Source organism: Ranitomeya imitator, chromosome 6 (genome assembly GCF_032444005.1).
Source record: "Ranitomeya imitator isolate aRanImi1 chromosome 6, aRanImi1.pri, whole genome shotgun sequence".
In the NCBI taxonomy this organism is placed as follows: Eukaryota; Metazoa; Chordata; class Amphibia; order Anura; family Dendrobatidae; genus Ranitomeya; species Ranitomeya imitator.
The window spans coordinates 434793138-434865226 of NC_091287.1; the positions used below are offsets into that span (position 1 = coordinate 434793138).

At 46.3% G+C, this 72089-nt stretch overlaps 1 protein-coding gene across 1 annotated transcript; it reads right to left on the bottom strand.

Moving 5' to 3' along the window:
* Nucleotides 1-26522: 26522 nt before the first annotated feature.
* BPNT2 (3'(2'), 5'-bisphosphate nucleotidase 2) lies at nt 26523-56115 on the bottom strand. Its single transcript, XM_069731375.1, has 5 exons — nt 55230-56115; nt 52070-52232; nt 39036-39131; nt 37953-38114; nt 26523-27552 (listed from the first exon to the last, which is right to left on the bottom strand). Exons 1-5 carry the CDS (start codon nt 55578-55580, stop codon nt 27305-27307), a joined length of 1020 nt encoding a protein of 339 aa, XP_069587476.1. The 5' UTR covers nt 55581-56115; the 3' UTR covers nt 26523-27304.
* Between the last annotated feature and the right edge of the window lie 15974 nt (nt 56116-72089).

Sequence of the window (72089 nt, forward strand, 5' to 3'; positions counted from 1 at the left end):
CCACCCTAGAACCATCCAGAAAGGAGTTATGATCTTTCATAGGTTTTGGGAGATTTATCTATAGGGGAAGGGATTTAGGTTCAGTCCAGAGAGCAAGAGGGGACTAACCCAGAGGGTTAAATGCTTTGTGTGAAGCATATCCTATTACTTTTCCTCTGGGAGGTCGCAATGACACAACGTGTGAGGAGAAGCTACACACAAACCGGACAACAAGCCTTCCCCCTGCAAGTCAGCCTTTTCATCTAACTGACCATGCATTCTGCTTATACCTTTTGTCCTACACCAGTGCGTATATGGTATATTGTCTAGTGTGGCATAAAGTCGATTAAATATATAATTTAACCTTCGGCTGCTCTTTTATCTCAATCCACAAATCCACACATCCATTTCTTGGAGTAATTTCACACGCTACTGGGGCTGGTTTCTGGCCCCATATAACACTGTTAACAGACCAGGCATATATCGAACGAGGAACTGGTGGCAGTCCTATCGGGCTGATAAGGTTTTGTTTCACTGGTGCTCATGAAAGGGGCCTCTTAGCCTGTCAGAATTGTGGGCAAGCATGGTGCCATGTCAGTGACTGCATGGGCCACCTTCTGTCACTCCCTGTGCCTCCCTGGGCCCATGTAGACTGGGGGGTGTCTGTGTAAAACTGTGCCAAGCTAACCTTATGTGTCCCAAGGATGTGCGGAATGTCACGTTGTTATAAGTGGGGAGACCATACCACGTGATTCCGCTAACATAATATTGACATGTGTTCACTTCTCGGGCAGTCAGGCAGAGTAGGCACTCTATGGTCCCGTTTCTTCTCTGACCACAGAGCCATTCACTTACAAGTTGTCCTCGGCCACGGATTCCCATCTGATCCTGGCTCCTGAAACCTGAATTGCGCTCTGCTGGCTCAGGCTAAGGTCATGGAAGAAGCCAGGAGTAACAGCTTTGAAATCACAAAAGCGGAGCTGGTCCAGAAGGTAAGTATGCAGTTGTTTTTTTTTTTACTTTGGCACCATATTGCAGCTGTTAAAGGGAATCTGTCACCAGATTTATGCCATTTAATCTGAAAGCAGCATGACGTAGAGAGCCTGATTCCAGTCACTTACTGGGCTGCTTAGTGTAGTTTTGATCAAATCAGTTTTGTTGGCAGGAGATTATCATTAGAGGACTAATAAACTTGCTGCCAGGTAGTCTTCCATATTCATGAGCTCTGTATAACCCCATCACCATGACTAATTAGCAACGTTCTGTGTGCACTGCACATGGGCATAAAGCTGCCAATCAGTGGTGTGGGCGGGTTTATAAAGAGAACGGGTGGATCTGCAGCAGATAAAGCAGTGATTTTATCAAAACTACAGCAAGCAGCTCAGTAAATGACACATCACTGGAATCAGGGTCTCTTCCCCTACATCATTTTTCTCTCAAATAGGGTAGCAAAAACCTGGTGACAGATTCCCTTTAAGAAGGGGTTATCCAGTAGCGGTGAAAATCTTTAGCTAATGGTACGGAGAATATCTGCAGTGTAATTTTACCAGCTTGACCATTTTTCCTGTCAATGTTCAAGCACAATTCTCCCTTTACAATACATATGGTGAAATGTACGGTTTATTGCACCATTTCTGATGTAGGAGATTGCCCAATGGAAATGTCCCATGTGCTTGTACCCTGAATCTACGGCTCTACTTGGAACATGGCAAAATGTAGGTGAAATCAAATTTCCTTTATCAACTTTTTACATGCAAGGATAAAATGTGACAAATTGCCGCTACAATAGCTGAAAATGATGCTGTCGGCAGGAAACCATGTGATTGCCATAAAGCGTGAAAGCGGCGGCAGGAGACTGAAGGTAACATTGCTACACAGTGAGGCTGCTGAGAGCCAGAGGCAGAACCCGCCGCCAGAGACCGCGGAACAGCTCCGATTTATTGCTCTCTGCATTATTCACCTTCTGCCTTCACATTAATACTTCTATGTATTTGTAACCATAGGGACTATGAAAGCGGAGACTGAAAAAAACCAAAATACAATATGTAATGATAAAGAAATAGCTCAAGCTGTCACACTAGGAAATATGATATTTGTATCGCATGTGATAAAGGTGTGCCAAGAGAAATCCAACTGAACAAGTTGTAACCGTACCCAAGCACTTTTAACTAAGACTGTTTAAAATAAACCTTCCCTATACTTAGGCGTCACGCGGGTGAGGCAACTCGGATGGAAAAATCATAGTTTATTAAAGGGGCACAAAAAAGGGAACAGAATGGTAGGTGGTTTCTTAAAGCGAGCCTGTCAGATGATTGTGCTAAATAAACTACAGGCATTGTCAGGTTGGTGCTGTTACACTGATTACAATGATACCTGGGGTGAAGGAATCTGTCCTGTGGTTCTTGTGTAATCAGTGTTAGAAGTTTTCAGTTAATGATATGCCCCTGCTTAGTGCGCTAAGATGCCACTAAGAAAAGCGTCCAAATCATCACCTGTTTTTGAAATGGCACAATGATTTCTACTGATGATATGGCTGCTTTTCTTGGTGGCTTAGTGCCCTTAGCGCCACATGAGATTTATTGAACTGATGCCGGAGGTCCAAGCAACAACCAGAATTGGGCGAGACCGTTCTTGTTATAATCTTATGGATCTGAAATTTATTTTTGGGGCTTAATTGGTAATGTGTCAGTGGTACTGGCACGGATATATGCTCGTTATACCTCAATAGGTCTGTTTACTACACTGCCAGTAGTACTGGTTTTGGTAGCACAGGATAGCCCATTGGTGCCCTGATTGAGCAGACTTTGGTTCTCACTGACCCTGTAAAGAAAAAAAAAAAAAAGTCCATATGAACAGTCCCATAGAATATAATGCCCATGTGTCCTCTGAAACTCACAAAACACGGACATGACAAACAGAGTGAGGGCCAGTGCGGTCCGTGAAAAAAAAAGAAAGCACTTGGACCAATGTTATTCAATGGGATAGTGCATACGGGCCAGAATGCACGACTTCCGTAAATTGGAGGAGACTCACCCATTCCAACCTATGGGCGAGTAAAAAGAAAAAACTCAGATGCCACACAGAGCCACAATATATCATACGATTTTTACAGATACATTGTAATTCAGTAATAATGGAAACTGTAAATGATAATGTGGCACCCCTAGGGGTATTTGCCACAAAAATAGTTACTGACAGTAAGTACAAATACTAAAATAGCAAGACTGCACTACCACCTCCGGCCAGAAGGGGGAGCTCCAGAGACTCCCCTTGATCCATTCTGGTCTGAGAGAAGAAATGGCAGTTGGGCTAAGGAGCTGAAAGTGAGAGGTCATACAGTTGAATCTCTAACAGCCCTGTGACTGTTACCAGGCCTAAATCACCGGCCTGAGGAGAAGAGGGATAGAGAAAAAGGACATTGTGAGAACCGGGTAGCATTAATCACTACCCAGAACAGGCGCAAAGACGGATACCGGATCCGTGGCTGTATTCATTACATATAATACAGCAACCGGAAAAACGTGAGGTGATATCAGCTTCACTAGGGTCGGACGCAGCAACAGACACAGAGTTCAGCGGTACTCCTGGAGGGGGTAAGCCGATAAAAGGACTCGGGTTGCCCGTCGAACCAGGACCCGGAGGGGACAGATTGGGCCGGCAGCCAGTTCACATACAGCAGCAGGGCCACACAGATATTGCGTACAATAAGAGGCGAAGACCCCGGCAGGGTCAAAGTAACTCAGAGTTCCCATACAGACTCCGGTGACAGGACTGGTTGTAAATCCTTTTTTTGTTAAAGTAAACTGGTTAAACGTTTCAGTGCCTCAGTCTTTCATTTGGACAATAGCCATCTATCCAGGATTGGGATCATCACCGCTGGGAGAACCTGCTGCTGATCAAGTAAGTGCCTGTTCCCTCACGATACCCTTTACACTGTGCATTGCCTGAGGCCACAGCACCGGGTCAAGCCACCCGTGACACCCCCCTCAACAGACAGACCCCATTGGTCCGGTGCTGGGTACCCCGGTCTCTTGGGCGTCACAATTGGCGTCACGAACAGGATTTAGCCAGCCCGTATACCGGGTATTGTGTGCCGTGATTGGAGCCCAAAACTGTGAAAACTTGGATGAAAAATCTTGAAAATTGACTTTATTAAAGAAAAATCCATTCTCCATTCAAAACTATTGAAAGTGACTTTTCCCCATTGGTTATAATGGAGTAAAGATGGCCGCCATCCCCTGAGGTAATCACTTCATAACCGTTAGGCACGAGACTGTTAATTGAGCTACGCCATCACCTGAGCCCCAGTCTAACTGAAAAACTTCAGAATCCGCCATTACAGAGCGCGGTGGGTGGGAGCAGCAGGGGGCGTGTCATTGTGGGCGGCACCAAGCTGAGCGCTCTGACATCAGAGCAAGGGGAAAATCGATCCTGCTGCACAGCGGAACGAATCTACACTATCCCGACGGAAGCGGAGGACCGGAAGGGTCCGGATTAACTAAGGGGGCACAGTATGTCGCAGCACGGAGACGCCGCAGCACCCGGCGACGCTAATGCAGCTGAAAGACAGAGTGTCGATAGAGAGTCCGGTAGCGCAGCGGTGCAAGGAGTGGCGCCCATCATGCCGGTGCTGATGCCATATACCCCGGGTGGCCCATGGCTTCCAATGTATGAAGGTGAGCCTAATACCCTTGACGATTTCAGAGAAAAGATGCTGGCCCATTTTGACATGTTCCCTGTGGGTGAAGTTCAGCGTGTTAGTCTCCTGATGATGCAGTTAAGTGGCCATGCTAAGCGAGAAGTCACAGCATGGGCAGCTGATCTAAAAGGCACTGTTGAACGCATATTTGCTGGATTAAAAGCTACATTTGAAACCACTGCCAGCAGCAAAGCTAAAGTACGATTCTTTAATTGCAAACAAAAAGTTAATGAGGGCGTGAGAGACTTTGCCTTAAACCTGCAGGAAGCCCTTAAATCACTTACACTGGCTGAACCCATTTTTAACACCGGAGCGGATAAACTGCTAAGAGATCAATTTATTGAGGGACTCTACACCCCTTCTCACCGGGGGCATGTGAGCATGCTTGTTTTTAAGAACCCTGAATTGACATTTGCCCAATTAAAGGAGAGCGTTATACGTCTCCAGCTGGCAGAGGCACCTCGGGATCAGGATCCTGCGCAACTCATGGCAGAGGCTCCTCAACAACATGGAGTACCAGTGACATCAGCTATGTCAGGGGCCATTGCTAAGCCCCTGGGGCCCAGTACTAATGAGGCTCTTCAACAAAAGCTTGACTCTTTAACTGATGTTGTTGCTTCAATGGCTAAAACCATGCAGGAGATGAGAGGACCCAAGATGGAGTTGTCAAACCGTAGAGAAGGTGTTCCATGGATGAGACCCCGGAGATACGCGACATGGAGAGGACGACCCCGCGACCGCTACCAACCGGATGGACAGCCCATTTGCCGCCGTTGCCAGCAGCCAGGCCACTTTGCACGAGATTGTGATTTAAACGGGAATCCCCTGGGAATGCGGGCCGCTTCACAGGAATGAACTTTCAAGGCCCAACACCCTGGCACGACAGGTACATCGGAGGACGACCCATTATCCCTATCGTGCTGGACGGAATGCCCCTCAACGCTTTGCTGGACACAGGTTCCCAGATTTCATCTATACCGTATATCCTTTATAAGAGGTACTGGGCTGATGCAGATATTGATAAAGGGCCCTCTGATGTTGAACTAGATATATGGGCCAGTAATGGTAAGTTGGTACCGAAACTAGGATTCAGGGAGATGACCATAAAGATTGGTAAAGTAGAATTGAAGAAACAGGGTATAATTGTTGTTGATGTTGACCGGCGGAACTGTGAACCAACTGTATTGATAGGAATGAATGTGTTAGAGAACTGCTTTTCCGAAGTCATTTCTGTCTTACAGCAAATTGCTGAAACTGCCCAATCCTGCCAGCAGAGAGTTCTCCGGAGGGAAATAAAAGTATTGATGTTAAGGCAACAGGTAGAAGTTGCAGGTGGAGAAATCGGCAGTGTGAGGGTAAGTGATCCAACATCTATTGTAATCCCACCAAAAACAGAAATGCTGGTATGGTGTAGAGCAGCCATTGGTACTAAGGGACGAGATTATCAAGCCTTAATAGAACCAGTGTACACCGACAGCAGGCCCACTATACTCACAGCACGAGGGATAGTCGAGGTACACCGGGGACGAGTGCCGGTACGACTTTTGAACTGTGGAGAGGAAGAGGTCACTTTGCCAAGGTATGCTACAATGGCAAAGCTATATACTGTTGACAACAATGCCATCACAACCATTGAGCCCTTAGAACCAACCTGTCAGGTGGAAGGCAATGGCTCAGATGGAGAAATGGAGGATTGGTGCCAACAGCTACACGTGGGCATAAATTCAACACCTACCCATCAAAAACAAGGGGTGTATAGGCTAGTGACGGAATATGAACAAGTCTTCAGTAAACACCCATTGGACTTCGGACGGATAGAAGGGGTAGAACACACAATCCCCACCAGTGACCATCCCCCAATAAAAGAAAGATATAGACCCATACCGCCCGCTCACTATCAATGTGCAAAAGATATGCTGAGGGAGATGAAACAGGCCGGGGTAATAAGAGACAGCTGTAGCCCCTGGGCGGCCCCTCTAGTGATTGTCAAAAAAAAGGACGGAACCATGAGAATGTGCGTAGACTACCGGAAGATTAATAACATCACCCATAAAGACGCCTACCCCTTGCCTAGGATAGAAGAGTCCTTAACTGCTTTGAAATCTGCTAATTATTTTTCCACCTTAGACTTAACAAGCGGGTATTGGCAAGTCCCTGTGGCTGAGCGAGATAAGGAAAAGACGGCATTCACCACACCAATGGGTCTATGTGAATTTAATCGCATGCCGTTCGGACTCTGCAACGCATCCGGTACCTTCCAGCGGCTGATGGAATGCTGCCTCGGACACAAGAACTTCGAGACCGTCCTCCTGTACCTAGATGATGTGATCGTCTACTCAAAGACTTACGAACAACACTTAATAGACCTGGCAGAAGTGTTCGAAGCCTTATCCAGGTATGGCATGAAAGTCAAGCCATCCAAATGTCACCTTCTCAAGCCAAAGGTACAGTACCTGGGACACATCGTGAGTTCGGAGGGAGTAGCACCAGATCCCGAGAAAATAAGCGCCATAAGGGATTGGCCAAGACCTACCAGCGCAAAAGAAGTGAGACAATTCCTGGGATTGGTGGGTTACTATCGCAGATTTATAAAAGGATTTACCAAGTTGGCAGCACCCTTGCAAGACACCTTGGTAGGGCAGACGAAGAAACCTTCAAACCGAAACCCTCCTTTTCAGTGGAACGACGAAAGGGAAGACTCCTTTGAACAACTAAAGAAGGCACTAACCGGAGAAGAGGTTCTGGCATACCCAGATTACCATCAACCTTTCATCCTCTACACCGATGCCAGTAATGTGGGACTAGGAGCGGTGCTGTCACAAAAGCAAGAAGGTCGGGAGAAAGTCATCGCCTTTGCAAGTAGAAAGCTCCGGCCTACTGAAAGAAATTCAGAAAATTACAGCTCCTTCAAATTGGAACTACTGGCAGTAGTTTGGGCTGTGACTGAACGTTTCAAACACTATCTGGCCGCTGCAGAATTTATTGTCTATACTGACAACAATCCGTTGACCCACCTGGACACAGCCAAATTAGGTGCGTTAGAACAGCGATGGATAGCCCGATTATCTAATTACAACTTCAAGATCAAGTATCGAGCAGGTCGCAAGAATGGAAATGCCGATGCCCTATCCCGGATGCCACACTTGAGAGATGTAGAAGAAGAAATGGGGGAGCTTGAAGAAATTGAACTACCAGCCTTCCATCATCCCAAGGCAAAACATCATCAGTCAAGTACCTATCAGAAACAACAAGAGGTGAATTTAAATCCGTTAGCACACCATAGATGGGTTGACACCCAAGACAGCAATCCGGCTGTGAAGTTGGTGAAGGAACTGTTAACTGAGCAAAGTGCATATCCCGATGAGGATGCCCCAGAAGAGACGCATCAACTCTGGAAAGAGAGAGGCAAAATGTTCCTGTATCAAGGGAAGCTCTGTAGAAGGTACACCAATCCGAAAACACATGAATTGGTTTGGCAGATTATCGTGCCTAAACAAGATGTCAAGATGGTCCTCGAAGCTTACCATAATGGTGCTGGTCACTTCGGTTGGAAAAAGTTAGAAGTACTTCTAAGAGAAAGATTTTATTGGGTCGGGATGAGAAAATCAATCGAACAGTGGTGCAGAAATTGTGGCCCGTGCAACCTCAGAAGAAACGATCAAAAGAACCAAAGAGCACCACTGCAGCCCATAATCACCAAACAACCACTTGAACTTGTAGCCATGGACCACGTGAAGTTGACACCAAGCCGGTCTGGCTATGTCTATGCCTTGACCATCGTGGACCATTATTCACGCTTCTTGGTAGTAGTACCCGTAAAAGATCTGACAGCAAAAACAGCAGCCAAAGCGTTCCAAACGTACTTTTGTAGACCCCATGGATATCCGGAACAGGTTCTCACCGACCAAGGTACAGCCTTTGAATCAGAGATCTTCAGAGAATTCTGTAATATGTATGGTTGCAAAAAGATCCGGACGACGGCCTATCATCCACAAACAAACGGCTTATGCGAGAAGATGAACCATATTGTAATAGAACTACTAAAGACTTTACCTGAGGCAGAAAGGAATCAATGGCCAGAGAAATTGCCTGACTTGGTGGATCTGTATAATCATGTCCCGGTGAGTTCCACCAATTGCACCCCAGCTTACCTTATGCGTGCAAGACCCGGCCAATTACCAATCGATCTAGAAATGGGAATTCTGAAACCAGACGCAGAAGCCCAAGACTCCAATTGGGATACCATACGGCAAAAGCAGTATCGCCAAGTGCAAGAGAGTGTGGAAAGAAGCCTTCAGCAAACTAGAGAAAGACAAGAGCGAACTTTCAACCAGAATGCTCTAGCGACCCCATTAAGACCAGGTGACCAAGTGCTCAAGAGAAATCGTCGAACCAATAAACTGGACAATCAGTGGGAAGCCGTACCCTACACAGTTTTACCAACAAGAGTGGATAATCCTAAAATGTGTCTCATTAGCAAAAACGGAGGCTTAACATCTGTACTAGTGTCAAGAGACAATCTTAAATTATGTCCGGAAGCATTGAAAGAGCCAGACGTTGTCCAGCCAGAACCAGAAGTTATTCAACCCATACAGGTTCAACCAGTAAAGGAAAAAGAAGAGGAAGTGTATCACACCTGTATAGGAGACTTTCCCAAAACCCTACTAACATACCATGGTGCAGTAGTGGTTCCCATGGTGGCCTTTTACCCAACACCAAACCCAATACCAGAAGTCCCAAGACAGGAAGAGGCTGACCCCATACTACAGGAGGTTCCAGGCCAGGAAGAACAGATTCCTGGTCAGAGTAATCCCATTCACGGTGGACTTGCCAACTCCATAGTCGTGGAATTATCTTTAGCAGAGCGGGCAGATACTACATCCGCAGTAGACAGTAGTACACCACATGAAGAGACACCGCTATTACGTAGATCACAGCGTAGTACCCAGGGTCAATTACCGGCCAGGTATGCAGATTACCAACTATAAAGCTCATAATGTGAATTGTATATATGTTATGCCGTATATAGTTAAACAGAAAATGTAGTATAGTCATTGCTATCAGTCTGCAACGTTTAAGCCCAGTGCCTACAGAGACTTGTCTGTATGAACTTATTGCATATTCTTGAACTTTTTATCAGCCCGGAGGCACTAAATCAAAGCTCCGGAAAGACTGCTTTTTGAACTTTGCTTTTTGCTCTTTTTGAACTTTCTTTAGACTTTATATTGATAACTCCGTTGGAAAAATGGAACTAAATTCCTGGACACTAAGTACAGTGCCGTTCCTAATACCTTCAAGGATAGAACTGTATTAATGGACGCTATTTGAAGTGACTTTGTACAGAACTATATTTTTGTTTCCTCGAGTGGTTTTTGTAACTTTTCATTTTTAAGACTCTGTACATATTAATTGTTATTTCAAAATGTTATTGTCCCACAGTCCCGGAGTACTGTTCTTAACTAAGGGGGAATGTGGCACCCCTAGGGGTATTTGCCACAAAAATAGTTACTGACAGTAAGTACAAATACTAAAATAGCAAGACTGCACTACCACCTCCGGCCAGAAGGGGGAGCTCCAGAGACTCCCCTTGATCCATTCTGGTCTGAGAGAAGAAATGGCAGTTGGGCTAAGGAGCTGAAAGTGAGAGGTCATACAGTTGAATCTCTAACAGACCTGTGACTGTTACCAGGCCTAAATCACCGGCCTGAGGAGAAGAGGGATAGAGAAAAAGGACATTGTGAGAACCGGGTAGCATTAATCACTACCCAGAACAGGCGCAAAGACGGATACCGGATCCGTGGCTGTATTCATTACATATAATACAGCAACCGGAAAAACGTGAGGTGATATCAGCTTCACTAGGGTCGGACGCAGCAACAGACACAGAGTTCAGCGGTACTCCTGGAGGGGGTAAGCCGATAAAAGGACTCGGGTTGCCCGTCGAACCAGGACCCGGAGGGGACAGATTGGGCCGGCAGCCAGTTCACATACAGCAGCAGGGCCACACAGATATTGCGTACAATAAGAGGCGAAGACCCCGGCAGGGTCAAAGTAACTCAGAGTTCCCATACAGACTCCGGTGACAGGACTGGTTGTAAATCCTTTTTTTGTTAAAGTAAACTGGTTAAACGTTTCAGTGCCTCAGTCTTTCATTTGGACAATAGCCATCTATCCAGGATTGGGATCATCACCGCTGGGAGAACCTGCTGCTGATCAAGTAAGTGCCTGTTCCCTCACGATACCCTTTACACTGTGCATTGCCTGAGGCCACAGCACCGGGTCAAGCCACCCGTGACACCCCCCTCAACAGACAGACCCCATTGGTCCGGTGCTGGGTACCCCGGTCTCTTGGGCGTCACAATTACAAGCTGCTGCTTTAAAGGGGTTGTCCGCTACTAGTACAACACCTTCTCGATCTAAATGTTTGGCGCCAATAAAATACACCTATACTACCCTCCTGTGTCGGCGTCGTTCCAGCAGTGTCAGCACCCATTATCCCAGGTGGTTATGACACGAGCCCTGTGCCCAATCAGTACTGAAGTACACAAGAACCAAATGGGCACTAACTAGTGATGAGCGAATATACTCGTTACTCGAGATTTCCCGAGCACGCTCGGGTGTCCTCCGAGTATTTTTTAGTGCTCTGAGATTTAGTTTTCTTCGCCGCAGCTGAATGATTTACATCTGTTAGTCAGCTTGATTACATGTGGGGATTCCCTAGCAACAAGGAAACCCCCACATGTACTTATGCTGGCTAACAGATGTAAATCATTCAGCTGCGGTGAGGAAAACTAAAAATCCTAGCACTGAAAAATACTCGGAGGACCCACGAGCGTGCTCGGGAAATCTCGAGTAACGAGTATATTCGCCATCACTAGCACTAACCTAATACCCGCATATTGTCAGTCTTTGGGCTTTATTAATGGTTCATAAAACTTTTTAGCTTAAGTATTTAGTAAAATGATTTATAGGTGATCCCTTTCTTTTTTGCATACTTCTATGTTCTTTGTGCTTTCTGCAATCAGCGCTGTCATCACTGTCCTCAAGAAGTCAGACAGCAACTGCAGTCCCGGCTTCCTGCTGATGTTCAATACGTCTGAAGGCGGCGAGTGAAGCCGGCACTGATTGAGTGCTGGAATGGTGCCGGCAAGGAAGGGGAGTGTAATTTTTTTTATTTTATTGGTGCCAGACATTGAGATGGGGCAGGGGTTGTCCAAGTAGAGCACAACCCCATTAACCCCTTACCGACCTCCGCCGTACTATTACTGCGGAGGGCGGTACCCCCGCTTTGATGCAGGCTGCGGTGGTGAGCCCGCATCAAAGCCGGGACATGTCAGCTGTTTTGTACAGCTGACATGTGGCCACAATAGCGACGGGTGGAATCGCGATCCACCCACCGCTATTAACTAGTTAAATGCCGCTGTCAAACGCTGACAGCGGCATTTAACCGGCGCTTCCAGCCATCGGGCCGGAAATGAGAGCATCGCTGACCCCGTCACATGATCGGGGGTCAGCGATGCGTCAGCATAGTAACGACCTCTATGGTTACTGATGCCGGCTTGCTGTGAGCGCCACCCTGCGGTCGGCACTCATAGCAATGCTGTAATTCAGCTACATAGGAGCATGGCAAAAGTTAAAAAAAATTATATATATATACATACACACACACACACATATATACTAGATGATGGCCCGATTCTAACGCATCGGGTATTCTAGAATATGCATGTCCACGTAGTATATTGCATAGCCCACGTAGTAGATTGCCCAGCCACGTAGTATACTGTCCAACCACGTAGTATATTGCCCAGTCACGTAGTATATTGCCCAGCCACGTAGTATATTGCCCAGCCACGTAGTATATTGCCCAAACACGTAGTATATTGCCCAGCCACGTAGTATATTGCCCAGTCACGTAGTATATTGTCCAGCCACGTAGTATATTGCCCAGCCACGTAGTATATTGCCCAGCCACGTAGTATATTGCCCAGTCATGTAGTATATTGCACAGCGACATAGTATATTGGCCAGTCACGTATGTCACAGGTTAAAAAATAAAAAATAAACATATACTCACCTTCCAAGGGCCCCTTATAGTTCGGTCACATGACCGTGACGTCATGGCAGGTCCTTCTTGCGCAGGCCCTGTGATGACGTCGCGGTCACATGACCGTGACGTCATGGCAGGTCCTTCTGCCATACCATCCTTGCCACCGGAACTTGCCGCTTGCATGGAGCGGTTACCGGAGCGTAGCGAGGAGCTGGAAAGGCGGCGGAAGATGAGTATATAATGATTTTTTATTTTATTATTTTTAACATTAGATCTTTTTACTATTGATGCTGCATAGGCAGCATCAATAGTAAAAACTTGGTCACACAGGGTTAATAGCGGCGGTAACGGAGTGAGTTACCCGCGGCATAACTCGGTCCATTACCGCTGGCATTAACCCTGTGTGAGCGGTGACTGCGGGGAGTATGGAGCTGGCGCTGACTGCAGGGGAGTAGGGAGGGACTAATCTGACTGTGGCCGTCGCTGATTGGTCATGGCAGCCATGACAGGCAGCTGGCGAGACCAATCAGCGACTTGGATTCCATGACAGACAGAGGCCGCGACCAATGAATATCCGTGAGACAGGACAGACAGACAGAAGAGATGGAAGTGGCCCTTAGACAATTATATAGTAGATATATACAAATTATACATATATACACACACATATATACATACATATATAAACACATATACATACATACACATACAGTTAGGGCCAGAAATATTTGGACAGTGACACAAGTTTTGTTATTTTAGCTGTTTACAAAAACATGTTCAGAAATACAATTATATATATATTATGGGCTGAAAGTGCACACTCCCAGCTGCAATATGATAGTTTCCACATCCAAATCGGAGAAAGGGTTTAGGAATCATAGCTCTGTAATGCATAGCGTCCTCTTTTTCAAGGGACCAAAAGTAATTGGACAATGGACTCTAAGGGCTGCAATTAACTCTGAAGGCGTCTCCCTCGTTAACCTGTAATCAATGAAGTAGTTAAAAGGTCAGGGGTGGATTCCAGGTGTGTGGTTTTGCATTTGGAAGCTGTTGCTGTGAGCAGACAACATGCGGTCAAAGGAACTCTCAATTGAGGTGAAGCAGAACATCCTGAGGCTGAAAAAAAAGAAAAAATCCATCAGAGAGATAGCAGACATGCTTGGAGTAGCAAAATCAACAGTTGGGTACATTCTGAGAAAAAAGGAATTGACTGGTGAGCTTGGGAACTCAAAAAGGCCTGGGCGTCCACGGATGACAACAGTGGTGGATGATCGCCGCATACTTAATTGGGGGAAGAAGAACCCGTTCACAACATCAACTGAAGTCCAGAACACTCTCAGTGAAGTAGTTGTATCTGTCTCTAAGTCAACAGTAAAGAGAAGACTCCATGACAGTAAATACAAAGGGTTCACATCTAGATGCAAACCATTCATCAATACCAAAAATAGACAGGCCAGAGTTAAATTTGCAGAAAAACACCTCAAGAAGCCAGCTCAGTTCTGGAAAAGTATTCTATGGACAGATGAGACAAAGATCAACCTGTACCAGAATGATGGGAAGAAAAAAGTTTGGAGAAGAAAGGGAACGGCACATGATCCAAGGCACATCACATCCTCTGTAAAACATGGTGGAGGCAACGTGATGGCATGGGCATGCATGGCTTTCAATGGCACTGGGTCACTTGTGTTTATTGATGACATAAGAGCAGACAAGAGTAGCCGGATGAATTCTGAAGTGTACCGGGATATACTTTCAGCCCAGATTCAGCCAAATGCTGCAAAGTTGATTGGACGGCGCTTCATAGTACAGATGGACAATGACCCCAAGCATACAGCCAAAGCTACCCAGGAGTTCATGAGTGCCAAAAAGTGGAACATTCTGCAATGGCCAAGTCAATCTCCAGATCTAAACCCAATTGAGCATGCATTTCACTTGCTCAAATCCAGACTTAAGACGGAAAGACCCACAAACAAGCAAGACCTGAAGACTGCGGCTGTAAAGGCCTGGCAAAGCATTAAGAAGGAGGAAACCCAGCGTTTGGTGATGCCCATGGGTTCCAGACTTAAGGCAGTGATTGCCTCCAAAGGATTTGCAACAAAATATTGAAAATAAAAATATTTTGTTTGGGTTATGTTTATTTGTCCAATTACTTTTGACCTCCTAAAATGTGGAGTGTTTGTAAAGAAATGTGTACAATTCCTACATTTTCTATCAGATATTTTTGTTCAACCCTTCAAATTAAACGTTACAATCTGCACTTGAATTCTGTTGTAGAGGTTTCATTTCAAATCCAATGTGGTGGCATGCAGAGCCCAACTCGCGAAAATTGTGTCACTGTCCAAATATTTCTGGCCCTAACTGTATATATACACACATACATATATACATACACATACATACACACATACATACACAGGGCTGTAGAGCTGGAGTCAGAGTTAGTTTTGGTTGGAGTCGGAGTCGGTAGAAATGTACCGACTCCGACTCCAGCTTTTAAAAAAATGTATTAATATTTCATAATTGAACTTTCATATGAATTTTATAAATGCTACTCAAATAAGCCTGATTACTTACCGGTAATGCCCTTTTAATGAGCCACGACAGCATCCACAATGAGAGAGGGACCCGCCCATAGGAACAGGAAACCTACAGAGATAAAAAGGGCGGTCCCCCTCTCCTCCTCAGTTGTTTTTCAGAGTACGAGAGGAACCGCCGTTGTTAAATTAGTATATATATCCGCAATTTGTTTGTATGTTATCTGTATTCACCTATGAGAATAGCCTGTATACATAATTAATTAGGGTGGGAAGTGACAGGGTGCTGTCGTGGCTCATTAAAAGGGCATTGCCAGTAAGTAATCCGGCTTTTTACCCTTCGCCACGACAGCACCCACAATGAGAGATTTTCAGAGAACCTTCACCTGGGTGGGATCACCGTACTAAGGACGGCTCTCCCGAATGCCGTCAGATGCAGAAGATAGATCAAGTCTATAATGTCTATAGAAAGTCGAGGGTGACGACCAGGTTGCAGCCTTACATATGAACTCGATGGAGATGTCTTTATTCTCCGCCCACGAGGATGATACGGCTCGAGCTGAATGCGCCTTTACTCCCTCTGGAGGATCTTTGCCTTTTGACAAGTATGCAAGATGGATAGCCTCTCTGATCCATCGGGACAAGTAGCTTTTGTGACCCCGTGGCCTTTTCGGTGACCCTGAAAAGATACAAAGAGAGCCCTACTCTGTCTGCAGGACTGGTTGCTCTCTATGTATTTTAAGATTGCTCTTTTCACACTCAACATATGTAGTTTCTCTTCCTCTGGATTTGACGGATTGTCATAAAAGGAAGGCAGAAAAATCTCCTGAGATCTATGGTAGTTTGTTGCTACTTTGGGGAGATATGATGGATCTGGTTTGAGAACTACCCTGTCCTGGTATGTCATTAAGAATGGAGGGTCTATAGAGAGAGCCTGGATGTCTCCCACTCTTCTGGCTGAGGTCAAGGCTATCAATAGGGCTACCTTATATGTAATATTCTTCAGAGAGATAGAATGTAAGGGCTCAAAGGGAGGTTCAGTCAACACCTCAAGGACCAGATTCAAGTCCCAGGGTGGTAAACGTGGAATATGCACTGGTGTACATCTTTCACATGCTCTAATAAATCTTGCTATCCACCTGTCACAGCTATGTTAGCACTATAAAGGGCTCCTAAGGCAGACACCTGAACTCTTAAGGTACCGTCACACATAACGATATCGTTAATGATATTGTTGCTTTTTGTGACGTAGCAACGATATCGTTAACGAAATCGTTATGTGTGACAGCGACCAACGATCAGGCCCCTGCTGGGAGATCGTTGGTCGCTGGGGAAAGTCCAGAACTTTATTTTGTCGCTGGATCACCCGCTGACATCGCTGAATCGGCGTGTGTGACGCTGATTCAGCGATGTCTTCACTGGTAACCAGGGTAAACATCGGGTTACTAAGCGCAGGGCAGGCGCTTAGTAACCCGATGTTTACCCTGGTTACCAGTGTAAATGTAAAAAAAACAAACACTACATACTTACATTCCAGTGTCTGGTCACGTCCCTCGCGGCCCTGCACTTAGTAACCTGATGTTTACCCTGGTTACCCGGGGACTTCGGGATCGTTGGTCGCTGGAGAGCTGTGTGTGTGACAGCTCTCCAGCGACCAAACAGCGACGCTGCAGCGATCGGCATCGTTGTCTAGATCGCTGCAGCGTCGCTAAATGTGATGGTACCTTTAGGGTATTGACTGATAAGCCCAGCGCATGGCCTTTTTGTAGAAATTCTAGGATAGCTTTAATAGGCACCTTATTAGAGAAGGGTTTTATGTAGAAATTAAGGAATTTTCTCCATACTCTGCTGTATATTAAGGTTGTGGACTTTTTTCTACTTAGCAGTAAAGTATCAATTAACTCTTGAGAAAACCCTCTTAATGTCAATATTTGCCTCTCAAGTTCCACGCCGTAAGGTGGAGGCCCTTTACTTGTGGATGGTAGAATGGACCCTGAGACAGTAGGTCTGGTGTCATTGGCAGAATCCAGGGATCGCAGACTGACATCGCTCGAAGACAGGAGAACCAGGGCCTCTTTGGCCAAAATGGTGCTATCAATATTACTCTTGCTTTCTCCTCCTTTATCTTTTTGATGACCAATGGGATTAGCATCATTGATGGGAAAGCATATGCCAGATCGTAGTCCCACGGATACTGGAGCGAGTCTATCATGTCTGGATTGTCTGCCACATTCAAGGAAGCGAATGCCCGTACCTGTTTGTTGTTCCTGGTTGCAAATAAATCTATCTGTGGAAGACCCCACATGTCCACTATGTTTCTGAATATTTGAGGATTGAGGGTCCATTCTCCCTGGCGTAGCGTGTGGCGACTTAGAAAGTCGGCTTTTGAGTTTTCTATACCTCTGATGTGGAGAGCTGTGAGTGATAGAAAATTTAATTCTGCTAAGTCGAAGATGTTTGCTGCTGAAGACATCATACTTTCTGATCGTGTTCCGCCTTGACGATTTAAATATGCGACGACCGTCGTGTTGTCTGACAGGATTCTGATATGGGATCCTCGGAGCTGGGGAAGGAAAAAATTCAAGGCATAATAAACCGCATTCAATTCTTTCCAGTTGGAGGACTGCTGGATCTCTGACGAATTCCAGCGACCTTGAGCTATATATTTATCCAGATGGGCCCCCCACCCTTCTGGCCCTGCATCGGAAGTGACTAATTTAGAGGGTGTTATTGTCCATGAGACTCCTCTGGACAAATGGGTTCTATCTAACCACCAGTGAAGTGAATCAAGTACATCTTTAGACAGGGTAATCTTCGTATTTAAACGACCATGGCAACGAGATTGCGCATGAAGTGTCTGGTACTGTAGGGCTCTGGTATGGTATTGGGCCCATTGGACCGCAGGAAGGCAGGAGGAAAGTGAGCCCAAAAGAGACATGGCATCTCTAAGGGACATTTGAGGTTTTGCCCTTGCCATAGTGACTTTTGAAATTATTGTTAGTTTTTTGGATTCTGGTAAGAAACATTTTTGACTTACAGAGTCCAAAACTAGTCCTAGGAAGGACTGACGGGTTTCCGGATGTAGTCTGGACTTTTTGAAGTTCACAATCCAACCCAAAGCCTGTAACGATGAAATAGTATTAGTGAATCATTCTTTACATTGAGAGGCTGAATCTCCAATTATAAAAAAGTCATCTAGATAAGGCACAATTAGCGTCTCCTGATGACGCAAATAAGCCATCACCTCGAGCATAACTTTTGTGAAAACCCGAGGAGCCATAGACAGGCCGAATGGCATGGCTGTAAGTGACGGATCCGGCCTTGTAGGTCTACCACCACCCTGAGGTACTGTAGGTGTTCCGCATAAATGGGAAGATGATAGTACGCATCCTTCACATCTAGACCTGTCATAAAGCACCTAGGAAACAAAAGTTAAATCATAGATCTTATTGATTCCATTTTAAAGGTATGATCGTACAGAAAGGAATTTAGTCTTTTTAGATTAATTATAATACGAAAAGTACCATCTGGTTTTGGAACCAGAAATAAAGGGGAATAAAATCCCCTCCCTTCCTGATTTTTTGGTACTTCTACGAGAACATTCTTAGCCAAAAGGCTTAGAATTTTTAACTGAAGCGCTTTTTGCTGTTCCGGCGCTTTCAGTGATGTAACAACGAAAGTATACTGCGAGATTTTAAAGAATTCTAATTTTAATCCAGATTTTACTAGGCGGAGAATCCACTGATTTGAAGTTATATGTTTCCACTGATGGTAAAAAAACTTCAGTCTTCCACCCACCGGAATTTCATCATTGATGGTATCTGCCACGTTTAGATGTTTCGGGATTACCGAATAAGGCACCTTTTGGTTTCTCCTTCGTTTCCCAAAGCTCTCTTTGCAGCTCATACGGCCTTCTCCTGTTAAATGGCCGCCTTCTAAACGCTCTCCTATAAGAAGGCAGAAACTGTTTAGGAAATCCCTTCCTTCTTTCTCCTGCTTTATTAAGTAGGTCATCAAGAACCTTCCCAAACAGGAACTCACCCTGGCACGGGATTGTACATAATCTCGATTTAGATTGTGCATCGCCTTTCCATCCCTTCAACCAAAGGGCACGTCGGGCTGCATTGACAAGGCCCGCTGATCTTGCTGCCAGCCGCAAGGAGTCCACTGAAGCATCTGTTAAGAATGCCGTAGCGCTTCTAATTAAAGGAATTGCTTGCAAGATTTTTTCTCTTGCCACTCTACCTTTAATCTGCTGCTCCAGCTGGTCTATCCATACCAATAGTGACCTAGCTGTGCAAGTACCCGATATGGCGGGTTTAAAGGCCCTGTATTTGTTTCCCATAACCTTTTAAGAAGAGCTTCAGTCTTGAAGTCTAATGGGTCTAGTAAGATCCCTGCTTCTTCCACAGGGAGGGACGATTGTTTTAAGGTGGATGCTACCGCCGCATCCACTTTTGGCACCTTGGACCAAACTTTTTTTTTTGGCACCTTGGACCAAAAGCCTTTTTGAAGAGGAGGGAAGGAACCCTTTTCCCTGTTTGTCCCATTCTTTCTTTACAAGATCTTTCACGGCGGAGACCACTGGGAAAGTTCGCCGTTTTTTGTGACCTAGGTCTGCGAACATGTCCTGGGCCGATCTGACCCCCTTAGTGTCTGGACAACCCATGTTATTCCTTACCGATTTTATAAGGTTATTTATGCTGTCCAGTGGAAAGCATGCTCCGCTCTCATCCTCAGAAGAACCGGTTGATGATTTCGAGGTATTAGAGGACCGAATTAACCCCTCTTCTGACTCTGAACTAGAAGGAAGGGGACGGCTTTTACTCCCTTGTTTTTTCTGGCTTTTTGATCCTAGAGATTGGATCTCCTGCTTAATTATGGCCCTGATGTTAGTGGTGGTAACTGCAGCCTCATCCTGTAAGGTTTGATTTATGCAATCTTGACACAACCTCTTTGGATATGAATCAGGCAGGGGTTGTATACACAGGGCACACTCCTTATGTTTCGTTTTACTGGTCCTTTTAGCCTATGGGGAGAGGGTAGAGAAGGAAGGGATCAGCTTATAGGTAGAGGATTAAATACACTCACCCAGTGAAGCATTCATTGTACCGGTCTTGGAGGAGGAGACGCTGTGCGGCTTCTAAGTGGATCTGACTCTCTACTTCTTCTAACATGAGTGTCAGGCTCATTAACAGAGCGACCACTCTTCTTTGCTGCTGTGGACTTTGAGGCCTTAGCGCTGCTTTCTTTGCCAGCGCTCACCTGCTCCACCGCTGGTGGATGCTCCTCACGCGTTGGGGACGACATTCCGAGCACAACCGCTGTGTCCCGGCTCCATATTTGAATGGGCGGTATTTGCCACGTACCAGGCCGCGAACCGGAAGTGCTTTCACTACTTCCGGTTCAATCAGGACAGAGCACACTTACCCGGGAGACGCTGCTGCCGCCGACCCTAGAAGCGCCGCTCCTGCGTCCTCCTCACCATAGGCCGGGCTTAGCGCCCGGAACCTGCCGGGAACGTAACCAGACGAGGGGGGAGGCTGGATACAGTGGCTCCCCCGACGCTGCTACCGACGCCGCAGCCCCTGCCACTCACAACCAGACCAAACAGGCGGGTGCATGGGTCAGGTACGATGGAGGTGCTCCAACCACCTCGACATGTAGGTTATCCACTATCTCCGATAGGAACAGTAAACCAACTGAGGAGGAGAGGGGGACCGCCCTTTTTATCTCTGTAGGTTTCCTGTTCCTATGGGCGGGTCCCTCTCTCATTGTGGGTGCTGTCGTGGCGAAGGGTAAAATATATGTTCTATCAAACTATGAACAACAGTGATAAGCAGTTCTGCTGGAGATAGAGACATTTCTTAGGATACCATCACACAGTGGCATTTTGATCGCTACGACGGCACGATTCGTGACGTTCCAGCGATATACTTACGATCTCGCTGTGTCTGACACGCTACTGCGATCAGGGACCCCGTTGAGAATCGTACGTCGTAGCAGATCGTTTGAAACTTTCTTTCGTCGTCAAGTGTCCCGCTGTGGTGGCATGATCGCATGGTGTAACAAAGGTGTGCACGATATTGTATACGATGTGCGCATAGTAACCAACAGCTTCTACATCGCAAACACGTCATGAAATTATCGCTCCAGCGTCGTGCATTGCGAAGTGTGACAGCAGTCTACGACGCTTGAGCGATATTGTTACGATGCTGGAGCGTCACGGATCGTGCCGTCGTAGCGACCAAAGTGCCACTGTGAGACGGTACCCTTACTTCTTGTGTGTCACTGTTCTCCACTGCCCTTATCTAATCTTATACTTGGTTAACCTCATGCTGCCCCAACCCCCCTACTTTCAATGTATGAAACTGAAAGTGAAAATGTGTTGCAAATTCTTAGTAGTAAAGCTCCTCCTCTAGACTAGATGTTTGGTGTGCGTCTTCCAAGCATCTCACAGCTGCTACTCAGAAGAGGAAGACTGTAAGAAGTATTATCCTTTCAACAAACTTTGCATCAGTTAACTGTGAGTACATGAGGAATAACAGTATTACTGACCACTATATCAGTTGTAGGACCTGGCAATAATTTTGTACAATTGTTTTTAGGAAAAACAATTGTCATTTGGATTGTGAATGCAGAATTAAAAACCTGAGAATGTCAAAGAAGCGTCACATTAAAGAGGTTGTTCTCTGCTTTCAAAATAATTAGATCAGATTTGAGGCACTACTTTTTGTGTGTATTCTAATAAACATAGTTTTTGCTCTAAGTGGTCTGATTACTTATATGATGGTGAGAAACTGAATAAACACGATGTTAATATTTGACAACAGTAAATTTATTGTTACGAATTGGCCATTTATGAAGGAGTCGGAACCTGATAAAATCCAGGAGTCGGAGTCGCAACTATGGCTTACCAACTCCACAGCCCTGCATACATACACACATACATATATACACATACATACATACATATATACACTATATAATTGTCTAAGGGTCACTTCCGTCTTTCTTTGTCTGTCTGTCTGTCACGGATATTCATTGGTCGCGGCCTCTGTCTGTCCTGGAAATCCAAGTTGCTGATTGGTCGTGGCTGTTTTGCCGCGACCAATCAGTGACGGACACAGTCCGGAAGAAAATGGCAGCTCCTTAGGGTACCGTCACACAGTGGCACTTTGGTCGCTACGACGGCACGATGCGTGACGTTCCAGCGATATACTTACGATCTCGCTGTGTCTGACACGCAGCAGCGATCATGGACCCCGCAGAGAATTGTACGTCGCAGCACATCGTTCGAAACTTTCTTTCCCGCTGTGGCGGCATGATCGCATCGTACAACATAGGTGTGCACGATATTGTATATGATGTAATGGGTGGAGTAGCTGGATACGTAGGAGCGCCAAATTCTCCACCTCCTGTGTGCTGATTGGGCGGTACAATACTGTGCGTTCATTCGACAGACGTAGTACTATTGTTCCCGGCCGATAAAACCGGAGCTGTCGAGCGCTGTATTCTTTTCTCTCTGGAGCACGTGGATGAAACATAACTCCTAAATCCCCTGGATTCCCTCGACTTAAAACTACAGACTATTTCCTGCAATAGGTATGTACAACGCTACAGCGTAGCAGATGGTGCGCTTCAACGAGGATACCTCCTGTTAACGCTGGAGCGTGGACGATTGCTCCTTATGGAGAGTAGGGTAGGCCAGAGCGCCTCAGGTACACAGCTGTAGCGTGGCGTATTTTATCCTTTTACAGATCGAGCTGTAGCACGGTGGACTGCCCCGTTTATGATGGTAGCACCATATATATTTAGATCAATGGTCAAAACATTTTTTTGTAAGCACGTGTATTTATTGTACGTTTGTTTTCTTTTAAGGAAGTAAGCTCACTTCCAGTGAGAGGTCTGTCGTTGCTGCTGCCCTGGTGTTTGAGGCAGCACGTCTCCTAGAGGAGAGATGTCCTAAACGAAAACGTCGCATGTGGACCCGGAGCTGGCTGCAGAAAAAGATCTACATTGTCACACATGGGTCTCATAAGAGTTACGTGATAATAACCCTCATGATTTCCGAAACTACCTTAGGATGTCAGAGGAATCCTTCAAGATTATACTTGCTGCTGTTACGCCACTCATACAAAGGCGGGATACGCCGATGCGTGCAGCCGTGCCCGTGGATGAAAGGTTGGCGGTGACACTGCGGTTCCTGGCCACAGGAAGGTCTCTTCAGGATTTACAGTTTTCCGCTGCTGTTTCAAGGCCTTTACTGAGCGTTATAATTCCGGAGACATGCGAGGCCATTGTGCAGAGCTTAAGGCATTATATGGAGGTGACTGTATATTTACTACTGTTTTTTGCTGCTGTTTTATGTTATGTCGATATATTATACTAGCTATTGAACCCGTTCTATGCCCGGGTGGCGAGCATTTCTATTGGTATATGGTCTCCATCCTGTCATGTGCTGCTCCATCCTGCCATGTGCTGCACCCATCCTGCGTCCCCATCCTGTCATGTGCTGCACCCATCCTGCGCCGCCGTTCTTTAATTTGCTGCTCCCAGCGTTATTTTATAGATTATATTATGTTGATATAGTGTTTAGCACCCCTCTCAGTCAGTGAAGCAGTCTGATAAAATGGCTGCCTGCATACTCAGGATTGTTGACTTTGTTTGACTACTCCATACTGCGCGTCAATCACTCTATGATGTCCACATGACAGTGTATGTGCACAACAATATATTTTTCCTAATTTGTACATGTTTCCTTTTCATCTTGCAGTTTCCCAAGACAGCGGATGACTGGAAGAGAATTGCTTCCGATTTTGAGCAGCTGTGGTAGTTTCCAAACTGCGGTGGCGCATTGGATGGAAAGCATGTGCGCATCACGCAACCAGCCAACTCGGGATCATTTTTCTACAACTACAAAGGATATTTCAGTGTGATCCTCACGGCCCTTATCAATGCGAACTATGAGTTTGTGGATGTTGGCATGAATGGTCGAGTCTCCGATGGTGGTGTTTTTGAACACACTTCATTTGGGGAAGGCTTGAGGAACAATCAACTGCAGTTGCCACAAAATGAAGACACAAAAGGAAACCTCAATTTTGTTTTCATCGCTCATGAAGCTTTCCCTCTTCATCCCCATCTGCTGAAGCCATTTGCGCAGAGAACACTCACAGCGGAGCGGAGAATCTATAACTACCGGTTGTTTAGGGCCCGTCGTGTGGTCGAAATGCCTTTGGGATTATGGCGAATCGGTTTAGAGTTTTCCACACAGCTATCAACTTGAAGCTGCCGTCTATAGACTTAGTGGTTTTGGCATGCTGTGTGCTGCATAACTTCCTGAGACGCCACGATACCAGCTCCTACTCTCCTCCATTTTACTTTACTCCCCGCAGTCACTGCCTGGCGCCCGCATACTCCCCTCCACTCACACAGGGTTAATGCCGGCGGTAACGGACCGCGTTATGCCGCAGGTAACGCACTCCGTTACCGCCGCTATTAACCCTGTGTGTCCCCAACCTTTTACTATTGATGCTGCCTATGCGGCATCAATAGCAAAAAATTGTAATGTTAAAGATAATAAAAAAACAAAAAACCTGCTATACTCACCCTCCGTAGTCCGCAGAGCCGACCGCCATCTTCCGTTCCCGGCGATGTATTGCGAAATTACCCAGAAGACTTAGCGGTCTCGCGAAACCGCTAAGTCATCTGGGTAACTTCGCAATGCATCATGGGAATGGAAGATGGCAGCAGCCGCGCGCATATCGCCAGAGCGCCGCTGGATCCCAGGAGATGAGTATATAACTATTTTTTATTTTAATTATTTTTTAACAGGGATATGGTGCCCACATTGCTGTATACTCCGTGGGCTGTGCTATATACTACGCCGCTGGGCAATATACTACTTGGACATGCATATTCTGGAATACCCGATGCGTTAGAATCGGGCCACCATCTAGAGTGTGTGTGTGTGTGTGTGTGTGTGTGTGTGTGTGTGTGTGTGTGTGTGTGTGTGTGTGTGTGTGTGTGTGTTTGTTTGTTTAAATCACCCCCTTTCGCACCATTCAAACCAGATTAAAAAAAAAAAAAAAAAATCAAACCTACACATATTTGGTAGCCGCGTTCAGAATCGCCCGATCAATAAAAAAAAAAGCATTAACTTGATCGCTAAACAACGTAGCGAGAAAAGAATTCGAAACGCCAGAATTACGTTTTTTTGGTCGCTGCAACATTGTATTAAAATGCAATAACGGGCGATCAAAAAGAACGTATCTGCACCAAAATGGTATCATTAAAAACGACAGCTCGGCACTCAAAAAATAAGCCCTCACCTAACCCGAGATCACGAAAAATGGAGATGCTACGGGTATCGGAAAATTGAACATTTTTTTTAGCAAAGTTTGCAATTTTTTTTTTACCACTTAGATAAAACGTAACCTAGGCATGTTTGGTGTCTATGAACTTGTAATGATGACTATAGTAGTGGAGAATAGTAATGGTAGGTCAGTTTTAGCATTTAGTGAACCTAGCAAAAAAGCCAAACAAAAAACAAGTGTGGGATTGCATTTTTTTGCAATTTCACCGCACTTGGAATTTTTTTCCCATTTTCTAGTACACGACGTGCTAAAACCAATGATATCAGTCAAAAGTAAAACTCGTCCTGCAAAAAAAAAAAAACAAGCCCTCACATGGCCATATTGACGGAAAAATAAAAAAATTATGGCTCTGGGAAGGAGGGGAGCAAAAACAAGAACGCAAAAGGGCAAGGTCTTGAAGGAGTTAAATAAACAAATTGCATACGGAGGACAAGTGAAAAAAAAAATAATAATCATCCCACTTTTCTGGATGCAACGCTGAATGAATTTTCATATACTTATGAGAACCTATGCAAAGGCTTTGACCCCGTTCACAAATCAGGATTTTACATCAGAATTTGTAATCCATAGAGGAGGTGCGAATCTCCATTAGGCCACGTGCACACGCAGAGTATTTGGTCGTCAGTATTTTACATCAGTATTTGTAATCCAAAACCAGGAGTGCAACAATCAGAGGAAAAGTATAATAGAAACACGTCACCACTTCTATATTTATTACAAATACTGATAGTGTGAACGTGGCCCACCTCTGGTATTACTTGGTCCGGACAGGTAAATTGGTGCAGTCTGAATCTAGTGTTTTCATACAGATTACTAGCCACGGTTTTCAGATGAATCAGTTCGGAGAATGGTAGATGAAAATGAGGTTTACACTGTGCAAGTCATCCCACAAAATGTCATTTTTATTTTATTTCATCTCCACCATCCATGGCAGCAGGAATACAATGCAACGTAATATGCATCGGAAAAAGAAAGCATAAATAAAAAGGCAGCCAGAAACATGAACAGAGGACATAGAAAACTAATGGAAGATGGATGAGAAAGTATTTCACATGTTGACAGTATCATAGACTGTCATTATAGTTAGCACACACAAACCCATTTCACAAGGATTAAAACATCTGTAATGCGTTTCTGTGACGTCTGCAGGCTCCGAGCTGAAGGAAAGTCGTACCGTTACCATACCTTAATAATGCTTAAAATCAGCTGAACCGCAGAGATTATGATCCAGTAAATCCAGTCCCCACCCAAAATAAAGTTTGCATAAATTAAACAGCAACATAATTTTGTTGTGTGATGTGAAGCAGAAAGGCACAATGCTTATTAATACCACTATTCGGGAGTGGAAACAATGTAATGTTCTTGTATTTAAAAGAAGATTTGAATTTCACCCTATATAATCCAGAAAGTCTCTGCGTAATCCCAATCTTCATCGTTCATACTAAACCAGAACAGCCGCTCACACCAAGGGCGCCCATTTTGGCCTCCGAGCGTCATCAGCTCTGACTTATACAGCAGGAAAATACTTCGATATCAAGTCTTTCGAATCGAATGTATGAGAACGCACTGAGCCTGTGCCGTGACAGACGTCGTTCCAGGTCCGTAAACATACATGTGCTGTGGAGTGAAGATGTATAGACGCAGGTTTATTTGGAGGACATTTTTTTTAAGACAATTTATCAACAAGGGCGTGGTGGTCCATCCCGATGCTTGCTAGCAGCCCCCCTTCATTTCCATCTGATCCTGTATAAATGATTTCTTCTCCTTTAAGAGTGGTCATTTGGCCGCCAAGTGCACTAAGTATCGCACTGCCAGCACAAATGTCCCACTTCTTGATGTAGGTGTTGTGAATATAAACGTCAGCAGTCTCTTGGTCGTTGCCTGTCACGTCGAGTAACGAAAGGACTTTGTACCCTGGAAAGCAAATAAGACAGGAATTATCCTCACTGCATGATATGTCCAACTACATATCCTCAACCTGGTACCACCTGCACATTTTGACCATGTCAGTAGGTCCCGTGGGCCATGTACTGACGCAAGGGACTGAGTGCTCCTGGACGATACAGAAGCAGAGTTTAACCTTATATACATGCAACAAGGAAACGAAGAAGCGCTACCGCACAGCTCTTCTTCTACACATCAGCATTTCTGGCCATCAGAGCCATTAAAAGGGATGGTCTCACCTTGTTAAGTGGGAAGAAACTGCAAAGGGCTTTTAGAAATGAACAACTTTGTAATTTACTTCTTCTCAATAAGAGGGATTTACAAATTTATTGTGTACAGCTCATCGCCTGTATTACCAACCACCACTGCAGTCCATCAACAGAAGCGGTTTCCGAGGCCTGTTTGTAAGGGAATTCCCACATGTGTTGTGTCTAACAGCCGCAAATCATGCAGCTGCAAGGACTCGAACATAATATGCGAGCACGCCCAGATGCTTAGATAACACCCAAGCATGCTCAATAACACATTATCCGAGCATGTTCGCCTATCCATAGAGACAACCTTTAATAGTAGCTAGTACACATTCATTAAGGGCTAACTTACAAGACCTTCACACACACACTTTACTGGATGTGTATAAATGCAAAAAATACCATTGTGTCATGTCATTTAATTAAGTGGCCTTTGAGAATTCTAAGAATTCACACAGAATCACCAGTAGTAATGTGCAAATGTCAAAAATGCAAGTCAAATTTAAGAGAATGATAACTTTCCATTTTCACACTGGTCACTAGGCCTAATGTTAAGGGAATGTGGACACGTTGCGAATTCCACTGCAGATTTTTCAGCCTAATTCTAATCTGCAGGTAAAATTACCTGCTTTTCGCATGCAGATTTCGCCTGCGGATTCCTATAATGAAACAGGTGTCAAACGCTGCGAAATCCGCACAAAGAATTGACATGCTGCGGAAAATAAACCGCTGCGTTTCTGCGCTGAATTTTCCACAGCATGGGCACAGCGGATTTGGTTTTCCATAGGTTTACATGGTACTGTACACCGCATGGAAAACTGCCGCGGATCCGCCACGTGTGCACGTACCCAAAGACTCCCACCTCTTGTTGGGCAACTGATCAATAGACGGACTCAGACTCTACTGAAATGTATATATATTCTGGGCATCTCATCAGGGCAGAGGTCATTGCGCAGGTTGTGGAGAGGTGAGCCTGGTCATCACCTATTGTGAATGATGGATCTCAGGTTACCAACTGTACATAGAAAGGTCACATTTCATTGTAATCCTGCTTGTGATGAAAATCAGACAACGGAAAAGTATTTTGTGTAGAGATGAAAGTCTGAGACTAGTATAAAGCCTGGAAGGCATTTGTGTAAATTGAAAGAGTTCTGATATTTTTTTCTTTAATAAAGATTGTAATATGGGAAGGACACTGCCTGGAAGATAATTCTGCCCCCAGAGCTTATTTTACAAGAAGTCAAGTTACCAGTTTGAGAAAACAGGATTTTTGGTTGCTTACCGTAAAATCTGTTTCTTGAAGCCTCCATTGGGGGACACAGGAACCATGGGTGTATGCTGCTGCCACTAGGAGGCTGACACTATGCAAATAAAAAAATTAGCTCCTCCTCTGCAGTGTACACCCCACCGACTGGCATTAAACTCTTCAGTTAGTGAGAAAGCAGTAGGAGAAAGAACAAGGTTGAAAAACCATAACCACAAACTTGAGAACTGTAAACGTGAGAACAGTCAGAGAACATATAACAAAAACATTGGGAGGGTGCTGTGTCCCCCAATGGAGGCTTCAAGAAACAGATTTTACGGTAAGCAACCAAAAATCCTGTTTTCTTTATCGCCTCTCATTGGGGGACACAGGAACCATGGGACGTCCCAAAGCAGTCCCAAGGGCGGGAAAAAACAGACTTCCATCAGGTCAGAGGACTCACCACTGCCGCCTGCAGGATCCTTCTGCCTAGGCTGGCGTCCGCCGATGCGTAGGTATGGACCTTGTAAAATTTGGCGAACGTGTGGATGGAAGACCAAGTTGCCGCTTTGCAAAGCTGTAGGGCGGAAGCCCTGTGGTGCACCGCCCAGGAGGCGCCGACTGCCCGGGTAGAGTGAGCCTTAATCCCAGGAGGGGGCACTCTGTTCTTGACCCGGTAAGCCTCCAAAATTGCCGTTCTGATCCAGCGAGCAATAGTCGCTTTAGAAGCCGGCTGGCCTCTGCGCGTGCCATCAGGAATGACGAAAAATGAATCCGTCTTCCGGAAAGAGGATGTTCTATCCAGATAAATCCTCACTGCCCTGACTAGGTCCAGCTTGTTCAACGATCGCTCCAGAGGATGAGTCGGAGCTGGACAAAAGGAAGGTAGAACGATGTCCTCGTTGAGGTGGAAGGTGGAAACCACCTTAGGAAGAAAAGAAGGTGGAGGTCGGAAGACCACCTTGTCCTGGTGAATGACCAAAAACGGAGGGCGGCAAGACAGTGCCGCCAGCTCGGAAACGCGGCGAATGGACGTGATGGCCACAAGAAAGGCCACCTTCCAAGATAAAACTGATAGAGGAATCTCCCTAAGAGGTTCAAAGGGAGAAACCTTCAAAACGTCCAGTACCAGGTTTAGGTCCCATGCCTCCACAGGGGCCCTGTACGGCGGGACGGCGTGGGCTACCCCCTGAAAGAAGGTCTTAACCTGTGGCCGAGAGGCCAAGGTCTTCTGAAAGAGGATGGAAAGCGCAGAGACCTGACCCTTCAGGGAACTAAGAGCCAGGCCCGAATCCAGTCCTGCCTGAAGGAAGGCCAAAAGAGAAGGCAGGGAAAAAACCATAGGCGGCACGCGGTTGGACTCGCACCAACGGAAGTAGGCCTTCCAGGTGCGGTAGTAGATCCTGGAAGACGAAGGCTTCCGAGCCTGAATCATGGTGTGAATGACGCGGTCCGAAAGGCCGGACGCTCTTAGAACCGCGGTCTCAACAGCCACGCCGTTAAACTGAGCGACCGAGAATTCGGGTGGCAGATCGGACCCTGGGACAGCAGATCGGGCCTGTCTGGAAGGCACCAGGGAGCGTCCGCGAGAAGGTTGACGAGCTCCGCGAACCAAGCTCTCCTGGGCCAATCCGGGGCGATCAGGATGACCGGCACCCCTTCCGCTTTGATCTTCTTCAACAGTTTGGGAAGTAATGGAAGGGGTGGGAACAGATAGGGCATCTCGAACTGTGACCAAGGAATGGCCAGAGCATCGACGCCCACTGCGAGAGGATCGCGTGACCTGGAGACGAATTGTGGAACCTTCCTGTTGATCCGAGACGCCGTGAGATCCACATCCGGAGTTCCCCATCGAAGACAAATCTGATGGAAGACCTCCGGATGCAGGGACCATTCCCCCGCCGCGAGACCCTCGCGGCTGAGGAAGTCGGCGGCCCAGTTTTCTACGCCGGGGATATGCACCGCGGATATCACCGGAACCGTTGCCTCTGCCCAAAGGAGGATCTTGGACACCTCGGCAAGGGCCAAGGAGCTCCGAGTCCCCCCCTGATGGTTGACATATGCCACAGCCGTGGCATTGTCCGTCTGGATCCGGACTGGAAGGCCCCTGAGAATCCTTTCCCAATGGCGGAGGGACAGAAAGATGGCCCGAATTTCGAGGACGTTGATCGGCAGCGCGGACTCCTGCAGCGACCAACGGCCCTGAACCGTCAGGTGGCGAAAAACCGCACCCCAGCCGATCAGGCTGGCATCCGTTGTCACCACCTGCCAGTGAACCGGAAGGAAGGACCTGCCCTGGGAGATGAGAGGAGACGTCAGCCACCAGTTGAGAGACCGCTTGACCCGAAAGGAGAGTCTGATCGGCCGATCCAGGGAGAAGACCGACCTGTCCCACTGAGACAGAATGGCTTGCTGAAGGGGTCGAGAATGGAATTGGGCGAAGGGAATCGCTTCCAAGGTAGCTACCATCCTCCCCAGAACCTTCATGGCCGATCGGAGGGAGGGAGGCCGAGGACCCTGGAGCAAGAGAATGTCCCGACAAAGGGTGGATCTCTTGTCCTTGGGAAGGAAGACTCTGGACAGACGAGTGTCGAAGAGCATGCCCAGAAAGATGATGCGCTGAGAAGGAATAAGGCAGGACTTCTTCCGGTTGACCAGCCATCCGAAACGGGATAAGGTGTCGAGAACAATGGACAAGCTTTCGTGGGCCTGAGCAAAGGACGGAGCCTTGATGAGGATGTCGTCGAGGTATGGAAACAGAACCAAGCCTCTGACTCTCAAAATGGCCATCAGCGCCGCCATGATTTTCGTGAACACCCTTGGCGCGGTTGCGAGACCGAACGGCAGGGCGACGAACTGAAAATGATCTTGTTGCACTGCGAAGCGCAGGAAACGGTGATGTCCGGGAAATATTGGAACATGTAGGTAGGCGTCCTGGATATCTATAGAGCATAGAAATTCCTGAGCCTCCATGGAAGCAATTACTGAACGAAGGGATTCCATCCTGAAGTGTCTCAGGCGAACCCTCCTGTTCAACAATTTGAGGTCCAGAATGGGACGAACCTTGCCGTCTTTTTTCGGTACCACAAAGAGGTTCGAGTAGAAACCCGTGTACCGTTCCTTTTCTGGGACGGGAACGATTACCCCGGATTTGAGCAGAGAAGCGATGGCTGCGAAGAAGCCCGGAACCAAAGCGGGATCTTTTGGAGGACGAGATTGGAAGAAACGATCTCTGGGTCGGGAGGCGAACTCTATTTTGTATCCCGAAGACACAACTTCCCTGACCCATGCATCCTCTACTGCGGAAATCCAGACGTCCCTGAAACGGAGAAGACGGCCCCCCAACCTGGGAGTTGGGCTGGAGTCTTGCCGAGAGTCATGCGGAAGTGGATCTTCCAGTCCTGGGCCTGGACGATCTACCCTGGGAATAGCGAGGACGCCAGGACGGAGTGGGCCTGAAGGACACCGCCTTCTTCTCTTGACGTGCCTGTGGCCTCTGTTGCTGCTGGGAAAAGGAGTTTGACGCAGCGAAGCGACGAAAATGCCGGAACGAGCGAAACTGCCGTCTAGGAGGAGGGCGACGAGGTTTAGCCTGGGGGAGAAGGGAACTTGTGCCCCCAGTGGCGTCCTTAATGATCTGGTCCAGCTGGGAACCAAAGAGACGAGAGCCCTGGAAGGGCAGACTAGTGAGGGACTTTTTGGAGGACAAGTCCGCCTGCCAGGCCTTGAGCCAAATGGTCCGGCGAATGGCAACGGCATTGCTGGAAGCCTGAGCCGCACAAGACGCGACATCCAGGGAGGCGGAAACCAGGTATTCACCAGCGTGGGAAATCTGGTTGGCAAGTTCCGCTAACTGCGCGGGAGGAGCCCCGTCCAGGATACCTCGCCGCAGATCCTTGGCCCATTTTGAGATGGATTTTGAGGCCCAAGTGGAAGCAAAGGCCGGGCATAGCGCTGCTGAAGCCGCTTCGAAGGCAGATTTTGCGAAGGATTCTATAACTCTGTCGTTAGAATCCTTCAGAGACGCTCCGCCGGACAGTGGGAGCACCGTGTTGGTGGACAGCCTGGACACAGGTGGATCCACCGAGGGAGAGACCGTCCAATTGGCGGTAAGATCTGGTGAAAAAGGATATAACACCCCCAGGCGTTTTCCCCTCTGAAAACGTCTGGTCGGATTCTCTCTCTCTCTGGTCAGGATTTCCTCGAATTCAGGATGAGGGGCAAAAAATCTTGAAGGTGGTTTGGCCCGTCTAAACGAAACCGCCTGATCTGCGGGTTCCGTAGAGGGATCCTTAATGCCGCAGGTTTGGTTTATAGCCCGAATGAGGTTCTGGACCGACTCACTCATGGTGGCGATTTGGCTAGGATCCAACTCCGACATCTCCTCTGAGGGCGCATCAGATAAAGCCTCGCCTGACTCAGGGGAGGAGGAACGGTGCGACACCAACCGCGGGGGAGGGCCGTGCGGCGAGATGGAACGCGAAGAGGACTCAGACCGACGTTGCTGTCTGGACCTTTTGTGGCTAATCAAGGAGGGCTCGGGCGGCGGTTCCTGCGACCCGCTGGCCACTGCAGGGGTCTGCAGGGGTAACCGATCCAGCGCGGACACCAGGGTTTGAGACACCCGTGTTAAATCGGCCACCGATTGTGACAGAGAAGCGGCCCAGCCTGGGATGGGGGGATCACTCTCGGGCGGAACAGCCGGGGGATCCTGGGCGGTGGGAACAATCGGGTTGCTGCAGGACTGACACAGCGGGGAGGACTGACCTGAGGGAAGTTTGCTGTTACAGGACGAACATGCAAAGTACGTGACTAAGGCAGAAGATGAAGAGGTAGGGGGACGAGAGCGGCCCCCTTTAGAGGTAGACATTTTTAGGGACCCTGAAGATGCCAGTGGGTTAGGGGACAGTGGGCAGAGGGGGGTGTCAGTCTGCAGTGCAGCTACTCACGGACCCGGTCCTGGAAGATGTCCCACTTGTCCTCGGCGGAGAACTTCCCTGAGGTGCTGATTCTGCGATGCTGAGCCACAGAAGATGCGAGTGCTGCTGCTGTGAGAAGCGGTGCACACCGGCCGAGGGACCCACGAGGAAGGGGGTGGAGCCAGACGCAGAGGCGCCGGTGGGCAGGGCGCAGTATGTCGGGCGGGAAAGAAGCCCGCCCGCAGAACCGGAAGTGGGGAGCCGAGAAACCGGAAGTAGGCCCCGGCGTAAGCCGGGACCTAAATTAGAGACCGGCGCCGCCGGAGAAGGGAACCGCGGCGCCGGAGCAGCGCGCCGCAGAGTCCGAGAAGAGCGGCAGTCCGCCAAGGCTGTCCGAACGGAACCGGCGGGGCCGCGGCGCCAGAGGCAGGCCCCGGCAGAAGCCGGGACCCAAACTAGAGGCCGGCGCCGCCGGAAAATCGCGGCGCCGGAGAATCGCGTCGCCGGAGCGTCGCCAGAGAATCGCGGCGCCGGAGCGCCGCCTGAGAATAGCGGCGCCGGAGCGCCGCTGGAGAGTGGCGGCGTCGGAGCGCCGCAGAAAGCAAGCGGCACGGCACCCTGCCAAGGACGCCGTGCAGACACAGGACACACCGCGGCCGCCGAGAAGCGAGACCGCAAGGGGGAGCGGCGCGGCAGCCCGCCAGGCCGAGACTCCACAAGGGAGACACCGTGGCTGTGCGGCCGCCAATGAAGGAGAGCCCAGGAGGAAAATGAGCCACAGCCCCCGTGGCTGTCCCTGGGATCCCCCCAAACAAACGCCATGAGGGAGGACCGGGGGACATCTGGAGAAAAGATCCCGGGGGAATGGAGAGCCCGCCAGGGGGAAATACTCACCTAAACATCCCACGCCGTTACTAACCTGAGGGGAATGAGACGTCCACGGAGCTGTGATGGACGTCCTCGTCTCCTCCGACCGACAGGCTCTGGTAGGCGAGTGGGTGGGGGACGGAGCCAGGACCGGACTTCTGAGCACGCTTCTGTGCTAGGATCTTGGTCCTGGAGAGGGATCTATGAGGATACGGGGTGGCAGTACACGCCGTACTCATAGTCCGTATTGTGGGACTACAGGTGTGACTGCTCACCCTGTATCCCTCTGGAAGAAAACCTGAAAAGAAACGACGCACATTGAGGTAGATAATGGTCTAATGAAAGACCCGTGTCCACCTCCTACTGACACTAAGCTAAACTGAAGAGTTTAATGCCAGTCGGTGGGGTGTACACTGCAGAGGAGGAGCTAATTTTTTTATTTGCATAGTGTCAGCCTCCTAGTGGCAGCAGCATACACCCATGGTTCCTGTGTCCCCCAATGAGAGGCGATAAAGAAATGTAACTAACAGAAAGCAGGAGAAATTAACTTTGCCTTCTTGAAACCTCTTTTGCAGCTCTCTGAGCTCAGCTGTATTGTAACAATATTGCAGCCCTGTCTGCCTGTGAGATGGAAGCGGAGAGGAACCTGCAGATGTGTCCAGTATAATCACACACAGCTCTGCAGTGGAAAATTGTATGGGATTTCGGGCACCCACTACTGGACCAGGGTTATCACTAGTGATGAGTGCACGTGCTCGTATAACGTGTTATCAGAGCATACTCGGGTGTTAGCTGAGTATCTTGTGTGTGCTCGAATAATATGTTCAAGTCCCTGGGGCAAAAGGCAATTCCCGCAATTCCAAAGCCCAATGTAGCGACAACATGCTGGTGGTCAAGTTCATGGACAAGTGGGTTGTCCTTTTCTTGACCACAATACATGGTAATAGCATCACCCCCACTGCAGTATAAGGTAGCAATATACAGGTCCCCAAACCAGAATGTGTACTGGGGTACAACAAGAACATGGGCGGGTGGTCTCTCTGATCAAGTCCTCCAGCCCTACAGTGCCATGCAGAAAACCAAAAGCATGTCACAAGAAGCTGGCCGTGCACATTGCCATCTGTACAATGTATAACCAGGGCTGTGGAGTCGGAGTCATGGAGTAGGTGTCCATTTTGGTGGAGTCTGTATAAAACGGATGGACCACAACTCCTAAAATATATAATAAATTCGATTCAGTAGTTCTGTGCAGGATGTGCTGTAAATGTTTTCAGAATAACTTAGTAAAGTTATAAAATGTCCTTTAAATGTCTGTTATGTTCCTGATCTCAGCTTTTAGTGGAGATGAATCTGCTGCACTTTATGCACATGCTCAGTTGAGAGGCCGTGCTGAGGAGTTGGGGTTGGAAGTCAGGGAAACTGAGGAGTCTGAGTCGGTGGTTTGGCTTACCGACTCAACAGCCCTGTGTATAACACTTATGTGCCATTACGATGTACAGGCCAGACCAGCACATTCCTTCAGGTACTGATCAAGGCCCTAATATTTGGAAGTCAGGAAGGAGCGGGCCCCAGTACTTTTGGAACTGAAGGTGTTTGTATCGTACCAGTGTAACACCTCTCCGGTGAGGTCCATCAAACTGCAAACAGAGGAAGGTCATAAAAGTGCAAGGTGTACTACAAAAGGGGGATAAGAAAAACCACCTGCCCAGATAAACCTCGCCTGTGCACGAAAGACTGTTTCAAAGTGTAGCACTCATCCATGGACTGCTAAATTTAATTCTCAATTCCTAGAATTTATTGCACAACTTGATGCGCTCCACATAACTCACATATGCTAGTTTGATGTACTCTACGCAACTCACATACGCCACCACATTATACGATTCACATACCAAAATACTAGACCAATTCTAATACAGGGTCACTTGTAGTGGGTTTGTACGGTTTTGGCACCTCAAGGGTTCTGCAAATAATTCCATCAAAGTCTGAGCTCCAAAATGTCACTTCTACCTCAATAGTGTGTCCAAACAGTTTTCCACCACATATGGAGTATTGTCGTACTCAGGAGAAATTGCACAACAAAATTTGGTGTCCAATTTGCTCTGTTACCCTTGTGAAAATAAAAAACTTTGGGCTAAAGCACCATATTTGTGGGGAAAATTTGTTTGTTTGTTTTTTACTTTTATGGCTCCATGGTATAAACTTTTGTGAAGCACCTGGAAGTTGAAGGTGCTCACAACATATCCAAATAAATTCCTTGAAGGGTGTAGTTTCCAAAATGGGGTCACTTGTTGGGGTTTCCACTGTTTAGACACATCAGGGGCTCTGCAAACGCGACATGGTGTCCACAATCGATATCAGCCAATTTTGCCTTCCAAATGTTAAATGGTGCTCCCACACTTCTGAGCTCTCCTGTGCGCCCAAACTGTAGTTTTCCACCACATATGGGGTATCGGGGTACACAGGAGAAATTGCACAACAAATTTAATGGTCATCTCTCTACTGTTATCCTTGTAACAATGCAAAATTTGGGGCTAAAGTAACATTTTTGTGGGGGGGGCGGGGGGGGGGAGTAAAAAAGTAACATTTTCAATTTTTTTCTCTGTATTGCTTTAATTCCTGTGAAGCACCTGAAGGGTTAATAAACTTCTTGAAAGTGGTTTTGAGTAGAGTTGAGCGAATTTGTTTGGGTTCCCTCTTGTTCGCCAAGCTATAGCACTTGTCGAATAAACTGCAGAGGAAACCCGGCTTCCTGGATCGTGCCGGCTGATCGGAGCCGCAGCTGAATGTGTCCCGGCTGTGTCACTGTCACAGCACACGCATTTCCCAACACACAGGCTCTCCATGCATGTACTGCGACAGTGACACAGCCGCGACACATGCAGCTCCGATCAGCTGATCATTAAGCAACATAATGGGACTCATCCATGTACAAACTTTCGTGCAAGTTTCTATAGATGTCAACTAACTTGAGACTGGAACTCTTCAGAAATCTCTTCGTTATTGGTAATTAGGGCACGACCCTCTGAAGGAACATATTACTCTGCAGAAACATGCATCATTTGGGACTTGTCTTGTTACGATACATACCTGACCCTCCTGCGGATATAATTTTAGTCTGGTTGCCAAACGTCTTTAGGGTCACTTCTTTCACTGCCCCTGAATGGCTTCGGGAAACAATGATAGTTGGGGTTTTCTCATTATAAGATGCACGCCTCTTTGTATTGGAGCCACCTTCTACCATAGCCCACGCTAGCACAGAAAATATGAGGGAAAAAAATAAATAAATAAAATCAAGATTTTAGAAATGCATCATTCCAAATATGACAAAGCACATCACATAGGAGCAGCAATGCGTGCACACCTTTGTTAGGGGAGTAATTTAGGTGGATCTTAGGAGCGGTCCAAGATTAGATGCTTTTCTTTAACGCACCACTCCAGAATTTTGTTTTTTAAATTTCAGCGCTGGAGTGGTGCCACTAATCTAAGTTCCCCGAGTTTTCATCTGTTCCCGATGCCACACCGGTCCCTATCCGCCACCTATGTTGTGACCGCGTTTCCTGACTGACCAGAAGTCAGAGGTAAGGTCACAAGCTCTTAGTGTAAGCCCATTAGACCTTCGTTCTGGATCTCATAGCCTTACATTGAGCTGTTACTTCCAGATCACACTGGAGCGATCCAGTAGGTCACAAACTGCTGGAGTCCGACAGGAGCAGCGCTGATAACAGATGGAGATGGTGGCTGGTAACTATAGGACTAGGGAACTTAGATTATTAACACCACTCCACCGCTCCAATAAAAAAACTCTACAGGTCTCTTCAACATAAGGAAAAGAAGTATTCACAGTGTGATCCTACTCACTGTTCACATGCTTAGCTAAAAGCTGCAGGCAGCATGCGGGAAGTCACAGCTGTACTGGCAACTTTAACCGCCGCAGGCTGTCTTGGTAACATTTTGCCTCATTAGAGGACTCGGAACACAATGTTATGTACTGATGTGACCCCTTAAACGGAGAATCACTAGTAGTCCTAATCGCACACATCACCCACAGTCCATGTAATATAAAATGGTTTAATGTGTAAATATACATTGTAAAAATACAGCTAATTATACAGAATATTAAGGGAGAAAAAAAAAATACAAATAAGGACCAAGCTACATGAAAACACTCACCAGTATACCCTGTGAAAGGTTTATGTATTACACCTATAATTGGTTTTCCATTTACAGCAACACACACCATGGTTGTCACATAATTAACGAGATTCTCTGGGGGGAAAAAAAAAGTTTTTATCATAAGAACTAGTCTTATTACAACATACTCAGTAGTGACGACGATCCTGCTTACTGTAATGTGATGAAACCAATAGCCACAGCAGTCCCCCACATCACGTCCTGGGCAGTCATAGGTGCCCCCTAACCTCCTAGTGAGGCCGCCCCCCACACACATACATGTGACTGTCTGCAGGACGCACAATGCGGGGGCCCTGGCTTCTCTACTTGCTGATCAGCAATGTGATTGTTGATGCGGACAGCTTTTTACTGACCGATCGAGATTTATCAAAGGCCTTCGTGGCTGTACGGTGATAATAGCATAATACAAAATGTTTGTTGTTGTACAAATATTACATTAAAGGGGTTTTTCCCCATGAACAAAGCTAATTTCACATTCTTTCTTTGAGGTAAAACATTAAAAAAAAAACATTGAAATGTTTTACCTCACAGAAAGAATCAGCTGTGATCCCTGCTTTCCTGTCTGTATACTCTTTCCCTTCCTCCTCTGCCCAGGAGCTGTGGTATGATCAGACCATGTCCCTGCACAGTCAGACACAGCCATTACATGGTACACAGCAGGGGACAGTTATAAGATTATCTCAGCACAGGAAAGGTACCGTCACACATAACGATATCGTTAACGATATCGTTGCTTTTTGTGACGTAGCAACGATATCGTTAAGGAAATCGTTATGTGTGACAGCGACCAACGATCAGGCCCCTGCTGGGAGATCGTTGGTCGCTGAGGAAAGTCCAGAACTTTATTTCGTCGCTGGACTTCCCGCTGACATCGCTGAATCGGCGTGTGTGACGCCGATTCAGCGATGTCTTCACTGGTAACCAGGGTAAACATCGGGTTACTAAGCGCAGGGCCGTGCTTAGTAACCCGATGTTTACCCTGGTTACCAGTGTAAATGTTAAAAAAACAAACACTACATACTTACCTTCAGCTGTCTGTCCCCGGCGCTCTGCTTCTCTGCACTCCTCCTGCATCCTGTGTCAGCGCCGGCCAGCTGGAAAGCAGAGCGGTGACGTCACCGCTCTGCTTTCCGGCTGACCGGCGCTGACAGTGCAGAGGGGAGCACAGCGCTGGAGGACAGACAGCTGAAGGTAAGTATGTAGTGTTTGTTTTTTTAACGTTTACGCTGGTAACCAGGGTAAACGATAAAAAGCGCGGCCCTGCGCTTAGTAACCCGATGTTTACCCTGGTTACCGGGGACCTCGGGATCGTTGGTCGCTGGAGAGCTGTCTGTGTGACAGCTCTCCAGCGACCAAACAGCGACGCGGCAGCGATAGGCATCGTTGTCGGTATCGCTGCAGCGTCGCTTAGTGTGACGGTACCCGAACATTTTATTTAAACATATCCAAATGTGTAAATTATTATTATTCCAAGTTCTGTGAATTAAAAAGAGCTTTGCTCATGGGAAAACGCCTTTAACTCCTTCACGACATGCCCCATACTATTACAGCGCATGTCGTATCTCCCCCTTTGATGTGGGCTCCGGCGCTGAGCCCACCTCAAAGCCGGGACATGTCAGCTGTTTTGTACAGCTGACATGTGCGCGCAATAGCGGCGGGTGAAATAGCAATTTGCTCGCCGCTATTAGGCTATGTTCACATTTGCGTCGCTGCGTCGGCGACGCAATGCACAACGCAAATGAAAACGCACCAAAACGCACGCAAAAACGCTGCGTTTTGCGACGCATGCGTAGTTTTTTGCCGAAATTTGGACACAAGAAAAATGCAACTTGTTGCGTTTTCTTGGCCCGACGCTTGCGGCAAAAAAAAACGCATGCGTCGCACAATGCATCACACAAAAACGCATGCGTCCCCCATGTTAAATATAGGGGCGCATGACGCATGCGTCGCTGCTGCGTCGCCCGACGCAAACACGCAAAACGCTAATGTGAACGTAGCCTCAACCTGTTAAATGCCGCCGTCAAACGCTGACAGCGGCATTTAACTACTGCTTCCAGATGCACGGCCGGAAATGAGCGCATCGCCGACCCCCGTCTCATGATCGGGAGTCAGCGATGTGTCAGGATGGTAACCATAGAAGTCCTTGAGACCTCTATGGTTACTGATGCCGGCCTGCTGTGAGCGCCACCATGTGGTCGGCGCTCATAGCAAGCCTGTAGAGGCTATTGAAGCATTGCAAATGTTAAAAAAAAAAGTTTATAAAAATATGAAAAAAAAAAAAATAAAAAAAAATATAAAAGTTGAAATCACCCTCCTTTCGCCCCATCCTAAATAAAACAAAAAAATTTAAACCTACACATATTTGGTATCGCCGCGTTCAGAATCGCCCGATCTATCAATAAAAAAAATAGCATTAACCTGATTTCTCAACAGCGTAGCAAGAAAAAAAAAAAAAAAAAAAAAATTGAAACACCAGAATTCCTCTTTTTTTGGTCGCCGCGACATTGCATTAAAATGCAATAACGGGCGATCAAAAGAACGTATCTGCACAAAAGTGGTATAAAAAAATAAGCCCTCACCCGACCCCAGATCACGAAAAATGGAGACGCTACGGGTATCGGAAAACGGCGTTTTTTTTTTTTTTTTTAACCCCTTCCCGACCTTTGACGCCACGTAGGCGTCATGAAAGTCGGTGCCAATCCGACCCATGACGCCTATGCGGCGTCATGGAAAGATCGCGTCCCTGCAGACCGGGTGAAAGGGTTAACTCCCATTTCACCCGATCTGCAGGGACAGGGGGAGTGGTAGTTTAGCCCAGGGGGGGTGGCTTCACCCCCTCGTGGCTACGATCGCTCTGATTGGCTGTTGAAAGTGAAACTGCCAATCAGAGCGATTTGTAATATTTCACCCATTATAACGGGTGAAATATTACAATCCAGCCATGGCCGATGCTTTAATATCATCGGCCATGGCTGGAAATACTAGTGTGCCCCCACCCCACCCCTCCGATCGCCCCCCCACCCCCCCGATCTGGCCGGTACACTGCTCCGGCTCCCCTCCGTCCAGTGCTCCACTCCCCCCCGTGCTCGTGTCCGCTCCCCCCGTGCTCCAATCACCCCCCCGTGCTCCAATCACCCCCCCTGCACTCCGATCCACCCCCCCCCGTGCTCCGTTCCACCCCCCCGTGCTCCATTCCAGCCCCCCCGTGCTCCGTTCCACGCCCCCCGCGCTCCGTTCCACCCCTCCCGCGCTCCGATTCCCCCCCCCGTGCTCCGATCCCCCGCCCCGTGGTCCCCCCCCACCCTATCATACTTACCGATCCAGCCGTGGTCCCGTCCGTCTTCTCCCGGGCACCGCCATCTTCCAAAATGGCGGGCGCATGCGCAGTGCGCCCGCCGAATCTGCCGGCCGGCAGATTCGTTCCAAAGTGCATTTTGATCACTGAGATATCATCTATCTCAGTGATCAAAATAAAAAAAATAATAAATGACCCCCCCCCCCCCCCCCTTTGTCACCCCCATAGGTAGGGACAATAAAAAAATAAAGAAATTTTTTTTTTCCCACTAATGTTAGAATAGGGTTAGGGGTAGGGTTAGGGTTAGGGCTAGGGTTAGGGGTAGGGTTAGGGCTAGGGGTAGGGTTAGGGGTAGGGTTAGGGCTAGGGTTAGGGCTAGGGTTAGGGTTAGGAATGTGCACACGTATTCTGGTCCTCTGCGGATTTTTCCGCTGCGGATTTGATGAATCCGCAGTGCTAAACCGCTGCGGATTTATGGCGGATTTACCGCGTTTTTTTCTGCGCATTTCACTGCGGTTTTACAATTGCGATTTTCTATTGGAGCAGTTGTAAAACCGCTGCGGAATCCGCACAAAGAAGTGACATGCTGCGGAATGTAAACCGCTGCGTTTCCGTGCAGTTTTTTCGCAGCATGTGTACAGCGATTTTTGTTTCCCATAGGTTTACATTGAACTGTACACTCATGGGAAACTGCTGCGGATCCGCAGCGTTTTCCGCAGCGTGTGCACATACCTTTAGAATTAGGCTATGTGCACACGGTTCGGATTTGGCTGCGGATCCGCAGCAGTGTTCCATCAGGTTTACAGTACCATGTAAACATATGAAAAACCAAATCCGCTGTGCCCATGGTGCGGAAAATACCGCGCGGGAACGCTGCGTTGTATTTTCCGCAGCATGTCAATTCTTTGTGCGGATTCCGCAGCGTTTTACACCTGTTCCTCAATAGGAATCCGCAGGTGAAATCCGCACAAAAAACACTGGAAATCCGCGGAAAATCCGCAGGTAAAACACAGTGCCTTTTACCCGCAGATTTTTCAAAAATGGTGCGGAAATATCTCACACGAATCCGCAACGTGGGCACATAGCCTTAGGGTTAGGGTTGGAATTAGGGTTGTGGTTAGGGGTGTGTTGGGGTTAGTGTTGTGGTTAGGGGTGTGTTGGGGTTAGGGTTGTGATTAGGATTATGGCTACAGTTGGGATTAGGGTTAGGGGTGTGTTGGGGTTAGTGTTGGAGGTAGAATTGAGGGGTTACCACTGTTTAGGCACATCAGGGGTCTCCAAACGCAACATGGCGCCACCATTGATTCCAGCCAATCTCGTATTCAAAAAGTCAAATGGTGCTCCCTCACTTCCGAGCCCTGACGTGTGCCCAAACAGTGGTTTACCCCCACATATGGGGTACCAGCATACTCAGGACAAACTGCGCAACAATTACTGGGGTCCAATTTCTCCTGTTACCCTTGTGAATCTAAAAAAATGCTTGCTAAAACATAATTTTTGAGGAAAGAAAAATGATTTTTTATTTTCACGGCTCTGCGTTGTAAACGTCTGTGAAGCACTTGGGGGTTCAAAGTGCTCACCACATATCTAGATAAGTTCCTTGGGGGGGTCTAGTTTCTAAAATGGGGTCACTTGTGGGGGGTTTCTACTGTTTAGGCACACCAGGGGCTCTGCAAACGCAACGTGACACCCGCAGAGCATTCCATCAAAGTCTGCATTTCAAAAGTCACTACTTCCCTTCTGAGCCCCGACGTGTGCCCAAACAGTGGTTTACCCCCACATATGGGGTATCAGCGTACTCAGGAGAAACTGGACAACAACTTTTGGGGTCCAATTTCTCCTGTAACCCTTGGGAAAATAAAAAATTCTGGGCTAAATAATTATTTTTGAGGAAAGAAAACGTATTTATTATTTTCACGGCTCTGCATTATAAACTTCTATGAAGCACTTGGGGGTTCAAAGTGCTCACCACACATCTAGATAAGTTCCTTTCAGGGTCTAGTTTCCAAAATGGGGTCACTTGTGGGGGGTTTCTACTGTTTAGGCACATCAGGGGCTCTGCAAACGCAACGTGACGCCCGCAGAGCATTCCATCAAAGTCTGCATTTCAAAACGTCATTACTTCAATTCCAAGCCCCGGCATGTGCCCAAACAGTAGTTTACCCCCACATATGGGGTATCACCGTACTCAGGAGAAACTGGACAACAAATATTGGGGTCAAATTTCTCCTGTTACCCTTGGGAAAATTAAAAAATTCTGGGCTAAATAATTATTTTTGAGGAAAGAAAACGTATTTATTATTTTCACGGCTCTGCATTATAAACTTCTATGAAGCACTTGGGGGTTCAAAGTCCTCACCACACATCTAGATTAGTTCCTTTGGGGGTCTAGTTTCTAAAATGGTGTCATTTCTGGGGGATCTCCAATGTTTAGGCACACAGGGGCTCTCCAAACGTGACATGGTGTCCGCTAATGATTGGAGCTAATTTTCCATTTAAAAAGCCAAATGGCGTGCCATCCCTTCCGAGCCCTGCCGTGCGCCCAAACAGTGGTTTACCCCCACATATGGGGTATCAGCGTACTCAGGACAAACTGGACAACAATATTTGGGGTCCAATTTCTCCTATTATCCTTGGCAAAATAGGAAATTCCAGGCTAAAAAATCATTTTTGAGGAAAGAAAAATTATTTTTTATTTTCATGGCTCTGCGTTATAAACTTCTGTGAAGCACCTGGGGGTTTAAAGTGCTCAATATGCATCTAGATAAGTTCCTTGGGGGGTCTAGTTTCCAAAATGGGGTCACTTGTGCGGGAGCTCCAATGTTTAGGCACACAGGGGCTCTCCAAACGCGACATGGTGTCCGCTAACAATTGGAGCTAATTTTCCATTCAAAAAGTCAAATGGCGCGCCTTCTCTTCCGAGCCCTGCCGAGTGCCCAAACAGTGGTTTACCCCCACATATGAGGTATCGGCGTACTCGGGAGAAATTGCCCAACAAATTTTATGATCCATTTTATCCTACTGCCCATGTGAAAATGAAAAAATTGAGGCGAAAATAATTTTTTTGTGAAAAAAAATTACTTTTTCATTTTTACAGATCAATTTGTGAAGCACCTGAGGGTTTAAAGTGCTCACTAGGCATCTAAATTAGTTCCTTGGGGGGTCTAGTTTCCAAAATGGGGTCACTTGTGGGGGAGCGCCAATGTTTAGGCACACAGGAGCTATCCAAACGCGACATGGTGTCCGCTAACGATGGAAATAATTTTTCATTCAAAAAGTCAAATGGCGCTCCTTCCCTTCCGAGCCTTACCATGTGCCCAAACAGTGGTTTACCTCCACATGTGAGGTATTGGTGTACTCAGGAGAAATTGCCCAACACATTTTAGGATCCATTTTATCCTGTTGCCCATGTGAAAATGAAAAAATTGAGGCTAAAAGAATTTTTTTGTGAAAAAAAAAGTACTTTTTCATTTTTACGGATCAATTTGTGAAGCACCTGGGGGTTCAAAGTGCTCACTATGCATCTAGATAAGTTCCTTGGGGCGTCTAGTTTCCAAAATGGGGTCACTTGTGGGGGAGCTCCAATTTTTAGGCACACGGGGGCTCTCCAAACGTGACATGGTGTCCGCTAAAGAGTGGAGCCAATTTTTGATTCAAAAAGTCAAATGGCGCTCCTTCCCTTCCAAGCCCTGCCGTGCGCCAAAACAGTGGTTTACCCCCACATATGAGGTATCGGCGTACTCGGGAGAAATTGCCCAACAAATTTTATGATCCATTTTATCCTACTGCCCATGTGAAAATGAAAAAATTGAGGCGAAAATAATTTTTTTGTGAAAAAAAATTACTTTTTCATTTTTACAGATCAATTTGTGAAGCACCTGAGGGTTTAAAGTGCTCACTAGGCATCTAAATTAGTTCCTTGGGGGGTCTAGTTTCCAAAATGGGGTCACTTGTGGGGGAGCGCCAATGTTTAGGCACACAGGAGCTATCCAAACGCGACATGGTGTCCGCTAACGATGGAAATAATTTTTCATTCAAAAAGTCAAATGGCGCTCCTTCCCTTCCGAGCCTTACCATGTGCCCAAACAGTGGTTTACCTCCACATGTGAGGTATTGGTGTACTCAGGAGAAATTGCCCAACACATTTTAGGATCCATTTTATCCTGTTGCCCATGTGAAAATGAAAAAATTGAGGCTAAAAGAATTTTTTTGTGAAAAAAAAAGTACTTTTTCATTTTTACGGATCAATTTGTGAAGCACCTGGGGGTTCAAAGTGCTCACTATGCATCTAGATAAGTTCCTTGGGGCGTCTAGTTTCCAAAATGGGGTCACTTGTGGGGGAGCTCCAATTTTTAGGCACACGGGGGCTCTCCAAACGTGACATGGTGTCCGCTAAAGAGTGGAGCCAATTTTTGATTCAAAAAGTCAAATGGCGCTCCTTCCCTTCCAAGCCCTGCCGTGCGCCAAAACAGTGGTTTACCCCCACATATGAGGTATCAACGTACTCAGGACAAATTGGACAACAACTTTCGTGGTTCAGTTTCTCCTTTTACCATTGGGAAAATAAAAAAATTGTTGCTAAAAGATAATTTTTGTGACTAAAAAGTTAAATGTTCATTTTTTCCTTCCATGTTGCTTCTGCTGCTGTGAAGCACCTGAAGGGTTAATAAACTTCTTGAATGTGGTTTTGAGTACCTTGAGGGGTGCAGTTTTTAGAATGGTGTCACTTTTGGGTATTTTCAGCCATATAGACCCCTCAAACTGACTTCAAATGTGAGGTGGTCCCTAAAAAAAATGGTTTTGTAAATTTCGTTGTAAAAATGACAAATCGCTGGTCGAATTTTAACCCTTATAACTTCCTAACAAAAAAAAAATTTTGTTTCCAAAATTGTGCTGATGTAAAGTAAACATGTGGGAAATGTTATTTATTAACTATTTTGTGTCACATATCTCTCTGGTTTAACAGAATAAAAATTCAAAATGTGAAAATTGCGAAATTTTCAAAATTTTCGCCAAATTTCCGTGTTTATCACAAATAAATGCAGAATTTATTGACCTAAATTTACCACTAACATGAAGCCCAATATGTCACGAAAAAACAATCTCAGAACCGCTAGGATCCGTTGAAGCGTTCCTGAGTTATTACCTCATAAAGGGACACTGGTCAGAATTGCAAAAAACGGCAAGGTCTTTAAGGTCAAAATAGGCTGGGTCTTGAAGGGGTTAAGCAAAGTTTTGAATTTTTTTTCACCACTTAGATAAAAGAGAACCTAGACATGGTTTGGTGTCTATGAACTCGTAATAAACGATAAGAGCGTGTGCACAACTAATGGTGGTGCAAAGGTAGGTTCCCACACCATATAGTACAGAAAGAAAGAACCTTGCACTCAACTTAATGCTCTAGTGAGATTTTTAATGTAGTACCCAAAACGTTTCGGTCCAAAAACCAGGACCTTCATCAGTTACTACAAAAGTGAAAGACAAACTAAAATTATACATGAATACAAAAATTAAATAAAAGAACAAAATATGTACATCAACAAGCGATAGTGTAACGCATCAGAGCTGGAGTAATTAACAATCGCTTGTTGATGTACATACTTTTGTTCTTTTATTTAATTTTTGTATTCATGTATAATTTTAGTTTGTTTTTCACTTTTGTAGTGACTGATGAAGGTCCTGGTTTTTGGACCGAAACATTTTGGGTACTACATTAAAAATCTCACTAGAGCATTAAGTTGAGTGCAAGGTTCTTTCTTTATGAACTCGTAATGACCTGGAGAATCATAATGGCAGGTCAGTTTTAGCATTGCAATTTCACCACACTTGGAATTTTTTGCCTGTTTTCTAGTACAAGACCTGGTAAAACCAATGGTGTCGTTCAAAAGTACAACTCGTCCCGCAAAAAATAACCCCGCACATGACCATATTGACGGAAAAGTAAAAAAAGTTATGGCTCTGTGAAGGAGGGTAGCGAAAAACGAAAACGCAAAAACGAAAAAGGGCCACAGCGTGAAGGGGTTAAAAAGTTAAAATAACCATCTAATGGAATGATATAAAAAAGGGAAGAGAAAAAAAAAAAAAAAAAACTAGGACCAGTCAGCATAATTTTGAATTGTAAATTCATGGCTGTAATACAGATTACAATGATACCTTTGGTGAAGAGATCCACTTTGTTCTTTTTCTGTAATCAGCATTTGAAGTTTTCACATAGTTAGATTTCGGTGCACAGGGGCTGGAGTGTGCACTGGCGCTTCCCCTCCCCGTCTGTCATTTTCCCGCCCCCTCCGCCTACCTCCAGTCTTTGTATAAATAGGTGACTAAATTAGGTCACTCCGACCCCTGTGTACCAAAATCTAATTGGCAGAAAACTTCAAAATGCTGATTATGGAAGAACAGCAAAGTGGACTTCTCCACCAAAGGTTTCAATGTAATCAGTATTTCAGCCAAGTCTTTGCATTACAAAATCGTGTCGATAGAACCTGTTAGTTTCTCTAAAGCCCCCAAACTTCCACCATATCTTTCAGTCGTATTCCTGAACTTTAATCAAGTGTCTGTTGTTCCAAAACTTTGCAGCTATGAGGGTCAAAACACTTATTTCGCTGCTCATGATATAATTAGCCATTCCTCCGGACTGGTCGTGTTCAGGTGCTGAGATCACATGTCTCCCTCACTTTCCCTGTTATAATTTGATACAGATGTTAGAGGGAACCTGTCACCCCCCTCAGGTGTTTTTGACTAAAAAGAGCCACCTTGTGCAGCATTAATGCTGCACTGTCAAGGTGGCTCTTTTATTTGGGATCCCGTTTAATGCTGCAATATTCATTTTTTTAATTAGCCCGCCATACCTGTTGTCTGTCCGGGAGGCATGTCTTTCCTTCCCCGGACACAAACACCTCCCAGCCATCCCTCGGCCCCTCCGTGCGCCGCCTCCTGTGCCCTTCATTAAAGGGAACCTGTCACCCCCGTTTTTTGAGATTGAGATATAAATACTGTTAAATAGGGCCTGTGCTGTGCGTTACTATGGTGTATGTAGTGTACCCTGATTCCCCATGTATGCCGAGAAATACATTACCAAAGTCGGCGTTTTCGCCTGTCAATCAGGCTGGTCTGGTCAGGTGGGCGTGTTCACAGCGTTCTTTTCTTCCCCAGGTTTCCGTTGGTGGCGTAGTGGTGTGCGCATGTCCAAGGTCCGGATTCCCTGTGCCCACGTGAAGACACAGCGTGCGATCTGCGCTGTCATTCCTTTCATCGGTGCGGGCGGCCATCTTCCTGGGGCCGCGCGTGCGCAGATGTAGTGCTCTGCTGCACGGGGCTTCAGGAAAATGGCCGCGGGATGCCGCGCGTGCGCAGAAGAGATCGCGGCGGCCATTTTCCCAAAGCCGAGATGCAAACTCGGCTTTGGGAAAATGGCCGCCGCGATCTCTTCTGCGCACGCGCGGCCCCAGGAAGATGGCCGCCCGCACCGATGAAAGGAATGACAGCGCAGATCGCGCGCTGTGTCTTCACGTGGGCACAGGGAATCCGGACCTTGGACATGCGCACACCACTACGCCACCAACGGAAACCTGGGGAAGAAAAGAACGCTGTGAACACGCCCACCTGACCAGACCAGCCTGATTGACAGGCGAAAACGCCGACTTTGGTAATGTATTTCTCGGCATACATGGGGAATCAGGGTACACTACATACACTATAGTAACGCACAGCGCAGGCCCTATTTAACAGTATTTATATCTCAATCTCAAAAAACGGGGTGACAGGTTCCCTTTAAGGTTCCCATCATGTGATGGGAGTCGAAGGGCAGCGCAAACTACGCATGCCCGATAAAGGAACTTACAGCGCAGGCGCCGGGGATGCAAATGAAGGCACAGGAGGCGGTGCCCGGCGCACAGAGGGGCCAAGTGATGGCTGGGAGGCGTTTGTGTCCGGGGAAGGAAAGACATGCCCCCTGGACAGACTACAGGTATGGCGGGCTAATTTAAAAAACGAATATTGCAGCATTAGAAGGGACCCCAAATAAAAGAGCCACCTTAACAGAATGCAGCATTAGTGCTGCACAAGGTGGCTCTTTTAGTTAAAAACGCCAGAGGGGGATGACAGGTTCCCTTTAACGTCCGGCCCTGAAGGTATAACAGAGGACAGTGAAGGTGACGTCAGTCAGATGGCGAGCAGTGATGAGCGAACGTGATCGGATAAGGTGTCACCCGACCATTCTTGGGTGGTAATAGAGTGACTTTGGCGTGCTCGAATAATATGATCGCGTCCCGGCGGCCGCATGTTTCGTGGCTGTTGGACATCCTCAACACATGCAGGTGCGGGACTCAAACATACGATTCAAGTACGCTGAAGTCACTCTGTTAGCACCCAAGAATGGATGGTCGACATTTTATCTGAACATATTCACTCATCACTAGTGGCGAGATTACAGTACCTGAGGATGAAGTTCTCCAGAAGTAACCTCGCTAATAATAAGCATATGATGAGAGTTTTGGAACACCAAACGTCTGATAAGCACGCAGGACTATAACAGACACTGGTTACAGTTTGGGGCCTAGAACATGAAAGGTTCAATATAAAAATGCAAAAAAAAATAAAAATTAAATGCAAGTTTTTTTCCATAAAAAAAAAAATATTAAAAAAAAATGAAAATATATACAATTGGTATCCACAAATCGTAAAACACTTATAGTAAAGTTTAGCAAGTTATGATGAATTGGAAACAATTGGAAAGACGGGGGAAAACAAAACAATAAAACACCATGTTGGGATTATATTTATTAAAAAAAAAAAAAGATATTAAGTTTTATTTTTGTATCAATTCTCTGTAAAGGACATCAAATAATAATAATAATAAAAAAAATAAATAAAAAAAAAAAAACACAGGAAAAAAGGCAGCCATACTTACCATATGAGGTGGAGGTGTAGAACACTGATGATCACTCATATCCATCATCCATGAGGTGTGGTGGCTGCTTAGTGTTATAGATGCACGCGGATGAGGCCTCTATGGGGTTAGGGCTTGTGTAAGGCGCCAGTCATAGATCTATTGTGACCAGGGATTGACAAGTATGGCTGCTTTGTTTTTGTGTGATCTTTCCTTGTATTATCTACCCTGATGTGATCAGGAAATGATCTGTACAACTTGTCTCACCGGAGACATGGCCTGACATAGCCTTAAGCTAAGGCTGATGGTATGTTCTTCAACTAAATTATTTCAATGGGTTTGGAGGGGTTAATGAGATGCCTTTCCTTTACTTTTACGCCCTAGCTTCACAAAGGCTATATTCACACTTTGCGGATTTTGCTGCGGATCCGCAGCGGATTTGACCGCTGCGGATCCGCAGCAGTTTCCCATGAGTTTACATTACAATGTAAACCTATGGGAAACAAAAAACGCTGTGCACATGCTGCGGAAAAATCCGCGCGGAAACGCTGCAGATTACATTCCGCAGCATGTCACTTCTTTTTTGCGGATTTTCACCTGCTCCAATAGAAAACTGCAGATGAAAATCCGCAGAAGAAAACGCAGTAAAAACCGCGATAAATCCGCAGTGAAAACCGCAATGGGTTTTCACTGCGGATTTTGGAATTTTGCTGCGGAAAAATCCGCAGTGGAATCTGCAAAGTGTGAACATAGCCTAAAAGTTAATTATTAATGGCCCCTACCCAGCAGCCACAACCCATCAGCAGAGGCTTGGAATAAGACAACACCTACCTGTATACTCGTGTGTGGCATCCAGTGGGTCTATCCAGATTGTGATACTTTCTGAAGGGACCAATTTTGGATTTTTCACAATCTCTTTTATCGCGTTGGGGATGACATGATCCCAGGAGATGGTCTCCTTGTCATCTTCACCGAGATGCTCTTCAGTATTCACCTAAGCAACAAACAGAAGTTACCAGATAATAGAGGTGGCCGTGCCGGGTACACACCGCGTGAGATCAGATCACCCATTTACAGGCTTGCAGAAAATACCATTTTGCATTGGTCTATACACCGCAGTTAGGAATTTCCCAGAAACTAAACATGCGCCTGAATCCCCTAATATGGGGTAGCCTACCAAAGATGGTGTCAAAAAAAGATCTTTCCACCTCGGCCATGAGTCCTTGAGGTGCTCTAGTGCAGAAACATGTCCAGAGCACTAAGGAAGATTGGAGATTTATGCCCTTTAGGACAGTGCGAGTCATGGCTTCTGTACAGTCAGGTTCACGCACCCAACTTATCACTGCACGCCTGCTCCCTCGTGGTCCAGCGACCACCCCAACAAACGAACAGAATTACTAAGCCGTGGGCTTGATGTCACTAGACAATAGAAAATAAGACATCAACCCACAAATATGAACCAAACTTGCCACAGCCAGGCAAAGCGCTAAAATTGGCGCATCTAATAGATGTGTCTTTTCTGGGCAGATGCGGGCTGCTATTTTTAGGCTGGGGGGAGCGAAATATCCAAAAGCCTGAAAATACCAGCCCCAAGCTGTCTGCATTAGCAAGGCTGGTTGTCAAAAAAAAAAAAAAATGGGGGGACCCCATGCAATTTGTTTAAATTATTTATTTAAATACAAAAACAGTATGGGGACCCTTCTGTCCTTAATAACCAGCCTTGCTGAAGCTGACAGCGGAGGGCTGCAGCCTGCAGCTGTCAGTTTTGCCTGGCTGGTTATCAAAAATACAGGGGAACCCGCGCCGATTTATTTCTATTTTTATAGCGCAGGCGGCTGATGAATACTCCCATCAGCCGCCACCTGCTCTCACTGTTATTAGTGGCAGAAGGTGTAGACTGAAGGGAGTAGTCGTCCCAGAAGCCGGCGCCTGCTCTCGTTATCAGTGGAACACAAGTCCAATAATTCTCCCCTGCTCACAGGACATATGGTTCAGATGTCATCCAGGTGTCATAAGTGCACACATGCCCGGGATGTTTTGCGGCCCGTGCTGCTGTTAAAAATTGGACATGTCAGCGTATTTTGCCCATGGACACACGGTCCGTGGAAACACACTGACATGTGCACAGTCTATGTTTCTAAGTGTCTCCAGTATGTGTGAAAACTGTCGCACCATTTACTGGACACACTGACCTGATAAAGAGGCCTAAGGGTATGTGCACACGTCCGGATTTTTAGCGTTTTTTTTTTTTGCGGAATTTCGCTATAAAAACGCTATAAATCTGGTCAAAAAACACTAACATTATGCATCCTATCTTTTAGAATGCATTCCGCATTTTTTTGTGCATATGTTAGCGTTTTTTTCCGCCAAAAAAAAACGCATTCCGCAAAAAGAACGGACACGCTCATTCTTTTTGCGGATTCCATGTCAAAAAGGACATTCAGGAAAAAAAAAAAAAAAAAAAAAAAAACGCAAAAATTCCGCAAAAAATCCGCGCAAATTCCGCGAGAAATCAGCGCGAAAAAAGACGCGGATTTCTGGCAGAATTCTCAGGATTTCGTCAGGAAAAAAACCTGACGTGTGCACATACCCTAATAGTGTTATCTTCATCAGTCTCATACACAATGAATCTGAGGCAGCGCCTGTGAACAAGCGTCAATCCAGGCAAATGGGGGAACGTGCATTCTGTCATTAATCTAGTGGTGGGACCTCAGTGAACAGCAACTCCATTCTATGGATAGGAAAGTTAGCCTCGGTACAACCCCTTTAAAAATGCGTTTAGATCAGCGTTGGAGGCCCCAATGTAGCCCAATAAACCGTATTATAGTCAATGGGCTCCATGCACATTGTTGGCGGCCGGCATGTTCCTCACCCGGCTCTGTCTTATGATGGAGCAAAACAATGGAACTGTAATAGAACAGGAAAACCGGGAATCTGCTTGTCACCTTCTTGTATTTTGGTTGGGAAGAATAATGAAGTCGGCAGTGCTATTTTTGCTATCAAAAATACAGAAATCACAAAGAAAACCTGCCGGTCCCCCTTACATGCCGGTCCCCCTTACATGCCGGTCCCCCTTACACGCTAGCTGGATCTGTCCGACATCATTTACAATCAGGTCGGCCACAGCTCCATGGCAGTCCAGAAGCCACAATGCGAATGTGAACAGCGCCTGCCCCTCAGGACCACCGTGGCCAGTCTGTGGGCCATTATCTGGGAGCAGTAGTACGCCGCACCACAAATACTGTGTCCAGTCACAAAGCAGAGGATGAAAAGGTCATAGGACTGAAGCAAAGTATATGAGGAAATTGTAAAATATGTCTTTAGAAGATTAATAGAGGGGCAGTACAAACCCTGTCCATCCGCCCTAATCGGACCCCACTGGACAGCGTCCCCGCAGGGCCGGGCGGTACATGACGCCCCCCATAGCCTCTTACACCAGAATTAATATCGCATATTCAGCGCTACATTCTATAAATTAGGGAGGCAAAGAACCTGGAACAGCAGATTGAGGCAGCGGTGAAGTGCGGGGAGAGGGGCCGGGGGCTTGGGTGCAACATTTTTAGGTGCAGAGTTTGCACCTGTAAGAAGTGGCGCTACTAAACCCAGATCTGGGGTATTGGATGTGGCGCTGATTTCTGTATCGGAGACAACATGACACATTGTGGTGGATCTTACAGCCCAGCAGCAGACACCGGGCGGCCGGCTACAGCAGGCAGGAGGCCTACAAGACTTCAGCGCCCCAATGACATGACTGCACCACCTGTGCCAGCCGCTCTGTACAGGCCCAGGTTGTGGGGAACTTGCTTATATGGGCACAATATACCGGCCCCGCTTCCAGCAACACCAGAGGGTTACAGATACAGACTACAGCACAGAACAGCCCAGCTTACAGCCAGCCAATCACATCACAGCTCTCATAGCTCATGCGCTGTTTAGAAATAGAAGCGCTGATCCGATTGGCGGAGCAGGGACTTCATCACCAGAGACTCACTTGCAGCCCCGGGAAGGAGTTCTTGATGAGGTTGGCCATCTTGCGGTTGGACAGCAGGTCCCCGCGGGTCATCATCTCGTCCGCGCCCTCCCGGGTTTTGCCCTTCAGGTTCTCGTTCAGCTTATTGCTCTCCCGCACAGCCTTCACCTCCACTCCGCCCAGCTCCGCTGCCTGCACCGCCACCGCCAGCAGCTCCCGCAGGTCCACCGTTTCCCCTGCCCGCTCCCCCAGGAGGAAGGAGGAGAAGCGCCAGGTGATGAAGCCCGAGTACACATGGTAGAGCACCCCCAGGCCCAGCAGGCAGAACACCCCGATGCCCAGGGGAGACAGGCGGATGCCCATCGGCGCCATGTCTGTGTGTAGAGGCGGAGAGGACGCGGCCGGGGCGCAGGCGGCTGGATATATGACGTCACGGGCTCAGCGTCTCATTCTCCGGGCGGCCCGCAGCCTCCGAGCCGGCGACGGCCTGTCTGATACAGGAGGTGTGTACTGAGCAGCGCCGCCTAGTGGCCGCACCGCGCTCTACATCCGGGTCACCGGGAGGCGCTGGCTGTGACTGGAGGACACGTCACTGCATCTTCCCAGTGCGGCGAGTGCGCCAGCCTGGCAGCTACAAAGTGCAGCTACATAGCCCCCAGAAATAATGCTGTGCCACCCTGTACAGCCCCCAGAATGGTGTGCCACCGTGTGCAGCCCACAGACCGGCGGCGACACCCTGTACAGCGCCCAGAATGGTGTGCCACCCTGTGCAGTCCCCAGAATGGTGTGCCACCCTGTACTGTCCCCAGAATGGTGTGCCACCCTCTACAGCCCCCAGAATGGTGTGCCACCCTCTACAGCCCCCAGACCGGCGTGCCACCCTGTGCAGTCTCCAGACTGGTGTGCCACCCTGTACAGCCCCCAGGCTGGCGTACCACCCTGTACTGTCCCCAGACTGGCGTGCTACCCTGTGCAGACCGGTGTGTCACCCTGTACAGCCCCCAGTCCGGCGTGCCACCCTGTGCAGTCCCCAGACCGGCATGCAGCCCCCAGAATGGTGTGCCACCGTGTGCAGCCCCCAGACTGGCGGTGCCTCCATGTACAGCCCCCAGAATGGTGTGCCACCCTCTACAGCCCCCAGAATGGTGTGCCACCCTCTACAGCCCCCAGAATGGTGTGCCACCCTCTACAGCCCCCAGAATGGTGTGCCACTCTGTACAGCCCCCAGAATGGTGTGCCACCCTCTACAGCCCCCAGAATGGTGTGCCACTCTGTACAGCCCCCAGAATGGTGTGCCACCCTCTACAGCCCCCAGACTGGCGGTGCCTCCCTGTACAGCCCCCAGAATGGTGTACCACCCTGTGCAGTCCCCAGACTGGCGGTGCCTCCCTGTACAGCCCCCAGAATGGTGTACCACCCTCTACAGCCCCCAGAATGGTGTACCACCCTGTGCAGTCCCCAGAATGGTGTGCCACCCTGTGCAGTCCCCAGAATGGTGTGCCACCCTCTACAGCCCCCAGAATGGTGTACCACCCTGTGCAGTCCCCAGAATGGTGTGCCACCCTCTACAGCCCCCAGAATGGTGTGCCACCCTGTGCAGTCCCCAAGACCAGCGTGCCGCCTGTACAGATCTATCTTGCAGGATGATCATACAGTGCGGAGGGAATGGCGACCTGTACGACAGTCAAGTAAAGGGAGTTTCCAGTTTATTTTAAAAGCCAAAACTCACAAGTTCTCTTGTTCTTATGAAAAGTGTATTTTGAGGGTTTTTTTAAGTTTTTGAGAAAAAAAAAATGTTATGATTGGGAGGTTTCCAATAAAATTTGATGATTTGAACATTACACTGACTCTTTTGCATTGACTATTTTGGAAAATTAAAGAAACATTTGCTGAATAATTTCTAACACGGTGTAATAGAAGTTATGCCTGGTCTTTATTCTACATGCTACCTGCACCATTTTCTTTAGGGTACCGTCACACAGTGGCATTTTGATCGCTACGACGGCACGATCCGTGACGCTCCAGCATCGTAACAATATCGCTCCAGCGTCGTAGACTGCTGTCACACTTTGCAATGTACGACGCTGGAGCGATAATTTCATGACGTATGTGCGATGTAGAAGCCGTTGGTTACTATGCGCACATCATATACAATATCGTGCGCACCTTTGTTACACCATGCGATCATGCCGCCACAGCGGGACACTAGACGACGAAAGAAAGTTTCAAACGATCTGCTACGACGTACGATTCTCAGCGGGGTCCCTGATCGCAGGAGCGTGTCAGACACAGCGAGATCGCTGGAACGTCACAAATCGTGCCGTAGTAGCGATCAAATTGCCACTGTGTGACGGTACCCTTAGTCTCTGATAGAACAGATTCCCTTCCTTTTATTTTCTGATTGATAAATCCTAATAAACATCTCGGGAGGGAATACAAGGGGCAGACTACACTTCATGGGAGGACAATAGACATCCATAATGTGGACTGGATTTTGTTTCATGCTAATCCCTTTTTAATGCCATGTTGTGAGTTCTGATCTATGAGGAAAGAATTGCTGTTCCACCCTTTAATACCACATTCATATTTGCACTTACATATAGTGCTGAGTAACTTACTAAATACACAAGTGTTGTACAGACCTTGAGCTATAGATAAGCAGAGCCAAATGTGGGATGTTTCCTCAATGTGATAAAAGTGGTTTAAACAATGCCTTCCTTGCGGCACCCAATGAATAGAAGAGGGTCTGTTTACATTTCACGATGTGCAGCCTTAAATGACCTCTGGATGACATGTTTGCCGATCAGCGCTCACTTATTAGCTCTACAGAAGACAACCCAGCTTCAGATAGCACTACAAGATCAGTAATGAATCATGCTGTAGGCTACCATTGTTCTTGGTAGTACAGGTTTTGTTTACACAGAATGATAGGCTGCCGAAAACAATGATTTTTTTGTGCAAACCAAAACATTTCACCCACAAAATGAGCATTTTGTTCATTCTTCAGGTGATTGTCAGCCTGTTTAAACAGCACAACTGTCGTGCCATGCTCAATCACAATGAGCTTGTAGTGTATATGAACCTTAAGATAGGATACAAGGCGGTTGCATTTTAAGTTTAACAAAATTAATGTTTCTTACCGTATAGGTTAGTTAAATTCCCCCAACTTTTGATTCATAAATGTGCTCTAGACTTTAACATAACATTTTGCTGCACTTTTTGTACCAAAAATGCTAACGCAAAACGATGTACATATATACACTGCTCAAAAAAATAAAGGGAACACTTAAACAACAGAATATAACTCCAAGTAAATCAAACTTCTGTGAAATCAAACTGTCCACTTAGGAAGCAACACTGATTGACAATCAAATTCACATGCTGTTCTGCAAATGGAATAGACAACAGATGGAAATTATTGGCAATTATCAAGACACACTCAAAGGAGTGGTTCTGCAGGTGGGGACCACAGACCACATCTCAGTACCAATGCTTTCTGGCTGATGTTTTGGTCACTTTTGAATGTTGGTTGTGCTTTCACACTCGTGATAGCATGAGACGGACTCTACAACCCACACAAGTGGCTCAGGTAGTGCAGCTCATCCAGGATGGCACATCAATGCAAGCTGTGGCAAGAAGGTTTGCTGTGCCAGTCAGTGTAGTGTCCAGAGGCTGGAGGCGCTACCAGGAGACAGGCCAGTACACCAGGAGACAGAGGGGGCCATAGGAGGGCAACAACCTAGCAGCAGAACCGCTACCTCAGCCTTTGTGCAAGGAGGAACAGGAGGAGCATTGCTAGAGCCCTGCAAAATGACCTCCAGCAGGCCACAAATGTGCATGTGTCTGCACAAACGGTTAGAAACCAATTCCATGAGGATGGTCTGAGTGTCCGACATCCACAGATGGGGGTTGTCCTCACAGCCCAACACCGTACAGGATGCTTGGCATTTGCCACAGAACCCCAGGATTGGCAAATTTGCCACTGGCACCCTGTGCTCTTCACAGATGAAAGCAGGTTCACACTGAGCACATGTGACAGACGTGACAGAGTCTGGAGATGCCATGGAGAGCGATCTGCTGCCTGCAACACCCTTCAGCATGACCGGTTTGGCAGTGGGTCAGTAATGGTGTGGGGTGGCATTTCTTTGGAGGGCCGCACAGCCCTCCATGTGCTCACCAGAGGTAGCCTGACTGCCTTCAGGTACCGTGATTAGATCCTCAGACCTCTTGTGAGAACATATGCTGGTGCGGTTGGCCCTGGGTTCCTCCTAATGCGACAATGCCAGACCTCATGTGGCTGGAGTGTGTCAGCAGTTCCTGCAAGATGAAGGCATTGAAGCTATGGACTGGCCAACCCGGTTCCCCCGACCTGAATCCGATTGAACACATCTGGGACATCATGTCTCGCACCATTAGTTGTGATTTACGTTGATCATTTCTAGGTTTTATTCTCAACACATTCCACTATGTACTGAATAAAGATTTGCAACTGGAATATTTCATTCATTGATATCTAGGATGTGGGATTTTAGTGGTGCCTTTATTTTTTTGAGCAGTATATTATCAGGAGCATATATAGTAAGGTCCAGAAATATTCGGACAGTGACACAAGTTTTGGCCTTGTTAGCTGTTTACCAAAACATATTCAAAACAGTTACATAATCAATATGGGATTAAAGTGCAGACTCTCAGCTTTAATTTGAGGTTATTCACAACTTAATAGTAGCAAGGGTTCAGAAATTACAGCTCTTTAATATGTAGCTGCCTCTTTTTAAAGGGACCAAAAGTAATTAGACAATTATCTCAAAGGCTCTTTAATGGGCTGCATTGGCTGATCCCTTGATAATCAATCATTAAAAGGTCTGGAGCTGATTCCAGGTGTGCTATATGCATTTAGAAGGTGTTGCTGTGAACCCACAACATGGTCAAATGAGCTCTCAGTGGAAGAGAAGCAGACCATCATTATACAAAAATAAATCCATAAGAGAGACGTCAAAAATGGTTGGATTGGCCAAATCAACAGTCTGGTACATTCTGCAAAACAAAACAAAGCACACCGATAAGCTTGAGAACTCAAAAAGGCCTGGACGTCCATAGAAGACAACATTGGTGGATGGTCAAGAAAGAATAGCCGTTCCAAGATAACACTAGCCATCTAGTTATAGACTCTTAATTAATTATTCTTAAAGGATAAACTGAGTCATAATATACAACATTTATAAAGATTTTATTATTCCAAAAAAAAGTCACTAATAATAAATATATACAATATAAGAATATATGGGTACAAAAAGTTTTGATCCAGAGGTGAAATGAAAGAACAGTGGCCGGAGGCCTAGTTAGGACTACGAAAAGGTTAATTACCCATTTAGTGAGGGATCCTGCCTAGACTGTGGCCTCGTACCCCAACGCGCGTTTCGCGTGGATGTTGCTTCCTCATGTCCCCCCTATTTTTCTTCCAACTCCTTTAAGTAAACCTGAAAGTCTACACTTCAATGTCGTCTCAGTTGTTTCAGTTTAAATCCAAAACAGAGGCATGCAGAGCTGAAATCATGAGATTCGGTTACTGTCCAAATATTTCTGGACCTAACGGTACTTGACGTACATGCACATCATTGTGGTCACACAGGTACACGAGTTGTGCCCTTGCATCTACTGCTGCTTTACAGGTTGCACCAATGTTATGTCGGCCCCTGGTCCGGGCATTGATTCGGTCCTTGCAGCTTGTACATAGACTGTATATGTTCTGGAGAATGCAAGCGGAACATCAAACCTTGGAGTTTTGGACTTTTAAGGGGGTCTATACCAGTTTTACGTTTGGCTTCCTTTTCCTGTTGAACCATCATCGCAAAGAAATCTTTGCCTCTAAGCTTCCTAAATGCTAAGATGAGCAACTTTCTACATAGACGTCAGTATATATATGTTACTATATTACAGATGTAAATTATATAGAAGCCCTTTATCTACCTGAGTGCCCTGCAAGACATGTTACAAATATATCAGAGCTTCTTCTCTTGGCTCGGAGGCTCTCTCAGTGTTAGAGATAGCAGGAGGAAGGAAGAGCTGGTTGTACACAGATCTCCAGTGTGGAGAAGAGGGAAATCATCTCCCGTCTCAGTGAGGGTTCTCTTATAGCGGTATCACTCTCAGAACTTTCCTGTAATGTATGGCGCTAAAATTTTCAGCTTTCATCCACTAGGTGGCAGTATTGCACCATTGTTTCCATGTCAAATCTAACCATAGATCTGAAAATAAAGTAAAATAGTATGTGCAAATTTATCAGGATGGAATGCTTTATTCAATTGGCAGCACTTACTAGGTGGTATTACGATAGTTGTTTAGACTTTTGTTTTTTCTTTAATGGAAGCCGGTCTCTATTTAACTTTCTGCAAGCAGTTTTATGAGCAGGGACATGGCAGCCGGTTACTGGGGCCCAAACCCCTTAGATAGTGTAGCTGCTGGCTGACACTTGTACCTCCTGACGTCTGCAGAAGCAACAGTATTGTCTGTTTTAATTGAAGCAGCCTGATCCCTCTCTCCCCCATCCCATCTATTCCAGAGGCCCCTATAGATGGTCAATATCAATAGATGCAGCCAACTGTAATGTGTATCATTGGGGCCTTAAGGTTACAATGAGATCATCGTAAGTAATGCAGCTTTTGTCAGAGTGGTATTCATTTTAAGAAACCCTTCTGATAAAGATATACACTGTACACATTTGTTAGGCAACTTGTATTTTTGATGAATCATTTTCTTACTGAGCATCTACAGTGCTGTCAGTCAATCTAGGTTAGTACGTTTGAAACTGGAATATTTCTTAAATGAAAATTGAGGTTTTGTCTTTTTTTAAAAAAAGAATATCTAAGTGTGCAGAATTATTGGGCAACTATCAGTGCAACCAAATACAAAAACGTTAATTTTCCCATCTCAGTTGTTTATTTTCCTTGGTTCACGTGAGAATAATAACCAAACGACTCAAATGTACAGAAATACATTTCTGAGAAAAAATATCAATATGCCGCCCTTCTTTTCAATACCAGTCACAAGCTCCATCCTTGGTGTCTGTCAGTCTCTTAATCTATTAACAATTCAACTATTTTGGCAGCGCCAACCACAGCCCCCCAGACGCTGCTCAGAGAGGTGACTGCTTTCCTTTATCGTAAAGAAGGCCCACAAGTTCTCTGTAGGGAGTAGATGAGGAAGGTGCCATGTCATCATTCTTTCCTCTTTAAGACCTTTACACAAGCAGTGGTTTATAGAGTTGTGCATTCCACCTTATTGCTCTACTTGCCTTGTTTTTGTGTTACTGGGTCGATTCTCCCATGGTCAATAGTAATTTCCACACTCTATGGATCCCTAGACAGCCCAGCCATTCCTTCCCTTTATGTACTGATACAAGTGAACTATCCCTTTTTTCATCCAAGAAGGACATTCCTTACGTATCCCACTCATAGGCTGGCGGGAGTGCATGACCCAAGATGTTGCTGTACTCTGTCTTGCAGTGTAAAAACTCATATTGGCTCCCATTCCCTCAGCATATCCAGTTCACATTACTAGTACTGACCTACAAAGCCATCCATAACCTGTCACCTCCATATATCTCTGAACTAATCTCCCGATATCTTCCCTCACGTAATCTCCGGTCCTCCCAAGACCTCCTTCTCTCCTCCACACTTATTCGCTCCTCACCCAACCGCCTCCAAAACTTCTCCCCCATCCTCTGGAATTCTCTGCCCCTACACGTCCGACTATCAACCACCCTCGGATCCTTCAGACGGAACCAGAAAACCCACCTCTTCAGGAAAGTCTACAGCCTGCAATGACCCCGCTGCCGCCTCATCACTACCGGAGCTACCGCCTCACCAACACCGGAGCTACCGCCTCACCAACACCGGAGCTACCGCCTCACCAACACCGGAGCTCCTGCAACCCTCAACCTACTGTCTCCTTCCCCATAATCCTGTAGAATGTAAGCCCGCAAGGGCAGGGTCCTCGCCCCTCTGTATCAGTCCGTCATTGTTAGTTTGTTTACTGTATGTGATATCTGTAACTTGTATATAACCCCTTCTCATGTACAGCACCATGGAATCAATGGTGCTATATAAATAAATAATAATATGTTGGAAGAAAAATAAAAGCCATTTCAAAGTTCCAGCAAGCCAAGACCAATTGAAGTACCGTATCTTGTTCTCATATGTCAAATGCCAAATCTGGCCGGCAGGGTGAGTATATTTGGTCCTCAACGCCATGTGGGTCTCCCGAGCATATTTGGCCCACAACGCCGAATCCCAAAATATCGGAGATATACTAGTGCATAATCACTTATTACCCACAGAAAGCAATTGGTTAACAAATAAGCCTAAAGGGAATTTTAAATGCGGAAATTGCTAGCTGTCATCTTCACATTACAACTAAATTGTTACATATTGGATCGTTCACACATTTGGCGACAGATTTTGGCTTGTGCAAAACCCGGTATGTGGTATATGTCCTAATATGCCCGTGTGCATTTTTCTATATAGGAAAAACCATTAGACCTCTCACTACTAGATTTAGAGAACATTATAGGTCCATTTTTATCAGGGGAGGGCTCTCTACGGTTAATACGACACATGAGAGAAAAACACAATGCAAATCCTGAATTGTTAACATTTTCATGGATAGAAGTAGTGCAGTATCTGCCACAGGGTGGTAATCACAATAAGAAATGATCCTAAAAACAAATGCGCAAGGTCCATTAGGATTAAACGATAGAGGAGGTTTGTCTGTCTTTTTGTGATTTATAATGTTTTTTACTTTGCGATACGTCTGTATCTTTGTGACTAATGAGTGGATACCTGTTGTATTCAATATGTGATTTTATTTTGTATGCCACACATGTAATAGTTTAGTCACACTAAATGACTTACCAACGATCACGACCAGCGATACGACCTGGCCGTGATCGTTGGTAAGTCATTGTGTAGTTGCTGGGGAGCTGTCACACAGACAGCTCTCTCCAGCGACCAACGATCAGGGGAAAGACTTCGGCATCGTTGAAACTGTCTTCAACGATGCTGAAGTCCCCCTGCAGCACCTGGGTAACCAGGGTAAACATCGGGTTACTAAGTGCAGGCCCGCGCTTAGTAACCCGATATTTACCCTGGTTATCATTGTAAAAGTAAAAAAAAAAACAGTACATACTCACATTCTGATGTCTGTCACGTCCCCCACTGCCGTCCACAGGGTTAAAACTGCTTTCGGCAAGAGCGCTGCTAATGCACGCGCTCCGGCCGAGAGCTTCCCTGCACTGACTGTCAGCGCCGGCAGTAACAGCGGTGACGTCACCGCTGTGCTCTGCTTTACGGCCGGCACTGACAGTCAGTGCAGGGAAGCTATCGGCCGGAGCGCGTGCATTAGCAGCGCTCTTGCCGAAAGCAGTTTTAACCCTGTGGATGGCAGTGGACGTGACAGACATCAGAATGTGAGTATGTACTGTTTTTTTTTTTACTTTTACAATGGTAACCAGGGTAAATATTGGGTTACTAAGCGCAGCCCTGCGCTTAGTAACCCGATATTTACCCTGGTTACAAGTGAACACATCGCTGGATCGGCGTCACACACGCCGATCCAGCAATGACAGCGGGTGATCAGCGACCAAAAAATGGTCCTGATCATTCTCCAATGACCAACGATCTCCCAGCAGGGGCCTGATCGTTGGTCACTGTCACTCATAAGGAGATCGTTAGCGAGATCGTTGCTACGTCGCAAAAAGCGTGACGTTGCAACGATATTGTGACTCCAGCTTAAGTTTCTGTCTATTCTTTGAAAAAGGAAATGACGGCACTAGTTCACTCACCTGTACCCATTGAAGCGGTAACATTACGAAATGGCCGTCGTCCATTCCTGCACCCCCCGCATTCATCCCAAGCCCGCTTTACAGACTCAAATGCCTACACCCTAGAGGTGAAATAAAGGGATTTTTTTAGATTTTCTGCAACATGGTGAGTGCCTCAATTTTTTTCTGCTAAGTATTTGCAAGGATATGTTTATTTAATTGCTGAGCTCCATAATATTGTTGCATGTGCTGAAGGAACTCAGTTAAATAGAGGGCCATTAGTTAAAAGGCATGAGACTGCTGTTTGGCTCTGGTGCAGGTCACTTTTTTTCTTTCGTTGAGACTCATATGTCAGACTCTGTCTCTCTGGCCATATCTGGCCCGCAGGGTGAGTATATTTGGTCCTCAATGCCATGTGGGTCCCCTGAGTATATTTGGCCCACAATGCCGGGTGGGTCCCCTGCCTGGCATCACACTTTCACCTGGCATTGCACTCTCATCTACATCACCGATACAGTTCAAAGCAATGATTGAGGAGGGGCAGTTAGCTGACGTTTCCTCTTCCACCATTCCCCCTATGCATCTGACATCTCAGTGCAGCAGGCGCAATAACGTTATTACAACGCGCCTGCTGTACCCAGGAGGGAAGGAGACGTGAAGACACCATGAAGAGAGCGGGGGATGAGCAGAGGTGAGTATTTATATTTTTTAAAAATGGGGCCTATTATAATTTATGGAGCACTTTTTTGTGACCATTATACTGTATGGAGCACTATGCAGGGCCATTGTACTGTATGGAGGACTATGTGGGGCCTATTATATTGTATGGAGCCCTTTTTGTGGCCATTATATTGTATGGTGGTCTGTGTGGGGATTTCGACTTTAGAATCATACTGTGATGGGGTCTCCATTCTTAGCTGGAGGAAGGGGGGTACACAATTGGGTCATCGTACCATGCATGTAAAGTGTACTGTGGGGGAACTCATTGTGGGGGTATTTTGTGTTTGTGGGGCCACATTTGCTGGCATAATACTTTACCTGTATTATTTAAGGTTTTTTATCCTTTGATATTATATATGTAAATTAGGCCATATGCTTTTTTATGCTCTAACATAACCTATTATATGCAAAGCAAAAAAATGGAGATCGGAAGGCACTAGGGTAGTTCGTACATAAACGACATGCATAATGCTAACCCTAATGTGCTGCGTTTTGCAGGACTAGAAATAGTCAGCAATCCACCCAATGGAGGCGACCGCAATAAGCTGCTATTGCAGCGCGAAGCCAGATGGATCATTAAAACCAACGCACAGGGGCCAATAGGATTAAATGATAAACTAGATATGACCATCTTTTTATGAAACTATACTTTAGAATGTAATAAGTTTAAGTCTGAAAAGAAATGTCTAAGTGAATAATGTCTATTTCATCTTATGTGCTCATTAACGTTTTGTTAATAGGGATATCGCAATTGTTTTTAATATGCACCTGTTCACGTTCAGTCACTAAGCCCTTTATAAAGGATATGACGTTTCTGATTCCCTCACCTGGACCCGTAGAAGCGCGCAAGCGCGAAACGGCCGTCGTCCTTCACCTCCCTCCCGCACCCTAACCGCTACCAGCCGCTGCTCTATCGTATGTATGTCCATGTGTTCCTCTGAATAAAGGACATCTCTATTCAGCAATACCTGGGTGAGTGCCACTTTCATTCGTTCTTCTATGAGTCTACAATAACCTATTATATTATTCCAATATTTTATTCTAAGACGTATTAATTAAAATGTACTTTGTTTGTGTGACAACCCCTTTAAGTTTGTTTCCATAATAAAAAGTTCCTCGTTATATTTGATATGAAAAAAAATGCCTTAATTGTAGACTTTTTTAATAAATATCAAGGTTGGCCCGCGACTTTGTCCAAGCTTTTAATTTTGTCCCGCTGTGTATTTGAGGTTGACATCCCTGCAATTAAACAACTCTACTGACAAGGTAAGGAAACCAGATTTAGGGCTATTTCACACGTCAGTGTTTCCAGTTGTGTGGTGACAGTTTTCACACGCACCAGAGACCCTTACACATGTAGCCTGTTGTGAATTCTGTTGTCAAGCTCCCTCCTGTGGTCATGAATGGTACTTCGGCTGGTTCTGTCCATGGGCTTCCTCTGGTGGTTGTGAGTGGGGCTGCGGCTTCTGAGGTTCCTTCCACAGGTGACGAGGTTAATTCGTTAGCTGGCTGCTCTATTTAACTCCACCTAGATCTTTGCTCCATGTCACCTGGCAATGTTCCAGTATTGGTCTAGTTCACTCCTGGATCGTTCTTGTGACCTGTCTTCCCAGCAGAAGCTAAGTGCCTGCTTGTTTTTCGCTGGTTTGCTATTTTTCTGTCCAGCTTGCTATTTTGATTGTTGTCTTGCTTGCTGGAAGCTCTGGAACGCAGAGGGAGCGCCTCCGCACCGTGAGTCGGTGCGGAGGGTCTTTTTGCGCCCTCTGTGTGGTCTTTTTGTAGGTTTTTGTGCTGACCGCAAAGCTACCTTTCCTATCCTCAGTCTGTTCAGTAAGTCGGGCCTCACTTTGCTAAATCTAATTCATCTCTGTGTTTGTATTTTCATCTTTACTCACAGTCATTATATGTGGGGGGCTGCCTTTTCCTTTGGGGAATTTCTCTGAGGCAAGGTAGGCTTTATTTTTCTATCTTCAGGGCTAGCTAGTTCCTTAGGCTGTGCCGAGTTGCATAGGGAGCGTTAGGAGCAATCCACGGCTATTTCTAGTGTGTGTGATAGGATTAGGGATTGCGGTCAGCAGAGTTCCCACGTCCCAGAGCTCGTCCTATATTATCAGTAACTATCAGGTCATTCCGTGTGCTCTTAACCACCAGGTCCATTATTGTCCTGACCACCAGGTCATAACAGTAGCCCCCTTTAAGTGAATGGATATGCGCACGTCAGAGTGTTTCCATGGACCGTGTGTCCATGGGGAAAACACGCTAGCATGTCCGTTTTTTAACAGCACAAGCACCTGGGAATTCATGGTACTGTTTGCGCTGTTCCCTGGCGCCGGGTGCTGAAGACTTCTCACATCATTGTCCCCTGCTTACGTAGCGACCAGTGCAGTCAAGGGGCAATGCTGAGAGTTGTATTCAACTGATAACAGTGAGAGCAGTTGGCAACTAATGGGCGTATTCATCAGCCGCCGCCTGCAAAATAAATGGAAAAAAAATTGAAATGGGTTCCCCTGTATTCTTGATAACCATCCATGCAAAACTGACAGCTGCGGGCTGTAACCCTCAGCTATCAGCTTTAGCAAGGCTGGTTTTTAAGAATAGAGGGGTCCTCAAACTATTTTTTAATTATTTAAATAAATAATTTAATAAACGGTGTGAGCCCCCCCATTTTTGACAACCAGCTAAATCAAACAGCTGGGGGCTGGAACCCTCAGGCTGGTAAGGGGCCATGGATATTGGCCCACTGCCTAAAAATAGAAGCCCGCATTCAACCAAGAAAAGGCACATCTATTAAATGTGCCAATTCTGGTGCTTTGTCCAGCTCTTCCCACTTGCCCTGTGGCGGTGGCAAGTGGGGTTCATATTTGTGGGGTTGATGTCACCTTTCTATTTTATGGTGGCATCAAGCCCACGGCTGAGTAATAGAGAGCCAGAATAAAGTCCTTTTATTTGAAATTAAAAAAAACACTTTTACTTTTTTATTTAAAAATAACTCACAGTTCTACTTACTTTATATCCATTCCATTGATTGATCCTCGTCTCCTGTAATAAAATAAAAATAAAAAACAACCATATCCCTCACCTGTCCGTCGTTCTGTCCCATGCCCCTATCCATGTCTGGGGCAGTTCAGGGCCCCAGCTGGGAATGCAGCCTCAGTGACCCATGCTAACTTTGATGAGGTCACCGATAGTCACCGATGCTATCTAAGGAAGCTTTTCGCGAAAAAAGTGCATTAGAGGGTCCATGCTGGTAACTAACTTATACTTAATCTAATCTGTGAAATGCTTGTAAAGTGCTTGTATGCTCCTTATGTTGGGGGAGGTGCCCCTATTATAAATGTCTTGTAAGTCCACTTACATGCATTTGTACCTTCTGTGTATATAGGCTTCTGCATTTGCACTTTATATTTATGTGAGCACTGCACTTTCCTTAACATATGGATTCAACCACTAAAAGGTTCTCCTTAATACAGTACATGGATTAAACCACTAACAGGTTCTCTTTAATATATGGATTAAACCATATAAAAGGTTTCTATATACTGTAACTGTATATTTATATTGTTGTTTACGCACTTGTACTTTACATATAATATTTCTGAATCTTTGCATTTGCTATATGTACTCCTATATGAAAAAACACAAATTGAGCTTGATTTACGTTAGTTTACATGCAGCACATAAACGTATAACCTACAAGAAGCAAAACAAACATGAACCCTACTGTAACTAAATAAGTAAAAAGCAAAAATGCATTTAACCCCTTAAACTCCGACTATTTTTTGGTTTTGCGTTTCCGCTTTTTGCGCCCCTTCTTCCCACAGCTATAACTGTTTTATTTTTTCATCAATATGGCCATGTAAGGGCTTGTATTTTGCAGGACGAGTTGTACTTTTGAACAACACCATTGGTTTTACCATGTCTTGTACTAGCAATACTAGCAAACAGAAAAAAATTCCAAGTGCGGTGAAATTGCAAAAAAAGTGCAATCCCACACTTGTTTTTTGTTTGGCTTTTTTGCTAGGTTCATTAAATGCTAAACTGACCTGCCATTATGATTCTCCAGGTCATTACGATTTCATAGACACCTGTCTAGGTTTTTTTTTTATCTAAGTGGTGAATAAAAAATTCCAAACTTTGTTAAAAAAAAAAATTGTGCCTTTTTTCGATATCCGCAGCGTCAACATTTTTCGTGAACTTGGGTTGAGTCACGGCTTATTTTTTGTGTGTCGAGCTGACCTTTTTAATGATACCATTTTTGTGCAGATATGATCTTTTGATCACCCGTTATTGCATTTTAATGCAAATTCGCAGCAACTAAAAAAACATAATTCTGGGGTTTTTACTTTTTCTCGCTACGCCGTTTAGCGATCAGGTTAATCCTTTTTATATTGATAGAGCAGGCAATTCTGAACACAGTAATACCAAATATGTGTATGTTTAATATTTTTTGTGTGTGTTTTGTTTTGAATGGGGCGAAACAGAGGTGACTTGAAGTTTTATATAATTTTTTTATATTTTTCAAAACTTTTTTTTACTTTTGGCATGCTTCAATAGTCTTCCATGGGAGACTAGAAGCTGCCACAACCCGATTGGCTCTGTTACATAGAAGTGATGATCAGATCGCCTCTATATAGCAGAATTGCTCACTTGCTATGAGCGCCGACCACTGGGTGGCGCTCACAGCAATCTGGCACTGACAACCATAGAGGTCTCCAGGAGACCTCCGGTTGTCATGCCAACACACCGGTGACCCGTGATCACGTGACGCGTATTTCCAGAGCGATTGCCGGAAGCGTTTGTTAAATGCCTGTCAGAGTTTGACAGTGGCATTTAACTGGTTAATAGCTGCAGGTGGATCGCGATTCTACCCTTGCCTATTGCGTGCACATGTCAGCTGGTCAAAACAGCTGACATGTCCAGGGAAAGATGTGTGCTCACCGCTGAACACCACATCAAAGAGAAGGTGTCCAACATCGCTTTAAATATACGCCCGATATCGGACAAGAGTTAAATAACAGGTTTCTTAGTAATACTGTTTTTGATCAAAAATAGCATAAAAGCCTTCCCAACCATTGACAAGGTGACCCTGATCGGAACGGTCCTACCCTGTGTAATATTAAAAACCTTACCTTGTGAGAGTTGACCTCAATATGTGAATAAGGGCAGACAAAATGACTGGGTCCCCACCTGTGGACACCAGTCTAGGGAAAAAATCTTATACAGAAAAGAAATACCAAAATATAACTACTGTATATACTCGAGTATAAGACGAGAATTTCAGCCCATTTTTTTTTAGGCTGAAATTGCCCCTCTCGGCTTATACTCGAGTCATACCAAGGGGTTGGCAGGGGAGGTGGAGTGGCAGCTGTGTAAGCATACTCACCTGCTCTTGGCGCAGTCCCTGGTTCTCTGGCACTGGCAGCTTCTTCCTGTAGTGAGCGGTCACATAATATCTGGTGCACTAAACACGTCATCGTGCACTCTGCCCTGAACGTCACAGCCAGAGGATGCGGAAGACACAGTGGTGGAATGGGGACAGGTGAATATCACATGGCTCACCCTCCCCCGTCATACTCATCCCCTTTCTCTGCAAGTTCCTGCTTCTCCGATGATTTCCGGCGCGCGCCGGTAGCTTGTTCCTGTGTTCAGCGGTCACATGTTACTGCTCATTAAAGCAATGAATATGCGCTCCATGCCTATAGGAGTGGAGTCGCGTCCATATTCATTACTTTAGTGAGTGGTACCACGTGACCGCTGAACACAGGAAGAGCTGCAGGTTCCAGAGACCATCAGAGAAGCAGGGACATGCAGAGATGCGTCAGGTAAAAGTGAGTATGATGTGACAGCCGCCACTCCTGCCGCTCCCCCGCCAACTCCCTGAGACAATGACTCGAGTATAAGCCGAGAGGGGCACTTTCAGCCTAAAAAATGGGCTGAAAATCTCAACTTATGCTCGAGTATATACGGTACCTATAATAAGAAAAATCAGACAAACTGAACATTTTGCAGTTGCAGTGGTCTCTTAATTTTTGCCAGAGCTGTATTTGCGTGGCACCTGTTTACATTATATGGATCCTTTAAACTTTTTGTATATATCACTATACAAATCCTAAAATCTCACTCATGCAATTTAATTTTTTGTTTAACCACTGTATGGTATAATAGGGTACATCTTGATATTGTTAAGTTCTGTAACGATTGTGCCATTATAAAGGATATAGGAATTGCACTATAATTACACATTATTGCACCGCAAGATGGCACTTCAATGATCAGAAGACTGAAAGGTTGTCAATTAAATATAATGATTTTATGTTCCATAATGGAAGCCACAGTCCAAATAC

Bases quoted from the DNA above. Each gene is read 5' to 3' on its own strand.
- BPNT2 (XM_069731375.1), bottom strand. From the start codon at position 55,580: ATGGCGCCGATGGGCATCCGCCTGTCTCCCCTGGGCATCGGGGTGTTC. The intron at 52,233-55,229 runs GTGAGTCTCTGG...TTTGTTGCTTAG, and splicing joins ACTCCTTCCCGGGGCTGCAA to GTGAATACTGAAGAGCATCT. The intron at 38,115-39,035 runs GTGAGTGTTTTC...TTTCTGTGCTAG, and splicing joins ACCTTTCACAGGGTATACTG to CGTGGGCTATGGTAGAAGGT.